The sequence below is a fragment of the Amblyomma mixtum genome, chromosome 2 (genome assembly GCF_055824585.1).
Source record: "Amblyomma mixtum isolate Tamu chromosome 2, ASM5582458v1, whole genome shotgun sequence".
In the NCBI taxonomy this organism is placed as follows: Eukaryota; Metazoa; Arthropoda; class Arachnida; order Ixodida; family Ixodidae; genus Amblyomma; species Amblyomma mixtum.
The window spans coordinates 62,130,770-62,202,858 of NC_143013.1; the positions used below are offsets into that span (position 1 = coordinate 62,130,770).

The 72,089-nt window shown below is 47.3% G+C and overlaps 1 protein-coding gene across 1 annotated transcript; it reads left to right on the forward strand.

Moving 5' to 3' along the window:
• Positions 1 to 30,871: 30,871 nt before the first annotated feature.
• LOC149359520 (uncharacterized) lies at positions 30,872 to 32,126 on the forward strand. The gene has a single exon (XM_089569067.1). It carries the CDS (start codon positions 30,881 to 30,883, stop codon positions 32,081 to 32,083), a length of 1,203 nt encoding a protein of 400 aa, XP_089425193.1. The 5' UTR covers positions 30,872 to 30,880; the 3' UTR covers positions 32,084 to 32,126.
• The last annotated feature ends 39,963 nt before the right edge of the window (positions 32,127 to 72,089 follow it).

Genomic DNA, 72,089 nt, shown 5'->3' on the forward strand with positions numbered 1-72,089 from the left:
GCTGTCCGGACTCCTGTCTCAAACTTGCGTCACCTCCGGCGGGCAGCAATGGCGCCCGTTTTTCAAGTTTCGGTTTTGAAAACTCGGATTTTTTCGTGCCGTTAGCACCTTAACTGCTTGAAACTGAAACTTAATGTTTTGTGGGTAGCATAATACGGGGGTGTACTATGAAAAAACAACCTTTTTACGGTGTGCGAAATTTCGGTCAAGTAGGCTTAAGCGATTACCAAACGACTGCAGATAACACACATTTGCCTAAAAAGGCGTGTTCGGCACCCACAGAAGCTCGAAGGAATCTGCGTGGTTGTGGTCCCCAGAAGTCATGTTCGATCGTTTTCGCCTGGCTCCACCACATATCGCTGACTCGTCTTCGGGCGCCGCTGACTGTCACTCTTTTTCATTGAGCAAAGTGATGTTCGGAGCCAGTTGGTAAAGCATGTTTAAGGGAGGCGTAGCGTGAAAAAAAAAAGACAGGGACGAGAGAGACACAATACACAGGACCAGCGCTAACTTACAACTGAAAAATATGAAGCGAATTCCCGAGCTCGAGGAACCAAACACGCATGCCCATCAACAACTGATTAGATGAAGCGGAAAGATAAACCTGACCTAGCACGACTCGAACACGACCTTATCACCATGACAAGAGCTGGACAGCCCCGTGCCAAACCTTCGAGCGGTAACGCGAATTCGACTACTTAAAATTGATAAAGATGGATTCCTTTCGAAGCAGAACTACCGACGTTTCACTGATGCACTTATCACTTCCCAGCTTATGAATGAATGAAGCCTCAAGAACCTCCCTTGCTAGCTGTTCTTTAGAGTGACCGAAAACTTTAGTTTTCTCGAAAAGCGGATGACAACCGCAACTTGAGCAATGCTTAGGCAGATTCTTACTTTTGTCTGAAATGAGGGACCTGGCATGTTCTCTTAGGCGTTCATTGAGGCAACGACCGTTTTGCCCTATATAAACACGGCCACAGCTTTAAGGGATCTCGTACACGACACCTACTTTGCACTCAACAAACTTAGTTACATGATTAACACTGCAAGCCGGTTTCTTCTGGCTTCGACTTGAAAGTGCACAAAGGCTCGACAAATTGCGAGGAGCCATGAAGATGACGTCCACACGAAACTTTCCCGCTATTCTTTTCAAGTTGCCGCCGCGGTGGCTCAGTGGCTATGGTGCTCGGCTGCTGTCCCAAAAGACGCGGGTTCGATCCCGGCCGCGGCGGCTGGAATTTCTTTGGAGGAGAAATTCTAGGGGCCCGTGTACTGTGCGATGTAAGTGCACGTTAAAGAACCCCAGGTGGTCGAAATTTCCAGAGCCCTTCACTACGGCGTCTCTCATAGCCTCAGTCGCTTTGGGACGTTAAACCCCATAAAACCATAAACCATCTTTTCAAGTTATGAGATACGGGGTGAATGTAGGGTACCACCTCGTATTTCTTTTCCTTTTTCTCATGTTCTATTCATTGCCGAATCAGGTTTCCTTTTTTGGTTTCGCAACTTCTTAAGCAAACCCTCAACAACAGCAGTGAGCAACGACGCAGGGTAGCCTGCATTCCTGAGGCGTGTGGCCTGCAGATCAAAACTCAACTCCACTTCGTGGGGACACGACTTGGAAAGCGCGGATCTAAAAGACAGAGAAGCAATGACACGTTTGACAAGTTTTGAATGTGAGGAATGAAAAGGTAACGGTGCTTTTTTCGAGCGTGGCATATAGGCCCAACAAATGTGGCTTGTCATGTTAAAATGCAGTCTTGGATCTAAAAACTGCAAAGATTCATTATGTCTCGTCCCTGTCTTTTTTTTCGCGCTACGCCTCCCTTAAACATCCTTCACCAACTGGCTCAGAACACCACTTTGCTCAAGTTCATTTCTTCTACGCTGGGCTCTTTTCTTTGTGTGCTACCACTCGAGGAACAGTGCGTGCAATGTTCAAGCTTCATTATTGTCACTACATGCCAAGCAAGGTACTTGGCATTTTGTCTGAGGAAGAACTTCTGCCATCATCAAATTTCATTCCTCTTCGGCGGCATTCCCCCTTCTGTCGGACATTGGAAAAGTATTGCGAAGATCTTGAAATCGGAATGTTGGAGAAAAGTGCGAGTCTTGAACGACTGGTTGAGAATACTTTCCCTGAAATTGGCCGGATACGGAGGCTATGAATTTAAGAGCTTGGACAACTTCCAGACGATTGTGAGCGCTGGAGTGGAAACCCTCTGGGCGAGAGTCGTCTCGAGTTTACCTAAGCCGGCGGAAAGAAAGAGAGCTCCTGTCCCGGTAACCTTCTTAGGGGAGGCTTCGGTCCCTCCTTCCATTCAGCGAGTCCTGGAACGTGGACCCAAGTTCGCTCTTAAAACAGCGGTCGACAAGAATGTGTGGTTGGCTTCGGTCCGCAGCATCGCAGCAAAGGTAGACAGCGACAACAAAGCTTGGTGCCATGCTGAAGGCGTCGACATGCTTCAAAAAAGCCTCGGTGGACAGAAGGACAGCCTGCCGGTGCTGCGTGATATTGCAAATCACTTCCCTCAGTCCGAGCTTTCCTTTTTGCTTGCGGATAAAGAAAGCAGGTTCGTATTTTTGCCCCAAGTCCTTTTTGACGAAAAGGCCCAGTTTGCCATTTATAAATACTTTAAAAGAAACCGCCTTAAAACCCACAGCTGGACATAGGTGGTATGTCCTGGCGCATAGCCGCGTTGCGACACTGCTGTGCGCCGCCGCCGGCCGCCATGCTTGAGGTGCACGTAGCAGACGAACTCTCGCTGCGCAGGCATGTTTTCTTCGCGTTCAGCACTGCCGCTTGGAATCCACGTGCTTCGGAGATTCGTCCGGGCGGGATAGCCGCACGTAACTACGTCGTAAACGTACGTCACTTCGATAGGCCAATTGCGCTTGTTAGCGCTGCTCGAGCCGGTCGAGAAAACGAGTGCAGCAATGGAAGATGGTCGCGGGTTTTCTTTACCTAGATTCTGGGATCGAAGCTCGGATAGCGGTCAGTGACAACATCGCTTCCGTCAAATTGGAGTGCCGTGTGTGCACATGCGCCGTTGCTCACACATGTGCTGAGAAGTGCGCATATCAGTGTGCGCTTCGCAGAGGACGAGCAAGCTCAGCCAGCCACCTGCGCCAGGATCACCGTGGCTAATCCCTTGTGGGTTTGTGCCACTCCACCAGCGGCCAACAACAACGGAGGAGGAGCCGCATCTGAGCGTCGACTCAAGGCAATTACGCAGGGCTGACGCCACTCGTGTCCCCTGAAAGTTTAAATCCGCGCAATCAAAGGGGCTGACAAGGAAAGACAGAAACGACACGTCCGCACGCAATGTCAATCATCCATTATCGGGTTAATTAATAAAATAGTTGATTGAGTGAATAGTTAATTAGCACGCAATATTAATTAAGTTTCTAAGATGATCAGTTAAAAGGGTACATAATTAATTGGCGAAGAAATTAAATAGTTGAAATTGTGGAGACGAATCGTGGGCACCAGTCATCGTCAGGTCTCCACAAATATATTCGGCTGGACGCGCTCAGCCAGGCTGGGATGGAACAGCGCTGCGCCGGCCTTGCAGTTAAGCAGCCATGAAAATCAAGTCTGCGCGTGCTTGGCAGGCGTACTGGGACAGTCGTCGTCTTCGGCTGCCGGACCACAATGGCACGCTACAGGGCCCACCCTCTAGCGATGAAGCCATGAGCGAGGTGTGAATGGCGAAAAGCGGATAGGCTTGGCGCAAATCGTACGCGACGAGGACTGGCACGGTCGGGAGGGAATGCAGCGGCACAGTTAGCGATGACGTCGGTGTCAAGATGAGGAGGTTTAAGGCGGTCAACTGAGATTGTGTCCTGCCGGCCGTTGATGAGCAGGAGAAAGTGCTTAGGAGCACGCCGGAGCTTTTGGTACGGACCATCGTATGGTGGCCGTAAGGGCGGGCGTACGGCGTCGTGGCGAACAAAGACGTGAGTGCACCGCTGAAGGTCGGAGGGGACGTGGACACGACGGGAATACTGGCGTTGACGTGGTGGAACTACACTGCTCATAGCGCTACGTAGGCGGTAGGCGTAATCTGAGACGTCAGCAGGCGTGGGTGGTGAGGGCTCGAAGAATTCGCCAGGGACACGGAGAGTAGTGCCAAAGGTTAGCTCTGCTGCACAGGTAGAAGAGTCACTGCGAAGTGCAGTGCGGAGACCAAGCAGGACGAAGGGTAGGCGCTCAATCCATGGCGAAGGAAAAGCGGACGCCATAAGTGAAGCTATCAGCTGCCGGTGAAAACGCTCAATGACACCGTTGGAAATCGGGTGGTAAGAGGTCGTCTTGATGTGATTGACGCCGAGGAGCCGAGATAGGTTAGCAAATAAGGTGGAGTCAAATTGATGACCACGATCAGTCGTAATGGTGCAAGGGACACCGTAGCGGCTTATCCACAGTGTGATGAGTGCTCTTGCGATCGACTCCGCCGTTATGTCCAGAAGGGGCATCGCTTCAGGCCATCTCGTGAACCTGTCAATGCGGGTTAACAGGTAGCGGTGGTTCCCGCAGGTAGGAAGGGGACCGACAATGTCGACATGCAGATGGCTGAAGCGGGCGTCCGGGGACGGGAACGTGCCAAGCGGCGTCGCAGTGTGTCGATGCACTTTGCTTTTCTGACAGCTCAGGCACGCGCGCGACCAGCGGCGAACGTCGACGTTGATGCGAGGCCAGACATAGCGAGCCGTGACAAGGCGCTGTGTTGCGCGAATGCCAGGATGGGCCAAAGAATGGAGGGCATCAAAGACGGTTGGTCGGTACGGTGGAGGCACGTAGGGGCGAGGGCGACCGGTTGATTTGGTGACTCCGGACTTCGCGTCTTCGTTCTCTGCTCCTGCCCTGCGCTTTGCATCAGCCGCTTCGCTAGGCCTACCGCTGCCCGGAGCTCGAGACCCCGCCTACCTTCCTTCGTGTAAGCCCTGGCCATGGATCCCTCCACTCCTGTGCCGTCTCCGTCGCCTCGCACGCTGCCACTTCATGAGTCCGCGGTCTCCGCCCTCAAGCTCCCCGACTTCTGGTCATCGGACTCGGAACTTTGGTTCCTCACAATCGAGGCCTTGTTCCGCCGGCACCGCATCACGTCCGGGTCACCAAATTTGTGGAGACGAATCGTGGGCACCAGTCATCGTCAGGCCTCCACAAATATATTCGGCTGGACGCGTTGAGCCAGGCTGGGATGGAACAGCGCTGCGCCGGCCTTGCAGTTAAGCAGCCATGAAAATCCAGTCTGCGCGTGCTTGGCAGGCGTACTGGGACAGTCGTCGCCTTCGGCTGCCGGACCACGATGGCACGCTACATAATAATCAATAAGCACATTAAGCTTTAGTTTAACCGAACCTGTGATTTTGTTAATTACTTATTTATTTAAACAAATAATTGAGTTGCATTATATTCAGTTAGGTCACAAATATGGTTAATCAACTGGGTAACTTATTCACCAAATTATTTAGCCAATTTGTGAATTCTTACATCGTTCGGCAATTAAATCGAACTGCTGATTTAATTCATGAATTAGTCAATTAATTATCTAAATTGACAAATTAATTACTAGGCGTTCTAGCAACGGGACCCACGTCTTTGGATGCGGTAGAACCGAAGTTAGAGCGGGGACACGACTTAGAAACGGCAAAGGCATAAAATATCGAACACGCGGCAACATAACCGGCAGCAGAAAAAGAGATGCGTTCGCATTACTGCACCTAAGCATATTTGAAAGCACCCTTGGAATTTTCGTTCAAGGAACAGCAAGAGAAGTATGGCACGGCGATTTTCTCCTCCAATCCAGCCAAAAAGCACTGCCTTTCCGCACAAAGCAAGTGTTTACTCTCCAGCGGAGTTTATTCTAGAAAGGCATTCCGGTGGCTGTTGCCGTTGGTTGGCCTCAAATAAACTGGTTTATTTGTTTTATTGTGGTTTAACGTCCAAAAGTGACTCGGGCTATGAGGGACGCCGCAGGGCGCCGGAAACTTCAACCACCTGGGGTTCTTTAACGTGCACTGACATCGGACAGTACACGGGCCTCAAGAATTTCGACCCCATCGAAATTTGACCGCGGCGTCCGGGTTCGAACTCGGAATAATGGTGCCACTGAATTATGCAATTGGATCTCTGATGCACTTAACATCCCCCTATTCGTCTACCCAGGAATCCTCTAATTACTTTACTTACTGGACATGGTACATTTCCGCTCTATTTTAAAAGATTTGGCCTGTCTCCGTCTTCATCTCGTTCCTGTGGATTGTTATGTGAAAATCTCCGTCATTACTTCCGGGACTGTTCCGTTACTGCTTCTTCAGTTTCTCGTTTAAAATCTCTTTGCTCATCGGATATCACACCATTTGTTTACCCCTCCCTTCTCCGAGACACTGCTGCTTGTGCTCTTCTCCTTCAAATGGTTTACCTCGTAAGTAGTACAATTCCAAATTGTTCACGCTTATTTATCTTTTTAATCTAATTTCTCTTCCCCAAGCTTAGCACAGAGCGGAGCCCCGTGCTCATTTATTGAGCATGGGCGGTTTCGTCGTGGTGTGACTGCGCCTGCTTCCTTGGCTGTGTGACTGTGTCTTGACTGTGACTTCAGTTTTGTCTTGATTATGTTTTTATTTTGTGGCCGGAACCCAGTGTTTTCTTAGACTGTTACTGTGACCATGACTTTGCAGCGACTTGGGTTTTCTCTTTTTTTATTATTATTTATTCCGTGGACTGCACGTTGTGCTTTGGCTGTCTACCTGCGACTTTAACTTTTATTGTGATGAGCTTTTTGTTTTCTTTTATTCTATGTTTTTTCTAATGCTCTGTTTTTCGCTTATATCTTTTTTCTTCTTTGGAACATTTAGTTCTTTTTCATTTATTTTGAATTGGCGTTAAGCGTGCAAAGCATTGCTGGTCCAGGCATCCTTTCTCTTTCTTTTATGTTTTTTTGCCTTTTTTTTAGAGGACCAATAAAAGGGTAAAAGGGTTCGAACTCGCGTTTTTTGGGTCAGCAGCCGAGCGCCATAGACACTGAGCCACCGCGGCGGCCTCGAATAAAAGGGCACATACCGAGTACGGGGGAGTGTCCAAGAAACAGGCGGTTAACTGCCGGAAAGAAGAGCTTTTAAAGGGGTAGTATTAGGGTATAGGCTGACAGACTGGACGTCGCAACGACAGGGGACCTGTTAGCTGGGAGATCGCAGACGGGGCGATGGCTTTATGGGCAAATTGAATGCAACGCATGTAATGTCACAATTCGGCACTGACTGAAAGAGAGAAAAATAATAAAATAAATTTAAAAAAAATGGAATAAAAATAAATAAACAGAAGTAACACCCTCGTATTACCCTTAAACTCGCCTCGATTCTGCCGTAAATAATGAGGTTACGTACCATCGTCCGTTAAGCAGAGCCTTTTAGATTTCGGATAAATATTCTTAGAAGGCGCCCCCCAACTTTGACTGGCACTCGTGCAAGACGCTGTTTCTTTATCAACGGCGAATGCAAGCGCCGCAGCATGCTTGCATCGGTCCTCTATATGTATACGCCGGATTTAGGAGGAGTATTTTGCAGCAATTATGTACCTTGATGCCTCCAACTGCATACAGGCAGTAATACGGCATGTGAATGCCGTTTTGTATATTACAACGGTCATCAGAAAGAATGAAATGCGCTTACTTCCAGGACCATTTCCTAGCTTGGCGCATTCATCTTTCTCTGTGGTATGCACTCACCAAATAAGTGTGTGACCACACCTTGACACTCGCGCTGGTCGTACACATGGCTTGCCTCGTGAAGGCTCTTCCATTTTTCGAGATAGCCTGATCGAAAAAACTGCGTGCCATTATTTAAGCTTTGAAAGCCGCACCGCAGAACGACGGGTAGAGCCATTCTCAACGAGCGCAATCTGCTACGCCGCTCCCTCCTCATTCCTCTAACGAATGTTTTTTGCCACGGGCGGCGCTGTTCCGCTGAGGCGACGGTGGTGCCATACAACGGCCGCCCGATTCCTGTACTCGGATACAACTTAAAGGTGCACTAAAGAGGAATTTGAACTCGTATTTTTACCGCGGGAACTCAATCTGGAGGTTCCGACTATTCTTAGAAATTATTGTCCTGGGAGGCCGGTTTTCCTAATTTATATCGGATTAGACGTTCCGGCTCCCGCCTATTTTTGAACTCACCGCTGAAGGTAGTAGGAGGCAATTGATGCGTGGATTGTCTTTCAGGCAATCGCGTGGCGGCTTCGCTTTTGCTTTTATTTTGTTTTTTTAGGTTTCCGTGAATACATACATCCACTCAGAGACTACATAGCTGCAAATTAGGCCCATGGAAGTAAAAATACGAGTGGACTCTTTTCTTTCACCGATCGCTACATATCACTCCGCCAGTAGCAGAGCGGCAAGCTGACACAGAACTGGCTGAAAGCCACTCCACGCGTTGGTTGACTCCTCCTACCGTCAGCAGAGAGTAAAAAAAAAGGTGGGAACAAAGACGTTTAATCCGATTTAAAGTAGGGAAATCGGCCGCACAGGACAATACTTTGAAGTTTCTAAGGATGCTCGGAACCTGTAGATTGAGTTCCCGCGGTAAAAAGCGAGTTGATATCTTTAAGAACTCAGCGGCTTTGGTTTGGTTTGGTTTATGGGGTTTAACGTCCCAAAGCGACTAAGGCTATGAGAGACGCCGTAGTGGAGGGCTCCGGAAATTTCGACCACCTGGGGTTCTTTAACGTGCACTGACATTGCACAGTACACGGGCCTCTGGAATTTCTCCTCCAAAGAAATTCAAGCGCCGCGGCCGGGATCGAACCCGCGTCTTTCGGGTCAGCAGCCGACCACCATAACCGCTGAGCCACCGCGGCGGCCAGCGGCTTTTCCCTGTCAAAGGAACCCCTCACAGCCGCCAATGCCTTTGGCCGGCCACAGACTCGCCCGCTCCTCTTTACCCCGAGGAGCCGTGGACACCTCATACGAATTCAGCACTAAAGAGGAAACCAATACCTTTAATAGCATCACAGACATTCAGAAAAAGAACAAAAGGATCTATCCACCTCCGGATAGATCGCTTAGCTCGGCTGAGGCCTATGACTGGAAAAGACTCCAAGCTAGAATGTTCGCATCCCCGCTCTGGAGGAGCTGGACAGGAGGTGACACGAGGGAGGATGCGGAGGTGTGCGAGTTCTGCGGGCATACTGCTACACTCGAACACATACTATGGAGATGCCCCAGTGGCCCGGGATATGGCAGAATCAATAATGCAGAGCAATTGGAGACCATACTCAGCAGTGCCGACCTTAGCATACAACGATAGCTACCCACCTGGCAGCAGAAGCTGCGCGACTATACCGTTGCTAGTCTTCCAGCTGCGACGCTGCCCCTCCCCGGACGCCTACGTGCGGACCCGGAGGGGCACGGGTCTTCTTCTGGCGGAAATAAAACTTTCTTCACTCACTCACATTGGCTGATTCTCATCACCCTGCTAGCGTGACAATGCAGGGAGCGACGTCACAATGGAGAGAGAGGACTATCCCTGACCATAGAGAGAAGGGATAATCCCCTTTAATCTACTATTCCCTGCTTTGTTACACTAGAGAGTCATGATAATCGGCTTAAGGCATTAGCTGGAAGGGATTACTTTGACAGGGGGACTCCATTGAGTTCTTAAGTTGTATCCGACTGTAACGCCCATGAGGGTCACGGGCTGGAAGGGCGTTTTTTGAAGGGGAAAAGCCGCTGCGTTCTTCAGTTGTAACCGACTACAGTTGTGCAGTTCTGCTTCTTGGCCACCCTCATATATTACCGCTGTTTTGAATGTGCAAGATTACTTAACTATTGTTTTCGCTAAAACTATATAGGCGACGAGAACTCAGCCTTTATTTTCTGCAGGATCTCGACAAAATATGCGCACGTTTGTCACTTTTAATCGCCGAGTTCGAGCACTGTGATAGACAGACAACGCTATTGCGTTCATCTTTGCAGTCTGTACCGTGCGCGTGACACGAGCAGACGTGTATTATATTAGCCTGGTACCTTGGCTGAGAGAAGAAAGCAATCTAGAAGGCAAAATACGCTAAACTTACTGCGGCGCTAAAGTAGCTGACTTTACAGACATTAGAGAGGTTGCGCCGGACGCTAGCAGTGGTGGCCGCGAGGCGGCGACACTGTCCGTGCGAGTTGAGAATAGAAACAATCGCCCAAATAGAAAGTGGTGAAAATTTAGATAGAAAGCTTTATTCCGCGCTCTGTACAAAGCGTGACGTTAATCGCTGCTGGCTTGATAGTCGGCGACACAAATATGACAGCATTCGGTAGCTTGCTCGTGGTACTTTGCAGACGGGTAGCGCTGCAGGAACTGGTTCAGTGAGAACGTCAAAGCTTCGCCAACACGCAGCAGCGTGAATTCTGTGGGTGCAAAAAGAACACGATTTAGTTTGAGTCACTTGGTAAAGCTGGAAAGGTATTTCGTATGACATCCTCGATTTGAAACTATAGGCCAGAAAGAAAGAAGGCAAGCCTTGTTGCTCAAAGAAAGAGCGCTGCAGCGAAATAACTCAAAAATGCTTGTGAAAGGTTACTGCGCCAAAAAAAAGCGAAAATCTTGTACCCTGACGACACGACAAGCGATTGAACAAATAAAAAAAATGTTACAGAAAGACGCTCGGCTATGTACTTGTCCTGTGAGTTGGTTGACACTGAATGAAATCCAAGGCTGAATGAACCGACTGTGAAAACATGCGCACCTCCGATTATTAATGTCATTCTCATTTAAATACAGTATATTTGAGAGTCGACATGCTAACTCGTAATATGTTTTTACAACATAAATAGCATTGGTTTACTCAGCTTACCAAAACACCAAGGCCATTTGGGGCTCAGCTGGGCATGATACGTTCGACACCATCGTTGTGCTCCCGATCTTGTAGCCATCCCTCCACTCCTCGTAGTTGGGTCATGGGTCCTGGGTCTTGTTGCTGCTCCCAGATGTAGTACCGGAGCATCGGCGACGGCTGCCAAAAGTTGCGAGCCTCCCGTGCGCATCCGTCGGTCGCCCTGCACAGCCTGCCAGGCTCGCGGCACTCTCGTGGCAGCCATTCTGGCGGCGGCGTGCATCCCGACTTCCAGGGCACGGGGCTGAGAGGAGGCAGAGTGCACGTGCTGGCCGTCGAACCAGGGCGTAGGGATGTTGTGACGTTGGAACTACGGTAAGCCAGTACAGACGTCTCCACCGAGGGTGAGGGGCATGTGGACGACTCCAGGTCTTCGCTGACTAAGTCTGGAGTGGATGCCCGTGGTTCACCAAGGACCGTGTGGTCGCCGGCTGTTGCCAGCCAGTCGACGTAACTGGGAGGCTCTTGAACCTCGGCAGTCTCGCTCCTGTCGACTGCCCCCGTGTGTTCAGTATCCACTGGAAAGAGAAAATTAATGACAATTTAATGAGTCCACGTACAAGCGAACAAAGTGATATTCACAGTAGCATAATTTTTATCGCGCAAACAGGCTTTCTACACACTGTTTGAACAAACGGCGACTTGAGCAATTTACGGACCTCTATTTGTTTGTTCATTTAGTACATACTTTCTCGTCATCCAATCGAGCGTGCTTTTAGAAAGAGCTTCATTGTATGCAACGTAAAAACTGCACATTTGTTGATATGTATAGTTTGATACACGCACACGTAAAACTAGTGTTATACGCGTAAAAACTATATATGTGGATACGATTTCTCTAAAAATGCGCAATTTCGGCAGAAAAAGAAAAAAACGTATAGAAGCTTGACAAACGTTTTTTTTCGTCATATGACGAATAGCTGCGTGAACCGGAGCGTTTACTGTGAAGGTAGCCATTTTCACTTGAATGTGCTTCCGTTCATAATGACAATGCGGGTTGTCGTCTCTAGCCACACCTCTTAAATTGGTTTTTTAGCCTTTTGTAAAGACTTATGAAAATGTCCCTGCACACTTTACACCCTACGGCGTAACTCCAAAAACGAACACCACAGTCATATACTATATACTGGCACCCACCGCAAAAGAATATACAGGGTCTGTAACCTAAGACTTGACACGATTTTTAAAACAAGGTTTGTTTAGTCACAAGTGCGTTTTTTTGGGGAGGCATAGCATTGTGGGAGGTAGTGTACATCTGAATACAGCTACGACGTTCCAACGAGCAGGCTGGTTATCTAATATTGAATAAACTTTACAACTATTGCTGTTAGGCTCCATATATATTGAGAGGCGCGTAGCCCATCGTAAGTAATATCCATATCGGTTTTTTTTATTTCGAAAACGCGCTTACTTTCGGCGCTGTGACTCAAGAAATTCTAGCGGCAACGCGCTAGAACGCACACGCTTCCGAGAAGCTTCAAGGCGAAGCAACCTCTCCAGTGCAGGCAGCTCGTCCAAATAGAAAAAAATTGTTGGGCCATAGCGCCGCGCGTTTTTGAAATTCTAGAAACTGATGCGAGTATTACTTGTAGTGGGCTACACGCCTATCAAGAATTAAAGAGCCTAACAGCAGTAGTTAGAAAGTAAACACTTAATATTAGTTAATCAGCCCGCTAGTTTGCACGCCTTAGCGGTATTCTGATGTACTGCACCGCTGACAATGCTATGCCTAAAAAGGGGCCCTTCTAACTCACAAAACAATTTTTAAAAATTTTGTAAAGTCTTAGGTGAAACACCCTTTGTATGCAGGGCCCTTCGCTTAAACGGGCGGAAATTTTAGCGCTACTCACTCGAGCAGATGCGCAGGAAATCCACGTTGGAGCTGTAGTCTCGGGGCTTTAGTATTACTTTCCTAAAGGCCTCCGTACCGGTAGTGGTTAAGCGAGCGACTTCTAACGACTGGCGCCGACGACTGCCTTGGTCACCTTTTTATGCCGCCGGACTTCAAAACCGCGCATTCCTATGAGTAACCCCTTCTCGAAGAACGTTGTAGAAGTCAAAGAACGTAAAGCCAGGAAGCTCATTGGTTAACTGATTTGAATGACTCATCCACAATCTCCGTGGATATGAAAATGGCCCACGTGTATTGTGCAGGTCTCAAGAGTTCCAAGAAAAAGAAATCCTTCCCTTACGACCTCTTTTTTTCTTATCTCCTTTGGGCAAAACTCGGAATAGGGGCATTCATTGTGACATTCTTGGAATAATCTCTGGTAAAGAAGAATAGGTTTGTGACACTGGCACTGCGCACCTCCTTACTGGTGTGGCGGATATATGATAAGGAGTAAAGTGGTAACTCTAAACCAGGCGTGGCGCCGGAAGAGAGGGTGGGAGGACAAAAGTTTGTTTGCCTACGGCTGCCGGAAACTATGTGTCAGATACAGCTTACGAACTAAGCGGCTTTTCCATGTCAAAGGGTACCACTTCCAGTATAATACCGTCAGCAGATTCTTATGACCCTGCTTGCTTGACAATGCAGTGAGAGGCGCCACAATAGAGACAGCGGTCTATGCCCCACCGTAAAGGGATGGGTCATCCTTTCCCCTACCACTCCCTGCTTTGTCACACTAGCAAGAGTATGAGAATGAGCCGACTCTATTGGATGGGACGGGTCCCTTTTACGGGCCAATGCCGCTGCGTTCTTTAGTTGTGTCCGACAATGGAAAAGCACTGAAGGAGCCGAACAGCTGACTAATCCTTCATGAATGAGTTTTTTGCTAAATTTATCCGCAAGTTTGTGGTGAGTTTTAATGGTCACTTCACAATGAGGGGATGCCAATCACTATACGCTGCGTTAAACATTTTTTTTTTAAATGTGATTGTGCCTAAATGTACTTTTCCATCACATTTGCTATCCCGTGGGAGTCGATGAATTGCGGTTGCGTCTGGTGGCATTCCGTCGAAAGGCCATTCCCGCTAAACCCGTCTTGACAATTCTAAATGAGTCACTTTAAACCGGGAATAGGCAATTCGCGGGAAGGAAAATAACAACAGCGCCTACACGAGCTCTCCATTTAAATATGCCTCCTTCCTTCGTGATGTCCGAACTTGGCATAGGGTGTAATCGAATACTGCCAGGCACAGAACGCTCACTAGCATTGCGGTGCGATCATCTTCGCTGAGGTTGAGCGAGGAGTTAGTCTACTTCAGCAAACAAAATACGTTTAAAACTTGTGCTTGGGCGTTTCGCCCGATTTAAGATGTGTGTTTTCATATATAACCAGTATTTATTGCGGAAAGTGCTGCACGCGCTACCGGTACCAGAGCTTTGCACGAGCCGCAACGAGCAGAAGCTCCGAACCTGTCCGGACTCCAGTCTCAAACATGCGTCACCTACGGCGGGCGGCAATGGCGCTCGTTTTTCAAGTTTCGGTATTGACAACTGGGATTTTGCGTGCCGTTAGCACCTTAACTGCTTGAATCTGGAACCTAATGTTTTGTGGGTAGCATCATACGGGAGTGTACTATGAAAAAAGAACCTTTTTACGGTGTGCGAGATTTGGGTCGAGTAGGCTTCAGGGATTACAAAACGACTGCATATAACATACGCTTGCCTAAAAAGGCGTGTTCGGCACCCACAGAAGCTCGAAGGAATGTGCGTGGTTGTGGTCCCCAGAAGTCATGTTCGATCGTTTGCGCCTGGCTCCACCACATATCGCTGTCTCGTCTTCGGGCTCCGCTGACTGTCACTCTTTTTCATTGAGAAAAGTGGTGTTCTGAGCCAGTTGGTAAAGCATGTTTAAGGGAGGCGTAGCGTGAAAAAAAGACAGGGACGAGAGAGACACAATACACAGGACCAGCGCTAACTTACAACTGAAAAATATGAAGCGAATTCCCGAGCTCGAGGAACCAAACGCGCGCATGCCCAGCAACAACTGATCAGATGAAGCGGAAAGATGATCCTGACCTAGAACGACTCGAACACGACCTAATCACCATGACAAGAGCTGGACAGCCCCGTGCCAAACCTTCGAGCGGTAACGCGAAAGCGACTACTTAAAATTTATAAAGATGGATTCCTTTCGAAGCAGAACTACTGACGTTTCACTGATGCACTTATCTCTTCCCAGCTTATGAATGAATGAAGCCTCAAGAACCTTCCTTGCTAGCTGTTCTTTAGAACGGCCGAGAATTTTAGTTTTCCCGAAAAGCGGACGGCAACCGTAACTTGATCAATGCTTAGGCAGATTCTTAGTTTTGTCTGACATGAGGGACCTAGCATGTTCTCTTAGGTGTCCATTGAGACAACGACCGCTTTGCCCTATATAAACACGGCCACAGCTTTAAGGGATCTCGTACACGACACCTACTTTGCACTTAACAAACTTAATTACATGATTAACACTGCAAGCCGGTTTCTTTCTGGCTTCGACTTGAAAGTGCACAAAGGCTCGACAATTTGCGAGGAGCCGTGAAGATGACGTCCACACCAAACTTTCCCGCTATTCTTTTCAAGTTATGAGATACGCGGTGAATGTAGGGTACCACCTCGTATTTCTTTTCCTTTTTCTCATGTTCTATTCCAATGCCGGAATCTGGTTTCTTTTCTTGGTTTCGCAATTTCTAAAGCAAACCCTCAACAACAGCAGTGAGCAACGACGCAGGGTAGCCTGCATTCCTGTGGCGTGTGGCCTGCAGGTCAAAACTCAACTCCACTTTGTGGGGCAGGACTTGGAAAGCGCGGATCTGAAAGACAGAGAAAGAATGCCACGTTTGACAAATTTTGAATGTGAGGAATGAAAAGGTAATGGTGCTTTTTTCGAGCGTGGCATATAGGCCCAACAAATGTGGCTTGTCATGTTAAAATGCAATCTTAGATCTAAAAACTGCAAAGAGTTATTATGTCTCGTCCCTGTCTTTTTTTCGCGCTTCGCCTCCCTTAAACATCCTTCACCAACTGGCTCAGAACACCACTTTGCTCAAGTTCATTTCTTCTACGCTGGGCTCTTTTCGTTGTGTCCTACCACTCGAGGAACAGTGCGTGCAATGTTCAAGCTTCATTATTGTCACTACATGCCAAGCAAGGTACTTGGCATTTTGTCGCTGGAAGAACTTCTGCCCTCCTCAAATTTCATCCCTCTTCGGCGGCATTCCCCCTTCTGTCGGACATTGGAAAAGGATTGCGAAGATCTTGAAATCGGAATGTTGGAGAAAAGTGCGAGTCTTGAACGACTGGTTGAGAATACTTTCCCTGAACTTGGGCGGATACGGAGGCTCTGAATTTAAGAGCTTGGACAACTTCCAGACGATTGTGAGAGCTGGAGGGGAAACCCTCTGGGCGAGAGTCGTCTCGAGTTTACCTAAGCCGGCGGAAAGACAGCTCCTGTCCCGGTAACCTTCTTAGGGGAGGCTTCGGTCCCTCTTTCCATTCAGCGAGTCCTGGAACGTGGACCCAAGTTCGCTCTTAAGACAGCGGTCGACAAGCACGTGTGGTTGGCTTCGGTCCGCAGGATCGCAGCAAAGGTAGACAGCGACGACAAAGCTTGGTGCCATGCTGACGGCGTCGACATGCTTCAAAAGAGCCTCGGTGGACAGAAGGACAGCCTGCCGGGGCTGCGTGATATTGCAAATCACTTCCGTGAGTCCGACCTTTCCCTTTTGCTTGCGGATAAAGAAAGCGGGTTCGTTGTTTTGCCCCAAGTCCTTATTGACGAAAAGGCCCAGTTTGCCATTTATAAATACTTTAAAAGAAACCGCCTTAAAACCCACAGCTGGACATAGGTGGTATGTCCTGGCGCATAGCCGCGTTGCGACACTGCTGTGCGCCGCCGCCGGCCGCCATGCTTGAGGTGCACGTAGCAGACGAACTCTCGCTGCGCAGGCATGTTTTCTTCGCGTTCGGCACTGCCGCTTGGAATCCGCGTGCATCGGAGATTCGTCCGGGCGGGATAGCCGCACGTAACTACGTCGTAAACGTACGTCACTTCGATTGGTCAATTGCGCTTGTTAGCGCTGCTCGAGCCGGTCGAGAAAACGAGTGCAGCAATGGAAGATGGTCGCGGGTTTTCTTTCCCTAGATTCTGGGATCGAAGCTCGGATAGCGGTCAGTGACAACATCGCTTCCGTCAAATTGGAGTGCCGCGTGTGCACATGCGCCGCTGCTCACACATGTGCTGAGAAGTGCGCATATCAGTGTGCGCTTCGCAGAGGACGAGCAAGCTCAGCCAGCCACCTGCGCCAGGATCACCGTGGCTAATCCCTTGTGAGTTTGTGCCACTCCACCAGCGGCCAACAACAACGGAGGAGGAGCCGCATCTGAGCGTCGACTCAAGGCAATTACGCAGGGCTGACGCCCTGTAGTCGTGTCCCCTGAAAGTTTAAATCCGCGCAATCAAAGGGGCTGACAAGGAAACACAGAAACGACACGTCCGCACGCAATGTCAATCATCCATTATCGGGTTAATAATAAAATAGTTAATTGAATGAATAGTTAATTAGCATGCATGAATAATTAGGTTACCAAGATGATCAGTTAAAAGGGTACATAATTAATTGGCGAAGAAATTAAATAGTTGAAATTGTGGAGATGAATCGTGGGCACCAGTCATCGTCAGGTCTCCACAAATATATTCGGCTAGACGCGCTCAGCCAGGCTGGGATGGAACAGCGCTGCGCCGGCCTTGCAGTTAAGCAGCCATGAAAATCCAGTCTGCGCGTGCTTGGCAGGCGTACTGGGACAGTCGTCGTCTTCGGCTGCCGGACCACGATGGCACGCTACAGGGCCCCCTCTCTAGCGATGAAGCCATGAGCGAGGTGTGAATGGCGAAAAGCGGATAGGCTTGGCGCAAATCGTACGCGACGAGGACTGGCACGGTCGGGAGGGAATGCAGCGGCACAGTTAGCGATGACGTCGGTGTCAAGATGAGGAGGTTTAAGGCGGTCAACTGAGATTGTGTCCTGCCGGCCGTTGATGAGCAGGAGAAAGTGCTTAGGAGCACGCCGGAGGTTTTGGTACGGACCATCGTATGGTGGCCGTAAGGGCGGGCGTACGGCGTCGTGGCGAACAAAGACGTGAGTGCACCGCTGAAGGTCGGAGGGGACGTGGACACGACGGGAATACTGGCGTTGACGTGGTGGAACTACACTGCTCATAGCGCTACGTAGGCGGTAGGCGTAATCTGAGACGTCAGCAGGCGTGGGTGGTGAGGGCTCGAAGAATTCGCCAGGGACACGGAGAGTAGTGCCAAAGGTTAGCTCTGCTGCACAGGTAGAAGAGTCACTGCGAAGTGCAGTGCGGAGACCAAGCAGGACGAAGGGTAGGCGCTCAATCCATGGCGAAGGAAAAGCGGACGCCATAAGTGAAGCTATCAGCTGCCGGTGAAAACGCTCAATGACACCGTTGGAAATCGGGTGGTAAGAGGTCGTCTTGATGTGATTGACGCCGAGGAGCCGAGATAGGTTAGCAAATAAGGTGGAGTCAAATTGACGACCACGATCAGTCGTAATGGTGCAAGGGACACCGTAGCGGCTTATCCACAGTGTGATGAGTGCTCTTGCGATCGACTCCGCCGTTATGTCCAGAAGGGGCATCGCTTCAGGCCATCTCGTGAACCTGTCAATGCGGGTTAACAGGTAGCCGTGGTTCCCGCAGGTAGGAAGGGGACCGACAATGTCGACATGCAGATGGCTGAAGCGGGCGTCCGGGGACGGGAACGTGCCAAGCGGCGTCGCAGTGTGTCGATGCACTTTGCTTTTCTGACAGCTCAGGCACGCGCGCGACCAGCGGCGAACGTCGACGTTGATGCGAGGCCAGACATAGCGAGCCGTGACAAGGCGCTGTGTTGCGCGAATGCCAGGATGGGCCAAAGAATGGAGGGCATCAAAGACGGTTGGTCGGTATGGTGGAGGCACGTAGGGGCGAGGGCGACCGGTTGATTTGGTGACTCCGGACTTCGCGTCTTCGTTCTCTGCTCCTGCCCTGCGCTTTGCATCAGCCGCTTTGCTAGGCCTACCGCTGCCCGGAGCTCGAGACCCCGCCTACCTTCCTTCGTGTAAGCCCTGGCCATGGATCCCTCCCCTCCTGTGCCGTCTCCGTCGCCTCGCACGCTGCCACTTCATGAGTCCGCGGTCTCCGCCCTCAAGCTCCCCGACTTCTGGTCATCGGACTCGGAACTTTGGTTCCTCACAATCGAGGCCTTGCTCCGGCGGCACCGCATCACGTCCGGGTCACCAAATTTGTGGAGACGAATCGTGGGCACCAGTCATCGTCAGGCCTCCACAGATATATTCGGCTGGACGCCCCTTAGCGAAAAGAGGATGTGCTAAAAATGCATTTCAAACGTATTGTATTAATTTCATATGATATTTATTTCGCATTTTTTTGTCCCTATGCTTAAACTGCAATACGAATGCTTTCTAAGTATACTAGGAATAATATTTTAAACGTTCTTAAAAATACGTGAAAAGTACATTTTTGCCCGCTTAGCATATTTATAATGCATTAAAAATATAATAAAAATATACATTACAAATATACTAAAAATATACATTTAATACATTAAAAATGTGTTTACTCGGGCTTAAAAAAAGTCTACTGGGCGGCTCCATTGAATGATACGGGTTAATTCATCTACTGGAGAACAAATCGTACACGGGTATTTATCATTAATCAACAGGAGTCCTATATTATAAGGTCACGTGATTGAATGGGAACGGCAGATACCTACATACAGCATACCAAGACGACAGCGACACAGCAAAGAACAAATCCTACGACAAGCGCTATACTTGGCTTGCCGTATATATACCCAGCGAAAGCGACGCACTATTTTGCACGGTGATACCTTTTTTTGCGCAAATACTGTGGGCTTCCAAATTATCGCAGAAGTACCCTACTGGTCGCGTTCGAATCTGGGATTAATTGAGAACGGGATTGCTAGTTGAAACTTGCGTCAGACACAGGTCAGGAGTCGAACTGTCAACCAACAGATACATGGGCGTGTAAGGGAGCCGGTATGCCCTGCCACACGGGGTCCTTTCCGCTGGCTTATTCGGACCCAGAAGTACCCAAGGCGCTTTTGCTGATATAATGCTATCACGTTCTCACACGGAAATGTTCGAATGACATTGAGTGGAATGGCATTCGAGAATAGGAATGACATTCGGACTCGATGGACTGCCGCGGTGCTGCACGGCACTTTCGAAACGCATTCGAAAGCCTCAGCTCGTTTTCAGTGTACAGCGACGACGACGACGGCGGTCACACTAGTCCGACAACGACAGTATATATCACGCTGAACAACAGCATGTAATTATAGTGAAATATCTAGTTTACTATAATATGATTCTAGAGGGACACGTTTTTCAGGCCAACGACACCGACGAATCCGGTCGGCGGACGGTCAGCCTTGTCGGCGGCTGAGCGAGAGCACTGTGATGAGGCGGCGGTGTGTGCATGCTCGCGCTTCTAAATGAGCGAAACGAACGGCTATATTTCACGTGTGCATACCTGAACACTCACCAGCGATAAGCGCTTGCCAAATCAGTTTCAATCGACGACGGCTCTGTTCCCTTCCGCGACGACTAGGCCCAGCGAGTTCGCAGGGTTGGATCTGTGATTTCGGCGGTTGTGAAGAGCGAATCACAAGCTTTAGCGAATGCAAATGGTCACCAGGTGTAGTTTTGGCAACAGTGACCTGAAATCAACTATTGCTTACATCGCAGGGCACGCGTACGATGAACGGGAATCGCCGGTGTGACCCAGACTGCCGAGCCGTGCTTTACGGCCAGCAGCAGTCGTCGCCGTCGCTAGCTTGTGGATAACAAGTTAGGCCGTTTCAGTTAAAGCGAACAGTCACCATACATACTTCTGGATAAAGTAGTTTAAAAAAAAGTACTGGTCACGTCGGAGAAAGCCGGGACAAGAAGCGAGAAGCGCCAGTCCTGCGCGATGCCAACAACCCGGCTTTCTCAGGCGTGCGATCGCATAATCGCTTCCCACACATTGTAGCACTGCGTAAACAATCACGAGTACAACCAGTAAAAAAGAAAACAGATTTTTTATTAGAACCAAAGCGCAGATTGCGTTTTATGTTATGTAAACAAGCGATGTAAACAACACTATGAGTGCAGTCGTCCCCATCGGCGCACTCCCGGGGAAATTTCATGCTGACGCGGTTAATATTCATTGGCGTAATATTATCTTCAAGCACTCCCTTAGACAGAACACATGTAGCATCGTTAGATGACATTCGGCTGGAAGGCATTCGAAGCGCCCGTGTAGCAGGGGTATAAGTGGTGATCACCTTCCTGCTAGAAGTTACCATAAACGAAAGGATGACAAGAAATTGAAAGTTTTCACTCTTCGCTGAAACGTCATTTCGAGCCCTAGATTGTTCCACGGTAGCTTGAAGTGTAATGCACATATGTTTACGCGGACAACCCATTTGTTAGAATTTAAATATACTTCAGACGGATTAATTGCGTATTTACGAAAGTACACTTTAAATAGATGGCCAGCACCAAAATGCGATGTCCCGAAACTCGATTTTGAGCATTAGATTGTTCAACGACAGCTTGTAGTGCGCTGCAAATATGCTAATGCGGACTGCCAATTTGCTAGAATTTCAGAGTTCTTTCGACGAATTAATTACGTATTTACGGAAGTACACTTCAAATACATTGACGACACGCAAATGCCATTTCCCGAAACACGATTTCGAGCACTCGACTGTTCAACGGCAGCTAGAAGTGTGCAAAGACGTTTAAAAGGACTGCCCGTTTGTTAGGATTGAAATATATTTCGGATGAATTAATTTCATATTTACGAAAGTTTACTTTTAATACATTGACAAGATGCTAAAACTGCATACATATACGTTTACAAGGGCTGCCCGTTTTCTAGAATTGAAGTATACTTTCGATGAATTAATTTCATATTTCCGAAAATACACTTTTAATACACTGACAAGATGCTAAAACTGCATGCATATTTTTTCACGTATTTAAAAAGTGCTCGAAGTATGCTTTAAGTGAGGTATTTTTGGCACATTTTAAAAATATATTTCGAATACCAAGCATGAAATTTCAGAAACGTATTTCCTACATATTTTTAGTGCATTCATGAATACAAAATATGTTTAAAATACATTTTAAATAGCCCACCGTATATTCCAAACGTATTAGTTTTTGCTAAGGGCCAGTGCACGCAGCTCGTCCAAATAGAAAAAAATTGTTGGGCCATAGCGCCGCGCGTTTTTGAAATTCTAGAAACTGATGCGAATATTACATGTAGTGGGCTACACGCCTATCAAGGATTAAAGAGCCTAACAGCAATAGTTAGAAAGTAAACACTTAGTATTAGTTAACCAGCCCGCTAGTTTGCACGCCTTAGCGGTATTCTGATGTACGGCACCGCTAACAATGCTATGCCTAAAAAGGGGCCCTTGTAACTCACAAAACAATTTTTAAAAATTTTGTAAAGTCTTAGGTGAAACACCCTGTGTATGCAGGGCGCTTCGCAGAAACGGGCGGAAATTTTAGCGCTACTCACTCGAGCAGATGCGCAGGAAATCCACGTTGGAGCTGTAGTCTCGGGGCTTTAGTATTACTTTCCTAAAGGCCTCCGTACCGGTAGTTGTACAGCGAGCGACTTCTAACGACTGGCGCCGACGACTGCCTTGGTCACCTTTTTATGCCGCCGGACTTCGAAACCGCGCATTCCTATGAGTAACCCCTTCTCGGAGGACGTTGTAGAAGTCAAAGAACGTAAAGCCAGGAAGCTGATTGGTTAACTGATGGGAATGACTCATCCACAATCTCCGTGGATATGAAAATGGCCCACGTGTATTGTGCAGGTCTCAAGAATTCCAGGAAAAAGAAATCCTTCCCTTACGACCTCGTTTTTTTCTTATCTCCTTTGGGCAAAACTCGGAATAGGGGCATTCATTGTGACATTCTTGGAATAATCTCTGGTAAAAAAGAATATGTTTGTGACACTGGCACTCCGCACCTCCTTACTGGTGTGGCGGATATATGATAAGGAATAAAGGGATGGGTCATCCCTTTCCCCTACCACTCCCTGCTTTGTCACAGTAGCAAGGTTATTAGAATGAGCCGACGCTATGGGATGGGACGGGTCCCTTTGACGGGCCAATGCTGCTGCGTTCTTTAGTTGTGTCCGACAATGGAAAAGCACTCAAGGAGCCGAACAGCTGACTAATCCTTCATGAAAGAGGCACGCCGCGTAGAGTTTTTTTGCTAAGTTTATCGGCAAGTTTTCGGTGAGTTTTAATCGTCACTTCACAATGAGGGGATGGCAATCACTGTACGCTGCGTTCAACATTTTTTTTTAATGTGTTTGTGCCTAAATGTACTTTTCCATCACATTTGCTATCCCGTGGGAGTCGGTGAATTACGGTTGCGTCTAGTGGCATTCCATCGAAAGGCCATTCCCGCTAAACCTGACTTAACAATTCTAAATGAGTCACTTTAACCCGGGAATAGGCAATTTGCGGGAAGGAAAATACAAACAACGCCTACACGAGCTCTCGATTTAAATATGCCTCCTTTCTTCGTGATGTCCGAACTTTGCAAAGGTTTAATCGAATACTGCCAGGCACAGGACGCTCACTAGAATTGCGGTGCTGTCATCTTCGCTGAGTTTGAGCGAGGAGTTTTTAGTCTACTACAGGAAACAAAATACGTTTAAAACTTTTTCGGGGGCGTTTCGCGCGATTTAAGATGTGTGTTTTCATATATAACCAGTATTTATTGCGGAAAGTGCTGCACGCGCTACCGGTACCAGAGCTTTGCACTAGCCGCAACGAGCAGAAGCTCCTAACCTGTCCGGACTCCAGTCTCAAACATGCGCCACCTCCGGCGGGCGGCAATGGCGCCCGTTTTTCAAGTTTCGGTATTGAAAACTGGGATTTTGCGTGCCGTTAGCACCTTAACTGCTTGAATCTGGAACTTAATGTTTTGTGGGTAGCATATGCGGGGGTGTACTATGAAAAAACAACCTTTTTACGGTGTGGGAGGTTTCGGTCAAGTAGGCTTCAGCGATTACCAAACGACTGCATATAACATACGTTAGCCTAAAAAGGTGTGTTCGGCACCCACAGAAGCTCGAAGTAATCTGCGTGGTTGTGGTCCCCAGAAGTCATGTTCGATCGTTTGCGCCTGGCTCCACCACATATCGCTGTCTCGTCTTCGGGCGCCGCTGACTGTCACTCTTTTTCATTGAGAAAAATGGTGTTCTGAGCCAGTTGGTAAAGCATGTTTAATTGAGGCGTAGCGTGAAAAAAAAAGACAGGGACGAGAGAGACACAATACACAGAACCAGCGCTAACTTGCAACTGAAAAATATGAAGCGAATTCCCGAGCTCGAGGAACCAAACGCGCATGCCCAGCAACAACTGATTAGATGAAGCGGAAAGATAAACCTGACCTTGCACGACTCGAACACGACCTAATCACCATGACAAGAGCTGAACAGCCCCGTGCCAAACCTTCGAGCGGTAACGCGAAAGCGACTACTTAAAATTTATAAAGATGGATTCCTTTCGAAGCAGAACTACCGACGTTTCACTGATGCACTTATCTCTTCCCAGCTTATGAATGAATGAAGCCTCAAGAACCTCCCTTGCTAGCTGTTCTTTAGAGTGACCGAGAACTTTAGTTTTCTCGAAAAGTGGATGACAACCGCAACTTGAGCAATGCTTAGGCAGATTCTTACTTTTGTCTGAAATGAGGGACCTAGCATGTTCTCTTAGGCGTTCATTGAGGCAACGACCGCTTTGCCCTATATAAACACGGCCACAGCTTTAAGGGATCTCGTACACGACACCTACTTTGCACTCAACAAACTTAGTTTCATGATTAACACTGCCAGCCGGTTTCTTTCTGGCTTCGACTTGAAAGTGCACAAAGGCTCGACAATTTGCGAGGAGCCGTGAAGATGACGTCCACACCAAACTTTCCCGCTATTCTTTTCAAGTTATGAGATACGGGGTGAATGTAGGGTACCACCTCGTATTTCTTTTCCTTTTTCTCATGTTCTATTCCATTGCCGGAATCAGGTTTCCTTTTTTGGTTTCGCAACTTCTTAAGCAAACCCTCAACAACAACAGTGAGCAACGACGCAGGGTAGCCTGCATTCCTGAGGCGTGTGGCCTGCAGATCAAAACTCAACTCCACTTTGTGGATACACGACTTGGAAAGCGCGGATCTAAAAGACAGAGAAGCAATGACACGTTTGACAAGTTTTGAATGTGAGGAATGAAAAGGTAACGGTGCTTTTTTCTAGCGTGGCATATAGGCCCAACAAATGTGGCTTGTCTTGTTAAAATGCAATCTTAGATCTAAAAACTGCAAAGAGTCATTATGTCTCGTCCCTGTCTTTTTTTCGCGCTACGCCTCCCTTAAACATGCTTTACCAACTGGCTCAGAACACCACTTTGCTCAAGTTCATTTCTTCTACGCTGGGCTCTTTTCTTTGTGTCCTACCACTCGAGGAACAGTGCGTGCAATGTTCCAGCCTCATTATTGTCACTACATGCCAAGCAAGGTACTTGGCATTTTGTCCGAGGAAGAACTTCTGCCTTCCTCAAATTTCATCCCTCTTCGGCTGCATTCCCCCTTCTGTCGGACATTGGAAAAGGATTGCGAAGATCTTGAAATCGGAATGTTGGAGAAAAGTGCGAGTCTTGAACGACATGTTGAGAATACTTTACCTGAACTTAGCCGGATACGGAGGCTCTGAATTTAAGAGCTTGGACAACTTCCAGACGATTGTGAGGGCTGGAGGGGAAACCCTCTGGGCCAGAGTCATCTCGAGTTCCCCTAAGCCGGCGGAAAGACAGCTCCTGTCCCGGTAACCTTCTTAGGGGAGGCTTCGGTCCCTCCTTCCATTCAGCGAGTCCTGAAACGTGGACCGAAGTTCGCTCTTAAGACAGCGGTCGACAAGCACGTGTGGTTGGCTTCGGTCCGCAGGATCGCAGCAAAGGTAGACAGCGACGACAAAGCTTGGTGCCATGCTGAAGGCGTGGACATGCTTCAAAAGAGCCTCGGTGGACAGAAAGACAACCTGCCGGTACTGCGTGATATTGCAAATCACTTCCGTGAGTCCGAGCTTTCCCTTTTGCTTCCGGATAAAAAAGCGGGTTCGTTGTTTTGCCCCAAGTCGTTTTTGACGAAATGGCCCAGTTTGCCATTCAGAAAAACTTTAAAGAAACCGCCTTAAAACCCACAGGTGGACATAGGTGGTATGCCCTGGCGCATACCCGCGTTGCGACACTGCTGTGCGCCGCCGCCGGCCGCCATGCTTGAGGTGCACGTAGCAGACGAACTCTTGCTTCGCAGGCATGTTTTCTTCGCGTTCAGCACTGCCGCTTGGAATCCGCGTGCATCGGAGATTCTTCCGGGCGGGATAGCCGCACGTAACTACGTCGTAAACGTACGTCACTTCGATTGGCCGATTGCGCTTGTTAGCGCTGCTCGAGCCGGTCGAGAAAACGAGTGCAGCAATGGAAGATGGTCGCGGGTTTTCTTTCCCTAGATTCTGGGATCGAAGCTCGGATAGCGGTCAGTGACAGCAGCGCTTCCGTCAATTTGGAGTGCCACGTGTGCACATGCGCCGCTGCTCACACATGTGCTGAGAAGTGCGCATATCAGTGTGCGCTTCGCAGAGGACGAGCAAGCTCAGCCAGCCACCTGCGCCGGGCTCACCGTGGCTAATCCCTCGTGGGTTTGTGCCACTCCACCAGCGGCCAACAACAACGGAGGAGGAGCCGCATCTCAGCGTCGACTCAAGGCAATTAGGCAGGGCTGACGCCCTGTACTCGTGTGCCCTGAAAGTTTAAATCAGCGCAATCAAAGGGGCTGACAAGGAAACACAGAAACGACACGTCCGCACGCAATGTCAATCATCTATTATCGGGTTAATTAATAAAATAGTTGATTGAATGAATATTTAATTAACATGCATGGATAATTAAGTTACTAAGATGATCAGTTAAAAGGGTACATAATTAATTGGTGAAGTAATTAAATAGTTGAAATAGTCAAGAAGTAAATTAAGCTTTAGTTTAATCGAACCTGTGAATTTGTTAATTACTTATTTATTTCAATAAACAATTGAGTTGCATTACATTCAGTTAGGTCACCAATATGGTTAATCAACTGGGTAACTTACTGACCGAATTAATTAGGCAATTTGTGAATTCTTTCATTGGTCCGCAATTTAATCGAACTGCTGATTTAATTAATGAATTAGTCAATTAATTATCTAAATTGACACATTAATTACTAGGCGTTCTAGCAACGGGACCCACGTCTTTGGATGCGGTAGAACCGAAGTTAGAGCGGGGACACGACTTAGAAACGGCAAAGGCATAAAATATCGAACACGCGGCAACATAACCGGCAGCAGTAAAAAAGATGCTTTCGCATTACTACACCTAAGCATACTTGAAAGCACCCTTGGAATTTTCTTTCAAGGAACAGCAAGAGAAGTTTGGCACGGCTATTTTCTCCTCCAATCTAGCCAAAAAGCACTGCCTTTCCGCACAAAGCAATTGTTTACTCTCCAGCGGAGTTTATTCTAGAAACGCATGCCGGTGGCTGTTGTCGTTGGTTGGCCTCAAATAAACTGGTTTTTTTGTTTTATTGTGGTTTAACGTCCCAAAGTGACTCAGACTATGTGGGACCCCACAGTGGAGGGCTGGAGAAATTTAGACCACCTGGGGTTCTTTAACGTGCACTGTCATCGCACAGTACACGAGCATCAAGAATTTCGCCCCCATCGAAATTCGACCGCGGCCAACAGGATCGAACTCGCGTCTTTTAAGTCAGCAGCCGAGCGCCATAACCACTGAGCCAACGCAGCGGCCTCAAATAAACGGCCACATACCGACTACGGGCGGACTGTCCAAGACAAAGGCGGTTAACTGCTGGAAAGAGGAGCTTTTAACGGGGTAGTAATAGGGTGTAGGCTGTCAGACTGGACGTCGCAACGACAGGGGACGTGTTAGCTGGGAGATCGCAGACGGGACGATGGCTTTATGGGCAAATTGAAAGCAAGGCATATAATGTTACAATTCTGCACTGACAGAAAGAGAGAAAAATAATAAAATAAACATTTAAAAATGGAATAAAAATAAATAAATAGAAGTAACACCCTCGTATTAGCCTTAAACTCGCCTCGATTCTGCCGTAAACAATGAGGTTACGTACCATCGTCCCATAAACACAGCCTTTTAGATTTCGGGTAAGTATTCTTAGAAGGCGGCCCCCAACTTCGACTGGCGTTCGTGCACGACGCTGTTTCTTTATAAAGGGCGAATGCGAGCTCCGCGGCATGTTTGCATCGGTCGTCTGCATGTATAGGCCGGCTTTAGGAGGAGAATTTTGCTGCAGTTATGTTCCTTGATGCGTCCAACTGCATACAGGCAGTATTACGGCATGTGAAAGCCGTTTTGTGTATTACAACGGTTGCCAGAAAGAATGAAATGCGCTTACTTCCAGGTCCATTTCCTAGCTTGGCGCATTCAACTTTCTCTGTGGTACGCACTCACCAAATAAGTGCGTGAAAACACACCTTGACACTCGCGCTGGTCGTACACATGGCTTGCCTCGTGAAGGCTCTTCCATTTTTCGAGATAGCCTGATCGAAAAAACTGCGTGCGATTATTTAAGCTTTGAAAGCCGCACCGCAGAACGACGGGTGGAGCCATTCTCAACAAGCGCAATCGGCTATACGCCGCTCCCTCCTCATTCTTCTGACGAGTCTTTTGCCACGGGCGGCGCTGTTCCGCTGAGGCGACGGTGGTGCCATGCGACGGCCGCCCGGTTCCTATAGTCGGATACAACCTAAAGGTGCAAAAAAGAGGAATTTGAACTCCTATTTTTACCGCGGGAACACGATCTACACGTTCCGAGCATTCTTAGAAATTATTGTCCTGGGAGGCCGGTTTTCCTAATTTATTCGGATTGAACGTCCCGGCTCCCGCCTTTTTTTTGATCTCGCCTCTGAAGGTAGGAGGAGTCGATTGATGCGTGGATTGTCTTTCAGGCAGTCACGTGGTGGCTTCACTTTCGCTTTTTTTTTTGTTTTTTAGGTTTACGTGAATACATACATCCAGTCAGAGACTACATAGCTGCAATTTAGGCAAATGGAAATAAAAATACGCGTGGTCTCTTTGCTTTCGCCGATCGCTACGTATTACTCCGCCGGTGGTAGAGCTGCAAGCTGACACAGAACTGGCTGAAAGCCACTCCACGCGTTGGTTGACTCCTCCTACCGTCAGAAGAGAGTAAGAAAAAAAAGCGGGAACAAGGACGTGTAATCCGATTTGAATTAGGGAAATCGGCCGCAAAGGACAATAATTCGAAGTTTCTAACGATGCTCGGAACCTGTAGATTGAGTTCCCGCGGTAAAAAGTCAGTTCAGATCTTTAAGAACTCCGCGGCTTTTCCCTGTCAAAGGAACCACTCACAGCCGCCAATGCCTTTGGCTGATTCTCATCACTCTGCTAGCGTGACAATGCAGGGAGCGACGTCACACTGGAGAGGGAGGAATATCCCTGCCCACAGTGGGAAGGGATAAACCCCTTGAATCTACTATTTCCTGCTTTGTTACACTAGCAGAGTCATGAGAATTGGCCTAAGGCATTAATTAGCTGGAAGTGGATCCTTTGACAGGGAAAATCAATTGTTCTTAAGTTGTATCCGACACTTACGCTCTGGAGGGGCACGGGCTGGAAGGGCGTTTTTTGAAGGGGAAAAGCCGCTGCGTTCTTCCGACTACAGTCGTGGCGTTCTGCTTCTTGCCCACCCTCATATATTACCGCTGTTTTGAATTTGCAAGATTACTAAACTATTGTTTTCGCTCAAACTATGTAGGCGACGAGAACACAGCCTTTAATTTCTGCAGGATCTCGAAAAAATATGCGCACGTTTATGTCACTTTTAATCGCCGAGTTCGAGCACTGTGACAGACTGACAACGCGATTGCGTTCATCTTTGCAGTCTGTACTCTGCGCGTGACACAAGCAGACGTATATTATATTAACCTGGTACCTTGGCTGAGAGAAGAAAGCAATCTAGAAGGCAAAATATGCTAAACTTACTGCGGCACTGAACTAGCTGACAGAACAGACATTAGAGAGGTTGCGCCGGACGCTGCCAGTGGTGGCCGCGCGGCGGCGACACTGTCCGTGCGAGTTGAGAATAGAAACAATCGCTCAAATAGGAAGTGGTGAAAAGATAGACAGCTTTATTCCGCACTCTGTACAAAGCGTGACGTTAATCGCTGCTGGCTTGTTAGTTGCCGATACACATCTGACAGCATTCGGGAGCTTGCTCATGGTACGTTGCAGACGGGTAGCGGTGCAGGTACTGGTCCAGTGAGAACGTCAAAGCTTCGCCAACACGCAGCAGCGTGAATTCTGTGGGCGCAAAAAGAACACGATTTAGTTTGAGTCACTTGGTAAAGCTGCAAAGGGATTTCGTATGACATCCTCGATTTGAAACTCTAGGCGAGAAAGAAAGAAGGCAAGCCTTGTTGCTCAAAGAAAGAGTTCTGCAGCGAAATAACTCAAAAATGCTTGTGAAAGGTTACTGCAGCCAAAAAAAAAAAGAGAAAATCTTGTGCCCTAACGTAACGACAAGCGACTGAACAAATAAAAAATATTGTTGCAGCAAGACGCTCGGCTATGTACTTGTCCTTGGCCTGAGAGTTGGTTTACACTGATTGAAACCCAAGGCTGAATGAACCGACTGTGTAAACATGCACACCTCCGATTATATATGGTAGAGAGAGGGTGTGGTTGATGGTCCTTTGCGATCACAGGTATCGACGCGCTCTCCAAAATTCTAACTCAAAGTCCTCACCCGCACGAAACTGAAGTGTAACTCACGCTACTTGAATTGGTACTAACACTCAACTACTTTGAATTCGATTCCTCTTAATATTTTCAAGTATTTGGAACAAGCATGGGCACTCCCTTCGCACCCACTTACGCGAACATTTTTATGGGGCTACTAGAATCTCAACTTCTAAATTCATTTCTAAAAAAACCACTTATATACCTGCGTTACATAGACGACATTTTCATGATATGGGAGCATGGGGCTGAGACCCTAAAGACATTCGTCACACATTTCGATTCATGCCACTCTAGCATTAAATTCACCTTCAACTCCTCGAAAACGCAAGTTAATTTCCTTGACACCACTGTCCGTTTAGAAAATAGCAAGCTCAAAACCACACTTTACAGGAAGCCCACTGACCGACAACAATACTTAGATTTCACTAGCCATCATCAAAGACACTGCAAACAAGGTATATTCGTAGGACAGGCAACGAGACTAAGAAGAATATGTAGTGACGACGACGACTACCTGAAACACCTACACTCGCTACACTCGCTAAAAAACACACTAATCACCAGAAACCATCCACAGACAACCCTCAATAATGCGTTCCAACGAGCAACCACTTTGAAACGAGATGTAGTTCTTAAAAAACGAACAAAAGCTAACAGTCAACGACCTCCTGCACTTATAACGAAATACTCAAACGCGCTTCCAAACATAAACAATATCCTGCGGAAATACCACCCCATTTTAACTGGTAACGACCGTCTCAAGAAAATATTTCCCTACGCACCAAGGGTAACATACAGACGCAACACAAACCTGAAGGACATCCTGGTGCATGCTAGGCTCGGTAAGAAACCACCACCGACAGTAACTTCATGCTCTCGACCTAGATGCAAGACTTGCAAACATTTACAAAGGGACACTACGGTTAAAAGTACGGCAAACGATTTCAGTTTCGATATAAAGACTAGTTCTGACTGCACATCGTCCAATATTATCTACATGCTCCAGTGCTCCTTCTGCCAGAAACAATATATCGGGGAAACCGGGCAAACAATGAGTGCCAGATTAAACGGGCACCGGGCTGACACAACACGGAATGAACAAAAGGCAGTGTCGACCCATTTTAATCAACGCCATCACAAATTCGACGAACTCAAATTGTTCATTCTTCAATCAGGCTTCAAGTCGACTATGGACAGAAAGTACAGAGAAGCATTCGTGATCCACAAATTTAAAACACTGCAACCAACAGGGATTAACATGTCTAGAGGAAACCTGGAATCTCTCAGGTACATTCCAGGGTTAGCATAATTTTAAATTAACAAATGTCTTGCACGTGCTCAGACCATTTCCTAGAACCTCGCATAAGTATATTATCTTTTCAGGAGGGCACAGGGGCGGGATGGGGGGCACGGGCGTGGAGGTAGACAGGGACAAGGGCTTGTCCCTGTCTGCTTCTATGTCCGGGTCTTTTGTTGCGCCCCTGTGTCCTCCTGAAAAGTTATGAACCAACACGGCCAAATACAAGTACTTCCGAGTATACTATCGCTCTTTGCACCCTTCCCACGTCATATCTTCCACCACATTTCCGGCCTTCTCACCGTCTCCCTGTGACTCTCCCCCCCCTTTTTTTTTCTCCTAATCCCCTACTATCAGTTCTCGGAAACCATGACATTCCTGTTGCCCCGTCCGCCCCACCTTTTTGGCTTTCTCTGAACTCGAGCCATCCCCCCCCCTGCCTTGTCCTTCCTTGGAAATGCCCCGCCTTCCAGTGCCAGCCTATGTTGTTTGCCTTCTTCTCATTTCCCTGTACCACGCTGACTAATCCTCTTATCTGAGTTTTTCAGGTCCTACAGCGCCTCCCCCCGCCGCAGCCCCTTCAAAGCCTTTGTTCATTACACACCCACCGGATATAAGTTTTTCCACTATTGCAGCTTAACGAATAAAGGTTCACCTCCCTCCCCTTCCTGACACGCATCCCCTCTCACACCACTTTCCTTCCCCACCCCCGGGGCCTTCCTCCTCGGAGCGAAGGCCCTATTTAATCCCTGCCAATGATGAACGCTTTGCCCAGACGAAGACAACTCCCCTTGTCGAAACGTTGGCTCAAGCAACCTGAGGTTTTCCCCTCCCTTGTTCATTTTTGCGATCCGATTATATATGTCATTCTCATTTAAATACAGTATATCTGAGAGTCGACATGCTAACTCATAATATGTTTTTACAATATAAATAGCATTGGTTTTCTCAGCTTACCTAAACACCAAGGCCATTTGGGGCTCAGCTGGGCATGATACGTTCGACACCATCGTTGTGCTCCCGATCATGTAGCCATCGCTCCACTCCTCGTAGTTGGGTCGTGGGTCCGGGGTCTTGTTGCTGCTCCCAGATGTAGTACCGGAGCATCGGCGACGGCTGCCAATGGTTGCGAGCCTCCCGTGCGCAGCCGTCGGTCGCTCTACACAGCCTGCCAGGCTCGCGGCACTCTCGTGGCGGCCATTCTGGCGGCGGCGTGCATCCCGACTTCCAGGGCACGGGGCTGATAGGAGGCAGAGTGCACGTGCTGGCCGTCGAACCAGGGCGTAGGGATGTTGTGACGTTGGAACTACGGTAAGCCAGTACAGACGTCTCCACCGACGGTGACGGGCATGTGGACGACTCCAGGTCTTCGCTGACTGAGTCTGGAGTGGATGCCCGTGGTTCACCAAGGACCGTGTGGTCGCCGGCTGTTGCCAGCCAGTCGACGTAACTGGGAGGCTCTTGGACCTCGGCACTCTCACACCTGTCGAATGCCTCCGAGTCTTCAGTATCCACTGGAAAGAGGAAATGAATGAGAATTTAATGAGTCCACGTACAAGCGAACAAAGTGATATGCACAGTAGCAGAATTTTTATCGCGCAAACAGGCTTGCTACATACTGTTTGAACAAACGGCGACTTGAGCAACTTACGGACCTCTATTTGTTTATTCATTTAGTACATACTTTCTCCTTATCAAATCGGGCGTGCTTTTAGAAGAGCGTCATTGTATGCAACATAAAAACTGCACGTTTGTTGATATGTATAGTTTGATACACGCACACGGAAAACTAGTGTTATACGCGTAAAAACTATGAGTATACAATTTCTCTACAGAGCGCAATTTCGGCAAAAAAAGAAAAAAAAAACGTACACAAGCGTCACATACTTTTTTTTTTCGTCATATAACGAATAGCTGCGTGAACCGGAGCGTTTACTGTGAAGGTAGCCATTTTCACTTGAATGTGCTTCCGTTCATAATGACAATGCGGGTTGTCGTCTCTAGCCACACCTCTTAAATTGGTTGTTTAGCCTTTTGTAAAGACGTATCAAAATATCCCGGCGCACTTTACACCCTACGGCGTAATTCCAAAAAACAACACGACAGTCATATACTATATATTGGCACCGCAAAAGAATATACAGGGTCTGTAACCTAAGACTTGACAGGATCTTTAAAACTAGGTTTGTTTAGTCAGAAGCGCGTTTTTTATGGAGGCATAGCATTTTGTGGGGTAGTGTACATCTGAATACCGCTACGACGTTCCAACGAGCAGCCTGGTTATCTAATATTGAATAGTTAACTTTACAACTATTGCTGTTAGGCTCCATATATATTGAGAGGCACGTAGCCCATCGTAAGTAATATCCATATCAGTTTTCTTTAAATTTCGAAAACGCGCTTACTTTCGGCGCTGTGACCCAAGAAATTCTGGCGACAACGCGCTAGAACGCACAGGCTTTCGAGAAGCTTGCAGGCGAAGCAACCTCTCCAGCGCACGCCGCTCGTCAAAATAAAAAAAAAACATTGTTGGGCCATAGCGCCGCGCGTTCTTGAAATTCTAGAAACTGATGCGAGTATTACTTGTGGTGGGCTACACGCCTATCTAGAATTAAAGAGCCTGACGGCAATAGTTAGAAAGTGAAACACTTAATATTACTTAACCAGTCCGCTAGTTTGCACGCCTCAGCTGTATTCTGATGTACAGTCAGGGACAAAAGACTCCGGACCACGTGTTCCTATAACGAAGCCGATAGCTCTGCTATCAGTCGGCGGCTGGAGACCACACTTGTGGACGTAAAAGTTAAATTTTTGTTCTTTCATCTGCACAAGTGTGGTCTCCAGCCGCTGTCTGATAGTAGAGCTATAAGCTTCGTCTGAAGAACACGTGGTCCGGAGACTTTTGTCCCCGACTGTACTACACCGCTGACAATGCTATGCCTAAAAAACGGCTCTTCTAACTCACAAAGCGAATTTTTAAAAAAATTGTAAAGTCTTAATTTAAACACCCTGTGTATGCAGGGCGCTTCGCATAAACGGGCTGAAATCTAAGCGCTACTCACTCCTGCAGGTGCGCAGAAAATCCACGTTGGAGCTGTAGTCTCGGGGCTTCAGTATTACTTTCCTAAAGGCCTCACTACCGGTAGTGGTTCAGCGAGCGACTTCTGACGACTGGCGCCGACTAGTGCCTGGTCACCTTTTTATGCCGCCGGACTTCAAAACTGCGCATTCTTGTCAGTAACCCCTTCTCGGAAAACGTTCTAGAAGTCAAAGAAAGTAAAGCCAGGAAGCTCATTTGTTAACTGATGGGAATGACTCATCCACAATCTCCCTGGATATGAAAATGGCCCACGTGTATTGTGCAGGTCTCAAGAATTCCAGGAAAAAGAAATCCTTCCCTTACGACCTCGTTTTTTTCTTATCTCCTTTGGGCACAACTCGGAATAGGGGCATTCATTGTGACATTCTTGGAATAATCTCTGGTAAAGAAGAATAGGTTTGTGACACTGGCACTCCGCACCTCCTTACTCGTGTGGCGGATATATGATAAGGAATAAAGTGGTAACTCTAAACCAGGCGTGGCGCCGGAAGAGAGGGTGGGAGGACAAAAGTTTGTTTGCCTATGGTTGCGGGAAACTATGTGTCAGATAAAGCTTACGAACTCAGTGGAGTTTCCCCGTCAAAGGACCCACTTCGGGCATAATACTGTCGGCAGACTCTCATCACCCTGCTAGGGTGACACTGCAGGGAGCGGCGCCACAATGGAGACAGCTGTCTATGCTCAACCATAAAGGGATGGGTCATCCCTTTCCTCTACCACTCCCTGCTTTGTCACACTAGCAAGGTTTTGAGATTGAGCCGACGCTATTGGATGGGACGGGACCCTTTGATCGGCAAAAGCCGCTGCCTTCTTTAGTTGTGTCTGGCAACAGAAAAGCACTCAAGGAGCCGAACAGCTGACTAATCCTTCATGAAAGAGGCACGCCGCGTAAAGTTTTTTGCTAAATTTATCGGCAAGTTTTAGGTGAGTTTTAATCGTCACTTCACAGTGAGGGGATGCCAATCACTCTACACTGCGTTCAAGTTTTTTTTTTAATTTGATTGCGCCTAAATGTACTTTTCGATCACATTTGCTCTCCCGTGGGAGTCGATGAATTGCGGTTGCGTCTAGTGGCATTCCATCGAAAAGCTATTTCCGATAAACCCGACTTAACAATTTTAAATGAGTCACTTTAACCCGGGAATAGGCAATTTGCGTGAAGGAAAATAAAAGAGCGCCTACACAAGCTCTCCATTTAAATATGCCTCCTTCCTTCGTGATGTCCGAACTTTGCAAAGGGTGTAATCGAATACTGCCAGGCACAGAACGCTCACTAGAAGTGCGGTGCGATCATCTTCGCTTAGGTTGAGCGAGGAATTTTTTAGTCTAGTACAGCAAACAAAATACGTTTAAAACTTTTTCTGGGGCATTTCGCCCGATTTACGGTGTGTGTTTTCATATATAACAAGTATTTATTGCGCAAAGTACTGCACGCGCTACCGGTACCAGAGCTTTGCACGAGCCGCAACGAGCAGAAGCTCCGAACCTGTCCGGACTCCAGTCTCAAACATGCGTCACCTGCGGCGGGCGGCAATGGCGCCCGTTTTTCAAGTGTCGGTATTGAAAACTGCGATTTTGCGTGCCGTTAGCACCTTAACTGCTTGAATCTGGAACTTGATGTTTTGTGGGTAGCATAATACGGGGGTGTACTATGACAAAACAACCTTTTTACGCTGTAAGGGATTTCGGTCAAGTAGGCTTCAGCGATTACCAAACGACTGCATATAACATACGTTTGCCTAAAAAGGTGTGTTCGGCACCCACAGAAGCTCGAAGGAGTCTGCGTGGTTGTGGTCCCCAGAAGTCATGTTCGATCGTTTGCGCCTGGCTCCAGTACTTATCGCTGTCTCGTCTTCGGGCGCCGCTGACTGTCACTCTTTTTCATTGAGAAAAGTGGTGTTCTGAGCCAGTTGGTAAAGCATGTTTAAGGGAGGCGTAGCGTGAAAAAAAGACAGGGACGAGAGACACACAATACACAGGACCAGCGCTAACTTGCAACTGAAAAATATGAAGCGAATTCCCGAGCTCGAGGAACCAAACGCGCATGCCCAGCAACAACTGATTAGATGAAGCGGAAAGATAAACCTGACCTACCACGACTCGAACACGACCCAATCACCCTGACAAGAGCTGGACAGCCCCGTGCCAAACCTTCGAGCGGTAACGCGAAAGCGACTGCTTAAAATTTATAAAGATGGATTCCTTTCGAAGCAGAACTACCGACGTTTCACTGCTGCACTTATCTCTTCCCAGCTTATGAATGAATGAAGCCTCAAGAACCTCCCTTGCTAGCTGTTCTTTAGAGTGACCGAGAACTTTAGTTTTCTCGAAAAGCGGATGACAACCGCAACTTGAGCAATGCTTAGGCAGATTCTTACTTTTGTCTGAAATGAGGGACCTAGCATGTTCTCTTAGGCGTTCATTGAGGCAACGACCGCTCTGCCCTATATAAACACGGCCACAGCTTTAAGGGATCTCGTACACGACACCTACTTTGCACTCAACAAACTTAGTTACATTATTAACACTGCAAGCCGGTTTCTTCTGGCTTCGACTTGAAAGTGCACAAAGGCTCGACAATTTGCGAGGAGCTGTGAAGATGACGTCCACACAAACTTTCCCGCTATTCTTTTCAAGTTATGAGATACGCGGTGAATGTAGGGTACCACCTTGTATTTCTTTTCCTTTTTCTCATGTTCTATTCCATTGCCGGAATCAGGTTTCCTTTTTTGGTTTCGCAACGTCTTAAGCAAACCCTCAACAACAGCAGTGAGCAACGACGCAGGGTAGCCTGCATTCCTGAGGCGTGTGGCCTGCAGATCAAAATTTAACTCCACTTTGTGGAGACACGACTTGGAAAGCGCGGATCTAAAAGACAGAGAAGCAATGCCACGTTTGACAAGTTTTGAATGTGAGGAATGAAAAGGTAACGGTGCTTTTTTCGAGCGTGGCATATAGGCCCAACAAATGTGGCTTGTCATGTTAAAATGCAACCTTAGATCTAAAAACTGCAAAGAGTCATTATGTCTCTTCCCTGTCTTTTTTTTCCCGCTACGCCTCCCTTAAACATGCTTTACCAACTGGCTCAGAACACCACTTTGCTCAAGTTCATTTCTTCTACGCTGGGCTCTTTTCTTTGTGTCCTACCACTCGAGGAACAGTGCGTGCAATGTTCAAGCTTCATTATTGTGACTACATGCCAAGCAAGGTACTTGGCATATTGTCCGAGGAAGAACTTCTGCCCTCCTCAAATTTCATCCCTCTTTGGCTGCATTCCCCCTTCTGTCGGACATTGGAAAAGGATTGTGAAGATGATCTTGAAATCGGAATGTTGGAGAAAAGTGCGAGTCTTGAACGACATGTTGAGAATACTTTACCTGAACTTAGCCGGATACGGAGGCTCTGAATTTAAGAGCTTGGACAACTTCCAGACGATTGTGAGGGCTGGAGGGGAAACCCTCTGGGCCAGAGTCATCTCGAGTTCCCCTAAGCCGGCGGAAAGACAGCTCCTGTCCCGGTAACCTTCTTAGGGGAGGCTTCGGTCCCTCCGTCCATTCAGCGAGTCCTGCAACGTGGACCCAAGTTCGCTCTGAAGGCAGCGGTGAACAAGCACGTGTGGTTGGCTTCGGTCCGCAGGATCGCAGCAAAGGTAGACAGCGACGACAAAGCTTGGTGCCATGCTGAAGGCGTCGACATGCTTCAAAAGAGCCTCGGTGGATAGAAGGACAGCCTGCCGGTGCTGCGTGATATTGCAAATCACTTCCGTGAGTCCGACCTTTCCCTTTTGCTTGCGGATAAAGAAAGCGGGTTCGTTGTTTTGCCCCAAGTCGTTTTTGACGAAATGTCCAAGTTTGCCACTCAGAAAAACTTTAAAGAAACCGCCTTAAAACCCACAGGTGGACATAGGTGGTATGTCCTGGCGCATAGCCGCGTTGCGACACTGCTGTGCGCCGCCGCCGGCCGCCATGCTTGAGGTGCACGTAGCAGACGAACTCTTGCTTCGCAGGCATGTTTTCTTCGCGTTCAGCACTGCCGCTTGCAATCCGCGTGCATCGGAGATTCGTCCGGGCGGGATAGCCGCACGTAACTGTGTCGTAAACGTGCGTCACTTCGATTGGCCAATTGCGCTTGTTAGCGCTGCTCGAGCCGGTCGAGAAAACGAGTGCAGCAATGGAAGATGTTCGCGGGTTTTCTTTCCCTAGATTCTGGGATCGAAGCTCGGATAGCGGTCAGTGACAGCAGCGCTTCCGTCAATTTGGAGTGCCACGTGTGCACATGCGCCGCTGCTCACACATGTGCTGAGAAGTGCGCATATCAGTGTGCGCTTCGCAGAGGACGAGCAAGCTCAGCCAGCCACCTGCGCCGGGCTCACCGTGGCTAATCCCTCGTGGGTTTGTGCCACTCCACCAGCGGCCAACAACAACGGAGGAGGAGCCGCATCTCAGCGTCGACTCAAGGCAATTAGGCAGGGCTGACGCCCTGTACTCGTGCGCCCTGAAAGTTTCAATCCGCGCAATCAAAGGGGCTGACAAGGAAACACAGAAACGACACGTCCGCACGCAATGTCGATCATCCATTATCGGGTTAATTAATAAAATAGTTGATTGAATGAATATTTAATTAGCAAGCATGAATAATTAAGTTACTAAGATGATCAGTTAAAAGGGTACATAATTAATTGGTGAAGTATTTAAATAGTTGAAATAGTCAATAAGTAAATTAAGCTTTAGTTTAATCGAACCTCTGAATTTGTTAATTACTTATTTATTTAAATAAACAATTGAGTTGCATTACATTCAGTTAGGTCACCAATATGGTTAATCAACTGGGTAACTTACTGACCGAATTAATTAGCCAATTTGTGAATTCTTTCATTGGTCCGCAATTTAATCGAACTGCTGATTTAATTAATGAATTAGTCAATTAATTATCTAAATTGACACATTAATTACTAGGCGTTCTAGCAACGGGACCCACGTCTTTGGATCCGGTAGAACCGAAGTTAGAGCGGGGACACGACTTAGAAACGGCAAAGGCATAAAATATCGAACACGCGGCAACATAACCGGCAGCAGTAAAAAAGATGCTTTCGCATTACATCACCTAAGCATACTTGAAAGCACCCTTGGAATTTTCTTTCAAGGAACAGCAAGAGAAGTTTGGCACGGCTATTTTCTCCTCCAATCTAGCCAAAAAGCACTGCCTTTCCGCACAAAGCAATTGTTTACTCTCCAGCGGAGTTTATTCTAGAAACGCATGCCGGTGGCTGTTGTCGTTGGTTGGCCTCAAATAAACTGTTTTTTTTTGTTTTATTGTGGTTTAACGTCCCAAAGTGAATCAGACTATGTGGGACCCTGCAGTGGAGGGGTCGAGAAATTTAGACCACCTGGGGTTCTTTAACGTGCACTGACATCGCACAGTACACGAACCTCAAGAATTTCGCCCCCATCGAAATTCGACCGCGGCCAACAGGATCGAACTCGCGTCTTTTGGGTCAGCAGCCGAGCGCCATAACCACTGAGCCAACGCAGCGGCCTGAAATAAACGGCCACATACCGACTACGGGCGGACTGTCCAAGACAAAGGCGGTTAACTGCTGGAAAGAGGAGCTTTTAACGGGGTAGTAATAGGGTGTAGGCTGTCAGACTGGACGTCGCAACGACAGGGGACCTGTTAGCTGGGAGATCGCAGACGGGACGATGGCTTTATGAGCAAATTAAAAGCAAGGCATATAATGTTACAATTCTGCACTGATAGAAAGAGAGAAAAATAATAAAATAAACATTGAAAAATGGAATAAAAATAAATAAATAGAAGTAACACCCTCGTATTAGCCTTAAACTCGCCTCGATTCTGCCGTAAATAATGAGGTTACGTACCATCGTCCCATAAGCACAGCCTTTTAGATTTCGGGTAAGTATTCTTAGAAGGCGGCCCCCAACTTCGACTGGCGTTCGTGCACGACGCTGTTTCTTTATAAAGGGCGAATGCGAGCTCCGCGGCATGTTTGCATCGGTCGTCTGCATGTATAGGCCGGCTTTAGGAGGAGCATTTTGCTGCAGTTATGTTCCTTGATGCGTCCAACTGCATACAGGCAGTATTACGGCATGTGAAAGCCGTATTGTGTATTACAACGGTTGCCAGGAAGAATGAAATGCGCTTACTTCCAGGTCAATTTCCTAGCTTGGCGCATTCAACTTTCTCTGTGGTACGCACTCACCAAATAAGTGCGTGAAAACACACCTTGACACTCGCGCTGGTCGTACACATGGCTTGCCCCGTGAAGGCTCTTCCATTCTTCGAGATAGCCTGATCGAAAAAACTGCGTGCGATTATTTAAGCTTTGAAAGCCGCACCGCAGAACGACGGGTGGAGCCATTCTCAACAAGCGCAATCGGCTACGCCGCTCCCTCCTCATTCTTCTGACGAGTCTTTTGCCACGGGCGGCGCTGTTCCGCTGAGGCGACGGTGGTGCCATACAACGGCCGCCCGGTTCCTATAGTCGGATACAACCTAAAGGTGCAAAAAAGAGGAATTTGAACTCCTATTTTTACCGCGGGAACTCGATCTACAGGTTCCGAGCATTCTTAGAAAGTATTGTCCAGTGAGGCCGGTTTTCCTAATTTATTCGGATTGAACGTCCCGGCTCCCGCCTTTTTTTTGATCTCGCCTCTGAAGGTAGGAGGAGTCGATTGATGCGTGGGTTCTCTTTCAGGCAGTCGCGTGGCGGCTTCACTTTCGCTTTTTTTTTGTTTTTTAGGTTTACGTGAATACATACATCCAGTCAGAGACTACATAGCTGCAATTTAGGCAAATGGAAATAAAAATACGCGTGGTCTCTTTGCTTTCGCCGATCGCTACGTATTACTCCGCCGGTGGTAGAGCTGCAAGCTGACACAGAACTGGCTGAAAGCCACTCCACGCGTTGGTTGACTCCTCCTACCGTCAGAAGAGAGTAAAAAAAAAGCGGGAACAAGGACGTGTAATCCGATTTAAAGTAGGGAAATCGGCCGCACAGGACAATAACTCGAAGTTTCTAAGGATGCTCGGAACCTGTAGATTGAGTTCCCGCGGTAAAAAAGCGAGTTCAGATCTTTAAGAACTCAGCGGCTTTTCCCTGTCAAAGGAAGCCCTTCCAGCTGCCAATGCCTTTGGCTGATTCCCATCACCCTGCTAGCGTGACAATGCAGGGAGCGACGTCACAATGGAGAGAGAGGAATATCCCTGCCCACAGTGGGAAGGGATAATCCCCTTGAATCTACTATTTCCTGCTTTGTTACACTAGCATAGTCATGATAATCGGCCTAAGGCATTAATTAGCTGGAAGTGGATCCTTTGACAGTGAAAATCAATTGTTCTTAAGTTGTATCCGACACTTACGCTCTGGAGGGGCACGGGCTGGAAGGGCGTTTTTTGAAGTGGAAAAGCCGCTGCGTTCTTCAGTTGTAACCGACTACAGTCGTTGCGTTCTGCTTCTTGGCCACCCTCATATATTACCGCTGTTTTGAATTTGCAAGATTACTAAACTATTGTTTTCACTCAAACTATGTAGGCGACGAGAACTCAGTGTTTATTTTCTGCACGATCTCGACAAAATATGCGCACGTTTATATCACTTTTAATCGCCGAGAATGAGCACTGTGATAGACAGATAACGCGATTGCCTTCATCTTTGCAGTCTGTACTCTGCGCGTGACACAAGCAGACGTATATTATATTAACCTGGTACCTTGGCTGAGAGAAGAAAGCTATCTAGAAGGCAAAATACGCTAAACTTACTGCGGCACTGAACTAGCTGACAGAACAGACATTAGAGAGGTTGCGCCAGACGCTACCAGTGGTGGCCGCGCGGCGGCGACACTGTTCGTGCGAGTTGAGAATAGACACAATCGCTCAAATAGGAAGTGGTGAAAAGATAGACAGCTTTATTCCGCGCTCTGTACAAAGCGTGACGTTAATCGCTGCTGGCTTGTTAGTCGCCGATTCAAATATGACAGCATTCGGTAGCTTGCTCGTGGTGCGTTGTAGACGGGTAGCGGTGCAGGAACTGGTCCAGTGAGAATGTCGAAGCTTCGCCAACACGCAGCAGCGTGAATTCTGTGGGCGCAAAAAGAACACGACTTAATTTGAGTCACTTGGTAAAGCTGCAAAGGGATTTCGTATGACATCCTCGATTTGAAACTCAAGGCGAGAAAGAAAGAAGGCAAGCCTTGTTGCTCAAAGAAAGAGCGCTGCAGCGAAATAACTCAAAAATGCTTGTGAAAGGTTACTGCAGCCAAAAAAAAAAGAGAAAATCTTGTGCCCTGACGTAACGACAAGCGACTGAACAAATAAAAAAAATTGTTGCAGCAAGACGCTCGGCTATGTACTTGTCCTTGGCCTGAGAGTTGGTTTACACTGATTGAAACCCAAGGCTGAATGAACCGACTGTGTAAACATGCACACCTCCGATTATATATGGTAGAGAGAGGGTGTGGTTGATGGTCCTTTGCGATCACAGGTATCGACGCGCTCTCCAAAATTCTAACTCAAAGTCCTCACCCGCACGAAACTGAAGTGTACCTCACGCTACTTGAATTGGTACTAACACTCAACTACTTTGAATTCGATTCCTCTTACTATTTTCAAGTATTTGGAACAAGCATGGGCACTCCCTTCGCACCCACTTACGCGAACATTTTTATGGCGCTACTAGAATCTCAACTTCTAAATTCATTTCTAAAAAAACCACTTATATACCTGCGTTACATAGACGACATTTTCATGATATGGGAGCATGGGGCTGAGACCCTAAAGACATTCGTCACCCATTTCGATTCATGCCACTCTAGCATTAAATTCACCTTCAACTCCTCGAAAACGCAAGTCAATTTCCTTGACACCACTGTCCGTTTAGAAAATAGCAAGCTCAAAACCACACTTTACAGGAAGCCCACTGACCGACAACAATACTTAGATTTCACTAGCCATCATCAAAGACACTGCAAACAAAGTATATTCGTAGGACAGGCAACGAGTCTAAGAAGAATATGTAGCGACGACGACGACTACCTGAAACACCTACACTCGCTAAAAAACACACTAATCACCAGAAACCATCCACAGACAACCCTCAATAATGCGTTCCAACGAGCAACCACTTTGAAACGAGATGTAGTTCTTAAAAAACGAACAAAAGCTAACAGTCAACGACCTCCTGCACTTATAACGAAATACTCAAACGCGCTTCCAAACATAAACAATATCCTGCGGAAATACCACCCCATTTTAACTGGTAACGACCGTCTCAAGAAAATATTTCCCTACGCACCAAGGGTAACATACAGACGCAACACAACCTGAAGGACATCCTGGTGCATGCTAGGCTCGGTAAGAAACCACCACCGACAGTAACTTCATGCTCTCGACCTAGATGCAAGACTTGCAAACATTTACAAAGGGACACTACGGTTAAAAGTACGGCAAACGATTTCAGTTTCGATATAAAGACTAGTTCTGACTGCACATCGTCCAATATTATCTACATGCTCCAGTGCTCCTTCTGCCAGAAACAATATATCGGGGAAACCGGGCAAACAATGAGTGCCAGATTAAACGGGCACCGGGCTGACACAACACGGAATGAACAAAAGGCAGTGTCGACCCATTTTAATCAACGCCATCACAAATTCGACGAACTCAAATTGTTCATTCTTCAGTCAGGCTTCAAATCGACTAGGGACAGAAAGTACAGAGAAGCATTCCTAATCCACAAATTTAAAACACTGCAACCAACAGGGATTAACATGTCTAGAGGAAACCTGGAATCTCTCAGGTACATTCCAGGGTTAGCATAATTTTAAATTAACAAATGTCTTGCACGTGCTCAGACCATTTCCTAGAACCTCGCATAAGTATATTATCTTTTCAGGAGGGCACAGGGGCGGGATGGGGGGCACGGGCGTGGAGGTAGACAGGGACAAGGGCTTGTCCCTGTCTGCTTCTATGTCCGGGTCTTTTGTTGCGCCCCTGTGTCCTCCTGAAAAGTTATGAACCAACACGGCCAAATACAAGTACTTCCGAGTATACTATCGCTCTTTGCACCCTTCCCACGTCATATCTTCCACCACATTTCCGGCCTTCTCACCGTCTCCCTGTGACTCTCCCCCCCCTTTTTTTTTCTCCTAATCCCCTACTATCAGTTCTCGGAAACCATGACATTCCTGTTACCCCTTCCGCCCCACCTTTTTTGCTTTCTCTGAACTCGAGCCATTCCCCCCCCCCCCCCCCCCCCCCTGCCTTGTCCTTCCTTGGAAATGCCCCGCCTTCCAGTGCCAGCCTATGTTGTTTGCCTTCTTCTCATTTCCCTGTACCACGCTGACTAATCATCTTATCTGAGTTTTTCAGGTCCTACAGAGCCTTCCTCCCCGTCGCAGCCCCTTCAAAGCCTTTGTTCATTACACACCCCCCGGAAATAAGTTTTTCCACTATTGCAGCTTAACGAATAAAGGTTCACCTCCCTCCCCTTCCTGACACGCATCCCCTCTCACACCACTTTCCTTCCCCACCCCCGGGGCCTTCCTCCTCGGAGCGAAGGCCCTATTTAATCCCTGCCAATGATGAACGCTTTGCCCAGACGAAGACAAGTCCCCTTGTCGAAACGTTGGCTCAAGCAACCTGAGGTTTTCCCCTCCCTTGTTCATTTTTGTGATCCGATTATATATTTCATTCTCATTTAAATACAGTATATCTGAGAGTCGACATGCTAACTCATAATATGTTTTTACAATATAAATAGCATTGGTTTTCTCAGCTTACCTAAACACCAATGCCATTTGGGGCTCAGCTGGGCATGATACGTTCGACACCATCGTTGTGCTCCCGATCATGTAGCCATCGCTCCACTCCTCGTAGTTGGGTCGTGGGCCCGGGGTCTTGTTGCTGCTCCCAGATGTAGTACCGGAGCATGGCGACGGCTGCCAATGGTTGCGAGCCTCCCGTGCGCATCCGTCGGTCGCTCTGCACAGCCTGCCAGGCTCGCGGCACTCTCGTGGCGGCCATTCTGGCGGCGGCGCGTGCATCCCGACTTCCAGGGCACGGGGCTGATAGGAGGCAGAGTGCACGTGCTGGCCGTAGAACGAGGGCGTAGGGATGTTGTGACGTTGGAACTACGGTAAGCCAGTACAGACGTCTCCACCGAGGGTGACGGGCATGTGGACGACTCCAGGTCTTCGCTGACTGAGTCTGGAGTGGATGCCCGTGGTTCACCAAGGACCGTGTGGTCGCCGGCTGTTGCCAGCCAGTCGACGTAACTGGGAGGCTCTTGGACCTCGGCACTCTCACACCTGTCGAATGCCTCCGAGTCTTCAGTATCCACTGGAAAGAGGAAATGAATGAGAATTTAATGAGTCCACGTACAAGCGAACAAAGTGATATGCACAGTAGCAGAATTTTTATCGCGCAAACAGGCTTGCTACATACTGTTTGAACAAACGACGACTTGAGCAACTTACGGACCTATATTTGTTTATTCATTTAGTACATACTTTCTCCTTATCAAATCGGGCGTGCTTTTAGAACAGCGTCATTGTATGCAACATAAAAACTGCACGTTTGTTGATATGTATAGTTTGATACACGCACACGTAAAACTAGTGTTATACGCGTAAAAACTATGAGTATACAATTTCTCTACAGAGCGCAATTTCGGCAGAAAAAGAAAAAAAAACGTAAACAAGCGTCACATACTTTTTTTTTTTCGTCATATAACGAATAGCTGCGTGAACCGGAGCGTTTACTGTGAAGGTAGCCATTTTCACTTGAATGTGCTTCCGTTCATAATGACAATGCGGGTTGTCGTCTCTAGCCACACCTCTTAAATTGGTTGTTTAGCCTTTTGTAAAGACGTATCAAAATATCCCGGCGCACTTTACACCCTACGGCGTAATTCCAAAAAACAACACCACAGTCATATACTATGTATTGGCACCGCAAAAGAATATACAGGGTCTGTAACCTAAGACTTGAACCGATCTTTAAAACTAGGTTTGTTTAGTCAGAAGCGCGTTTTTTATGGAGGCATAGCATTTTGGGGGGTAGTGTACATCTGAATACAGCTACGACGTTCCAACGAGCAGCCTGGTTATCTAATATTGAATAGTTAACTTTACAACTATTGCTGTTAGGCTCCATATATATTGAGAGGCGCGTAGCCCATCGTAAGTGATATCCATATCAGTTTTCTTTCAATTTCGAAAACGCGCTTACTTTCGGCGCTGTGACCCAAGAAATTCTGGCGACAACGCGCCAGAACGCACAGGCTTTCGAGAAGCTTGCAGGCGAAGCAACCTCTCCAGCGCACGCCGCTCGTCAAAAAAAAAAAAAAAACATTGTTGGGGCATAGCGCCGCGCGTTCTTGAAATACTAGAAACTGATGCGAGTATTACTTGTGGTGGGCTACACGCCTATCTAGAATTAAAGAGCCTGACGGCAATAGTTAGAAAGTGAAACACTTAATATTAGTTAACCAGTCCGCTAGTTTGCACGCCTCAGCTGTATTCTGATGTACAGTCAGGGACAAAAGACTCCGGACCACGTGTTCCTATAACGAAGCCGATAGCTCTGCTATCAGTCGGCGGCTGGAGACCACACTTGTGGAGGTAAAAGTTAAATTTTTGTTCTTTCATCTGCACAAGTGTGGTCTCCAGCCGCTGTCTGATAGTAGAGCTATAAGCTTCGTTTGAAGAACACGTGGCCCGGAGACTTTTGTCCCCGACTGTACTACACCGCTGACAATGCTATGCCTAAAAAACGGGTCTTCTAACTCACAAAGCCAATTTTTAAAAAAATTGTAAAGTCTTAATTTAAACACCCTGTGTATGCAGGGCGCTTCGCATAAACGGGCTGAAATCTAAGCGCTACTCACTCCTGCAGGTGCGCAGAAAATCCACGTTGGAGCTGTAGTCTCGGGGCTTCAGTATTACTTTCCTAAAGGCCTCACTACCGGTAGTGGTTCAGCGAGCGACTTCTGACGACTGGCGCCGACGAGTGCCTGGTCACCTTTTTATGCCAACGGACTTCAAAACTGCGCATTCTTGTCAGTAACCCCTTCTCGGAAAACGTTCTAGAAGTCAAAGAACGTAAAGCCAGGAAGCTGATTGGTTAACTGATGGGAATGACTCATCCGCAATCTCCGTGGATATGAAAATGGCCCACGTGTATTGTGCAGGTCTCAAGAATTCCAGGAAAAAAAAATCCTTCCCTTACGACCTCGTTTTTTTTCTTATCTCCTTTGGGCAAAACTCGGAATAGGGGCATTCATTGTGACATTCTTGGAATAATCTCTGGCAAAGAAGAATAGGTTTGTGACACTGGGAATCCGCACCTCCTAACAGGTGTGGGGGATATATGATAAGGAATAAAGTGGTAACTCTAAACCAGGCGTGGCACCGGAAGAGAGGGTGGGAGACAAAAGTTTGTTTGCCTATGGTTGCGGGAAACTATGTGTCAGATACAGCTTACGAACTCAGTGGAGTTTCCCCGTCAAAGGACCCACTTCGGGCATAATACTGTTGGCAGACTCTAATCCCCCTCCTAGGGTGATACTGCAGGGAGCGGCTCCGCAATGGAGACAGCTGTCTATGCTCAACCATAAAGGGATGGGTCATCCCTTTCATCTACCACTCCCTGCTTTGTCACACTAGCAAGGTTTTGAGATTGAGCCGACGCTATTGGATGGGACGGGTCCCTTTGATGGGCAAAAGCCGCTGCCTTCTTTGGTTGTGTCTGGCAACAGAAAAGCACTCAAGGAGCCGAACAGCTGACTAATCCTTCATGAAAGAGGCAGGCCGCTTAAAGTTTTTTGCTAAATTCATCGGCAAGTTTTAGGTGAGTTTTAATCGTCACTTCACAGTGAGGGGATGCCAATCACTCTACGCTGCGTTCGTTTTTTTTTTTTAATTTGATTGCGCCTAAATGTACTTTTCGATCACATTTGCTCTCCCGTGGGAGTCGATGAATTGCGGTTGCGTCTAGTGGCATTCCATCGAAAGGCCATTTCCGATAAACCCGACTTAACAATTTTAAATGAGTCACTTTAACCCGGGAATAGGCAATTTGCGTGAAGGAAAATAAAACAGCGCCTACACAAGCTCTCCATTTAAATATGCCTCCTTCCTTCGTGATGTCCTAACTTTGCAAAGGGTGTAATCGAATACTGCCAGCCACAGAACGCTCACTAGCATTGCGGTGCGATCATCTTCGCTTAGGTTGAGCGAGGAATTTTTTAGTCTAGTACAGCAAACAAAATACGTTTAAAACTTTTTCTGGGGCATTTCGCCCGATTTACGGTGTGTGTTTTCATATATAACAAGTATTTATTGCGCAAAGTGCTGCACGCGCTACCGGTACCACAGCTTTGCACGAGCTGCAACGAGCAGGAGCTCCGAACCTGTCCGGACTCCAGTCTCAAACATGCGTCACCTCCGGCGGGCGGCAATGGCGCCCGTTTTTCAAGTTTCGGTATTGAAAACTGCGATTTTGCGTGCCGTTAGCACCTTAACTGCTTGAATCTGGAACTTGATGTTTTGTGGGTAGTATAATACGGGGGTGTACTATGACAAAACAACCTTTTTACGGTGTGCGGGATTTCGGTCAAGTAGGCTTCAGCGATTACCAAACGACTGCATATAACATACGTTTGCCTAAAAAGGCGTGTTCGGCACCCACAGAAGCTCGAAGGAGTCTGCGTGGTTGTGGTCCCCAGAAGTCATGTTCGATCGTTTGCGCCTGGCTCCAGTACATATCGCTGTCTCGTCTTCGGACGCCGCTGACTGTCACTCTTTTTCATTGAGAAAAGTGGTGTTCTGAGCCAGTTGGTAAAGCATGTTTAAGGGAGGCGTAGCGTGAAAAAAAGACAGGGACGAGAGACACACAATACACAGGACCAGCGCTAACTTACAACTGAAAAATATGAAGCGAATTCCCGAGCTCGAGGAACAAAACGCGCATGCCCAGCAACAACTGATTAGATGATGCGGAAAGATAAACCTGACCTAGCACGACTCGAACACGACCTAATCACCATGACAAGAGCTGGACAGCACCGTGCCAAACCTTCGAGCGGTAACGCGAAAGCGACTGCTTAAAATTTATAAAGATGGATTCCTTTCGAAGCAGAACTACCGACGTTTCACTGCTGCACTTATCTCTTCCCAGCTTATGAATGAATGAAGCCTCAAGAACCTCCCTTGCTAGCTGTTCTTTAGAGTGACCGAGAACTTTAGTTTTCTCGAAAACCGGATAACTGCAACTTGAGCAATGCTTTGGCAGATTCTTACTTTTGTCTGAAATGAGGGACCTAGCATGATCTCTTAGGCCTTCATTGAGGCAACGACCGCTCTGCCCTATATAAACACGGCCACAGCTTTAAGGGATCTCGTACACGACACCTACTTTGCACTCAACAAACTTAGTTAAATTATTAACACTGCAAGCCGGTTTCTTCTGGCTTCGACTTGAAAGTGCACAAAGGCTAGACAATTTGCTGCGAGGAGCTGTGAAGATGACGTCCACACAAACTTTCCCGCTATTCTTTTCAAGTTATGAGATACGCGGTGAATGTAGGGTACCACCTCGTGTTTCTTTTCCTTTTTCTCATGTTCTATTCCATTGCCGGAATCAGGTTTCCTTTTTTGGTTTCGCAACGTCTTAAGCAAACCCTCAACAACAGCAGTGAGCAACGACGCAGGGTAGCCTGCATTCCTGAGGCGTGTGGCCTGCAGATCAAAACTCAACTCCACTTTGTGGGGACACGACTTGGAAAGCGCGGATCTAAATGACAGAGAAGCAATGCCACGTTTGTCAAGTTTTGAATGTGAGGAATGAAAAGGTAACGGTGCTTTTTTCGAGCGTGGCATATAGGCCCAACAAATGTGGCTTGTCATGTTAAAATGCAACCTTAGATCTAAAAACTGCAAAGAGTCATTATGTCTCGTCCCTGTCTTTTTTTTCGCGCTACGCCTCCCTTAAACATGCTTTACCAACTGGCTCAGAACACCATTTTGCTCAAGTTCATTTCTTCTACGCTGGGCTCTTTTCTTTGTGTCCTACCACTCGAGGAACAGTGCGTGCAATGTTCAAGCTTCATTATTGTCACTACATGCCAAGCAAGGTACTTGGAATTTTGTCTGAGGAAAAACTTCTGCCCTCCTCAAATTTCATCATTCTTAGGCTGCGTTCCCCTTTCTGTCGGACATTGGAAAAGGATTGCGATGGTCTTGAAATCGAAATGTTGGAGAAAAGTGCGAGTCTTGAACGACTGGTTGAGAATACTTTCCCTGAACTTGGCCGGATACGGAGACTCTAGATTTAAGAGCTTGGACAACTTCCAGACGATTGTGAGAGCTGGAGAGGAAACCCTCTGGGCGAGAGTCGTCTCGAGTTTACCTAAGCCGGCGGAAAGACAGCTCCTGTCCCGGTAACCTTCTTAGGGGAGGCTTCGGTCCCTCTTTCCATTCAGCGAGTCCTGGAACGTGGACCCAAGTTCGCTCTTAAGACAGCGGTCGACAAGCACGTGGTGTTGGCTTCGGTCCGCAGGATCGCAGCAAAGGTAAACAGCGACGACAAAGCTTGGTGCCATGCTGAAGGCGTCGACATGCTTCAAAAAAGCCTCGGTGGACAGAAGGACAGCCTGCCGGTGCTGCGTGATATTGCAAATCACTTCCGTGAGTCCGACCTTTCCCTTTTGCTGGCGGATAAAGAAAGCGGGTTCGTTTTTTAGCCCCAAGTCCTTTTTGACGAAAAGGCGCAGTTTGCCATGCATAAATACTTTAAAGAAAGCGCCTTAAAACCCACAGGTGGACATAGGTGGTATTGCCTGGCGCATAGCTGCGTTGCGACACTGCTGTGCGCCGCCGCCGGCCGCCATGCTTGAGGTGCACGTAGCAGACGAACTTTTGCTTCGCAGGCATGTTTTCTTCGCGTTCGGCACTGCCGCTTGGAATCCGCGTGCATCGGAGATTCGTCCGGGCGGGATGGCCGCACGTAACTACGTCGTAAACGTACCTCACTTCGATTGGCCAATTGCGCTTGCTGGCGCTGCTCGAGCCGGTCGAGACAACGAGTGCAGCAATGGAAGCTGTTCGCGGGTTTTCTTTCCCTAGATTCTGGGATCGAAGCTCGGATAGCGGTCAGTGACAACAGCGCTTCCCTCAAATTGGAGTGCCGCGTGTGCACATGCGCCGCTACTCACACATGTGCTGAGAAGTGCGCATATGAGTGCGCGCTTCGCAGAGGACGAGCAAGCTCAGCCAGCCACCTGCGCCAGGATCACCCTGGCTAATCCTCATCTGTGGGTGTGTGCCACTCCACCAGCGGCCAACAAGAACATACGAGGAGCCGCATCTGAGCGTCGACTCAAGGCGATTACGCAGGGCTGACGCCCTGTACTAGTGTGCCCTGAAAGTTTAAATCCGCGCAATCAAAGGGGCTGACAAGGAAACACAGAAACGACACGTCCGCACGCAATGTCAATCAACCATTATCGGGTTAATTAATAAAATAGTTGATTCAATGAATATTTAATTAGCATGCATGAATAATTAAGTTACTAAGATGATCAGTTAAAAGGGTACATAATTAATTGGCAAAGTAATTAAATAGTTTGAAATAATCAATAAGCAAATTAAGCTTTAGTTTAACCGAACCTGTGAATTTGTTAATTAATTATTTATTTAAATAAACTATTGAGTTGCATTACATTCAGTTAGGTCACAAATATGGTTAATCAACTGGGTAACTTACTCAATAAATTAATGAGCCAATTTGTGAATTCTTACACTGGTTAGCAATTTAATCGAACTGCTGATTTAATTAATGAATTAGTCAGTTAGGTATCTAAATTGACACATTAATTACTAAGCGTTCTAGCAACGGGACACTCGTCTTTGGATACGGTAGAAGCAAAGTTAGAGCGGGGACAAGACTTAGAAACGGCAAAGGCATAAAATATCGAACACGCGGCATCATAACCGGCAGCAGAAAAAGAGATGCGTTCGGATTACTACACCTAAGCATACTTGAAAGGACCTTTGGAATTTTCGTTCAAGGAACAGCAAGAGAAGTTTACCACGGCGATTCTCTCCTCCAATCCAAGCATAAACCACTGGCTTTCCGCACAAAGCAATTGATTACTCTCCAGCGGAGTTTATTCTAGGAGCGCATTCCGGTGGCCGTTGTCGTTGGTTGGCCTCAAATAAACTGGTTTATTTGTTTTATTGTGGTTTAACGTCCCAAAGTGACTCGGGCTATGAAGGACGCCGCAGGGCGCCGGAAACTTCAACCACCTGGGGTTCTTTAACGTGCACTGACATCGGACAGTACACGGGCCTCAAGAATTTCGACCAAATCAAAATTCGACCGCGGCGTCCGGGTTCGAACTCGGAATAATGCTGCCACTGAATTATGCAATTGGATCTCTTATGCACTTAACATCCCCCTATTCGTCTACCCAGGAATCCTCTAATTACTTTACTTACTGGACATGGTAGATTTCCGCTCTATTTTAAAAGATTTTGCCTGTCTCCGTCTTCATCTCGTTCCTGTGGATTGTTGTGTGAAAATCTCCGCCATTACTTCCGGGACTGTTCCGTTACCGCTTCTTTAGTTTCTCGTTTAAAATCTCTTTGCTCATCGGACATCACACCATTTATTTACCCCTCCCTTCTCCGCGACCGTGCTGCTCGTGCTCTTTTCCTTCAAATGGTTTACCTCATAAGTAGTACAATTCCAAATTATTCACGCTGATTTCTCTCTTTCCTCTAATTTCTCTTCCCCAAGCTTTGCACGGAGGAGAGCCCCGTGCTCCTTTATTGAGCATAGGCGGTTTCGTCGTGGTGTGACTGCGCCTGCGTCCTTGACTGTGACTTCGGGTTTGTCTTGATTATGTTTTTATTTTTCTGATTTTTATTTTGTGGCCGGCACTCAGTGTTTTCTTAGACTGTTACTGTGACCATGACTTTGCAGTGACTTGGGTTTTCTCTTTTTTTATTATTATTTATTCCGTGGATGCACGTTGTGCTTTGGCTGTCTGCCTGCGACTTTAACTTTTATTGTGATGAGCTTTTTGTTTTCTTTTCTTCTATGCTTTTTTTGATGCTCGGTTTTTCGCTTATATCTTTTTTCTTCTTTGGAACATTTAGTTCTTTTTCATTTATTTTGAATTGGCGTTAAGCGTGCAAAGCATTGCTGGTACGGTCATCCTTTCTCTTTCTTTTATGTTTTTTGCCTTTTTTTTTAAAGGACCAATAAAAGGTTAAAAGGGTTCGAACTCGCGTTTTTTGGGTCAGCAGCCGAGCGCCATAGACACTGAGCCACTGCGGCGGCCTCAAATAAAACGGCACATACCCACTACGGGGGAGTGTCCAAGAAACAGGCGGTTAACTGCCGGAAAGAAGAGCTTTTAAAGGAGTAGTATTAGGGTAGAGGCTGACAGACTGGACGTCGCAACGACAGGGGACCTGTTAGCTGGGAGATCGCAGACGGGACGATGGCTTTATGGGCAAATTGAATGCAACGCATGCAATGTTACAATTCTGCACTTACTGAAAGAGAGAAGAATAATAAAATAAATTTAAAAAATGGAATAAAAATAAATAAACAGAAGTAACACCCTCGTATTACCCTTAAACTTGCCTCGATTCTGCCGTAAATAATGAGGTTACGTACCATCGTCCGATAAGCACAGCCTTTTAGATTTCGGATAAATATTCTGAGAAGGCGCCCCCCAACTTTGACTGGCACTCGTGCAAGACGCTGTTTCTTTATCAACGGCGAATGCAAGCGCCGCAGCATACTTGCATCGGTCCTCTATATGTTTACGCCGGCTTTAGGAGGAGCATTTTGCTGCAGTTATGTACCTTGATGCGTCCAACTGCATACAGGCAGTAATACGGCATGTGAAAGCCGTTTTGTGTATTACAACGGTCATCAGAAAGAATGAAATGCGCTTACTTCCAGGTCCATTTCCTAGCTTGGCGCATTCTGCTTTCGCTTTGCTACGCACTTACCAAATAGGTGCGTGACCACACCTTGACGCTCGCGCTGGTCGTACACATGGCTTGCCTCGTGAAGGCTCTTCCATTTTTCGAGATAGCCTGATCGAAAAAACTGCGTGCGATTATTTAAGCTTTGAAAGCCGCACCGCAGAACGACGGGTGGAGCCATTCTCAACGAGCGCAATCTGCTACGCCGCTCCCTCCTCATTCCTCTGACGAATGTTTTGCCACGGGCGGCGCTGTTCCGCTGAGGCGACGGTGGTGCCATACAACGGCCGCCCGGTTCGTATAGTCGGATACAACCTAAAGGTGCACTAAAGAGGAATTTGAACTCCTATTTTTACCGCGGGTACTCGATCTACACGTTCCGTGCATTCTTAGAAATTATTGTCCAGTGAGGCCGGTTTTCCTAATTTATATCGGATTAGACATCCCGGCTCCCGCCTATTTTTGATCTCGCCTCTGAAGGTAGGAGGAGTCGATTGATGCGTAGATTGTCTTTCAGGCAGTCGCGTGGCGGCTTCACTTTTGCTTTTATTTTGTTTTTTGTTTAGTTTTCCGTGAATACATACATCCACTCAGAGACTACATAGGTGCAAATTAGGCCCATGGAACTAAAAATACGAGTGGACTCTTTGCTTTCACCGATCGCTACATATCACTCCGCCAGTAGCAGAGCGGCAAGCTGACACAGAACTGGCTGAAAGCCACTCCGCGTGTTGGTTGACTCCTCCTACCGTCAGCAGAGAGTAAAAAAAAAGGTGGGAACAAAGACGGTTAATCCGATTTAAAGTAGGGACATCGGCCGCACAGGACAATAATTCGATGTTTCTAAGGATGCTCGGAACCTGTAGATTGAGTTCCCGCGGTAAAAAGCGAGTTCAGATCTTAAAGAACTCGGAGGCTTTTCCCTGTCAAAGGAACCCCTCACAGCCGCCAATGTCTTTGGCTAATTCTCATCACTCTGCTAGCGTGACAATGCAGGGAGCGACGTCACAATGGAGAGAGAGGACTATCCTTGACCATGGAGGGAAGGGATAATCCCCTTTAATCTACTATTCCCGGCTTTGTTACACTAGCAGAGTCATGATAATCGGCTTAAGGCATTAGCTGGAAGGGATTCCCTTGACAGGGAAAATCCATTGAGTTCTTAAGTTGTATCCGACATTAACGCCCGTGAGGGTCACGGGCTGGAAGGGCGTTTTTTGAAGGGGAAAAGCCGCTGCGTTCTTCAGTTGTAACCGAGTACAGTCGTGTCGTTCTGCTTCTTGGCCACCCTCATATATTACCGCTGTTTTGAATGTGCAAGATTACTTAACTATTGTTTTCGCTCAAACTATGAACGGCGAAGAGAACTCAGTCTTTATTTTCTGCAGGATCTCGCCAAAATGTGGGCACGTTTATGTCACTTTTAATCGCCGAGATCGAGCACTGTGATAGACAGATAACGCGATTGCGTTCATCTTTGCAGTCTGTACCGTGCGCGTGACACGAGCAGACGTATATTATATTAACCTGGTACCTTGGCTGAGAGAAGAAAGCAATCTAGAAGGCAAAATACGCTAAACGTACTGCGGCACTGAACTAGCTGACAGAACAGACATTGTAGAGAGAGGCTGCGCCGGACGCTACCAGTGGTGGCCGCGCGGCGGCGACACTGTCCGTTCGAGTTGAGAATAGAAACAATCGCCCAAATAGAAAGTGGGGAAAAGATAGAAAGCTTTATTCCGCGCTCTGTACAAAGCGTGACGTTAATCGCTGCTGGCTTGTTAGTTGCCGATACAAATATGACAGCATTCGGGAGCATGCTCGTGGTACGCTGCAGACGGGTAGCGGTGCAGGAACTGGTCCAGTGAGAACGTCAAAGCTTCGCCAGCACGCAGCAGCGTGAATTCAGTGGGCGCAAAAAGAACACGATTTAGTTTGAGTCACTTGGTAAAGCTGAAAAGGGATTTCGTATGACATCCTCGATTTGAAACTCTAGGCCAGAAAGAAAGAAGGCAAGCCTTGTTGCTCAGAGAAAGAGCGCTGCAGCGAAATAACTCAAAAATGCTTGTGAAAGGTTACTGCAGCCAAAAAAAAAAAATGCGAAATTCTCTTACCCTGACGCAACGACAAGCGATTGAACAAATAAAAAAAAATGTTACAGAAAGACGCTCGGCTATGTACTTGTCCTTGGCCTGAGAGTTGGTTGACACTGAATGAAACGCAAGGCTGAATGAACCGACTGTGAAAACATGCACACCTCCGATTATTAATGTCATTTTCATTTAAATACAGTATAACTCAGAGTCGACATGCTAACTCGTAATATGTTTTTACAACGTAAATAGCATTGGTTTTCTCAGCTTACCTAAACACCAAGGCCAGTTGGTGCTGAGCTGGGCAGGATACGTTCGACACCATCGTTGTGCTCCCGATCTTGTAGCCATCGCTCCACTCCTCGTAGTTGGGTCGTGGGTCCGGGGTCTTGTTGCTGCTCCCAGATGTAGTACCGGAGCATCGGCGACGGCTGCCAAAAGTTGCGAGCCTCCCGTGCGCATCCGTCGGTCGCTCTGCACAGCCTGCCAGGCTCGCGGCACTCTCGTGGCAGCCATTCTGGCGGCGGCGTGCATCCCGACTTCCAGGGCACGGGGCTGATAGGAGGCAGAGTGCACGTGCTGGCCGTCGAACCAGGGCGTAGGGATGTTGTGACGTTGGAACTACGGTAAGCCAGTACAGACGTCTCCACCGAGGGTGACGGGCACGTGGACGACTCCAGGTCTTCGCTGACTGAGTCTGGAGTGGATGCCCGTGGTTCACCAAGGACCGTGTGGTCGCCGGCTATTACCAGCCCGTCGACGCAACTGGGAGGCTCTTGGACCTCGGCAGTCTCGCTCCTGTCGAATGCCCCCGTGTCTTCAGTATCCACTGGAAAGAGAAAATTAATGAGAATTTAATGAGTCCACGTACCAGCGAGCAAAGTGATATGCACAGTAGCATAATTTTTATCGCGCAAACAGGCTTTCTACATACTGTTTGAGCAAACGGCGACTTGAGCAATTTACGGACCTGTATTTGTTTGTTCATTTAGTACATACTTCCTCCTCATCCAATGGAGCGTGCTTTTAGAAAGAGCTTCATTGTATGCAACGTAAAAACTGCACATTTGTTGATATGTATAGTTTGATACACGCACACGTAAAACTAGTGTTATACGCGTAAAAACTATATATGTGGATACGATTTCTCTACAAATGCGCAATTTCGGCAGAAAAAGAAAAAAACGTATAGAAGCTTCACAAACTTTTTTTTTCGTCATATGACGAATAGCTGCGTGAACCGGAGCGTTTACTGTGAAGGTAGCCATTTTCACTTGAATGTGCTTCCGTTCATAATGACAATGCGGGTTGTCGTCTCTAGCCATACCTCTTAAATTGGTTTTTTAGCCTTTTGTAAAGACGTATGAAAATGTCCCTGCACACTTTACACCCTACGGCGTAACTCCAAAAACGAAGACCACAGTCATATACTATATACTGGCACCCACCGCAAAAGAATATACAGGGTCTGTAACCTAAGACTTGACACGATTTTTAAAACTAGGTTTGTTTAGTCACAAGCGCGTTTTTTGGGGAGGCACAGCATTGTGGGAGGTAGTGTACATCTTAATACAGCTACGACGTTCCAACGAGCAGGCTGGTTATCTAATATTGAATAAACTTTACAACTATTGCTGTTAGGCTCCATATATATTGAGAGGCGCGTAGCCCATCGTAAGTAATATCCATATCGTTTTTTTTTTTTATTTCGAAAACGCGCTTACTTTCGGCGCTGTGACCCATGAAATTCTGGCGGCAACGCGCTAGAACGCACACGCTTCCGAGAAGCTTGCAGGCGAAGCAACCTCTCCAGTGCACACAGCTCGTCCAAATAGAAAAAAATTGTTGGGCCATAGCGCCGCGCGTTTTTGAAATTCTAGAAACTGATGCGAGTATTACTTGTAGTGGGCTGCACGCCTATCAAGAATTAAAGAGCCTAACAGCAAAAGTTAGAAAGTTAAACACTTAATATTAGTTAACCAGATCGCTAGTGTGCACGGCTGAGCGGTATTCTGATGTACTGCACCGCTGACAATGCTATGCCTAAAAAGGGGCCCTTGTAACTCACAAAACAATTTTTAAAAGTTTTGTAAAGTCTTAGGTGAAACACCCTGTGTATGCAGGGCGCTTCGCATAAACGGGCGGAAATTTTAGCGCTACTCACTCGAGCAGATGCGCAGGAAATCCACGTTGGAGCTGTAGTCTCGGGGCTTCAGTATTACATTCATAAAGGCCTCCGTACCGGTAGTTGTTCAGCGAGCGACTTCTAACGACTGGCGCCGAAGACTGCCTTGGTCACCTTTTTATGCCGCCGGACTTCAAAACCGCGCATTCCTATGAGTAACCCCTTCTCGGAGAACGTCGTAGAAGTCAAAGAACGTAAAGCCAGGAAGCTCATTGGTTAACTGATGGGAATGACTCATCCACAATCTCCGTGGATATGAAAATGGCCCACGTGTATTGTGCAGGTCTCAAGAATTCCAGGAAAAAAAAAATCCTTCCCTTACGACCTCGTTTTTTTCTTATCTCCTTTGGGCAAAACTCGGAATAGGGGCATTCATTGTGACATTCTTGGAATAATCTCTGGTAAAGAAGAATAGGTTTGTCACACTCGCACGCCGCACCTCCTTACAGGTGTGGCGGATATATGATAAGGAATAAAGGGATGGGTCACCCCTTTCCTCTACCACTCCCTGCTTTGCCACACTGGCAAGGTTATGAGAATGAGCCGACGCTATTGGATGGGACGGGTCCCTTTGACGGGCCAATGCCGCTGCGTTCTTTAGTTGTGTCCGACAATGGAAAAGCACTCAAGGAGCCGAACAGCTGACTAATCCTTCATGAAAGAGGTACGCCGCGTAGAGTTTTTTGCTAAGTTCATCGGCAAGTTTTCGGTGAGTTTTAATCGTCACTTCACAATGAGGGGATGGCAATCACTGTACGCTGCGTTCAACATTTTTTTTTTAAATGTGTTTGTGCCTAAATGTACTTTTCCATCACATTTACTATCCCGTGGGAGTCGATGAATTACGGTTGCGTCTAGTGGCCTTCCGTCGAAAGGACATTCCCGCTAAACCCGACTTGACAATTCTAAATGAGTCACTTTAACCCGGGAATAGGCAATTTGCGGGAAGGAAAACAAAAACAGCGCCTACACGAGCTCTCGATTTAAATATGCCTCCTTCCTTCGTGATGTCCGAACTTTGCAAAGGTTGTAATCGAATACTGCCAGGCACAGAACGCTCACTAGAATTGCGGTGCTATCATCTTCGCTGAGGTTGAGCGAGGAGTTTTTAGTCTACTACAGCAAACAAAATACGTTTAAAACTTTTTCTGGGGCGTTTCGCCCGATTTAAGATCTGTGTTTTCATATATAACCAGTATTTATTGCGGAAAATGCTGCACGCGCTACCGGTACCAGAGCTTTGCACGAGCCGCAACGAGCAGAAGCTCCGAACCTGTCCGGACTCCAGTCTCAAACATGCGCCACCTCCGGCGGGCGGCAATGGCGCCCGTTTTTCAAGTTTCGGTATTGAAAACTCGGATTTTTGCGTGCCGTTAGCACCTTAACTGCTTGAATCTGGAACTTAATGTTTTGTGGGTAGCATAATACGGGTGTGTACTATGAAAAAAACAACCTTTTTACGGTGTGCGAGATTTCTGTCAAGTAGGCTTAAGCGATTACCAAACGACTGTAGATAACATACCTTTGCCTAAAAAGGCGTGTTCGGCACCCACAGGCGCTCGAAGGAATCTGCGTGTTTGTGGTCCCCAGAAGACATGATCGATCGTTTGCGCCTGGCTCCACCACATATCGCTGTCTCGTCTTTGGGCGCCGCTGACTGTCACTCTTTTTCATTGAGCAAAGTGGTATTCTGAGCCTGTTGGTACAGCATGTTTAAAGGAAGCGTAGCGTGAAAAAAAGACACGGACGAGAGAGACACAATACACAGGACCAGCGCTAACTTACAACTGAAAAATATGAAGCGAATTCCTAAGCTCGAGGAACCAAACGCGCATGCCCAGCAACAACTGATCAGATGAAGCGAAAAGATAAACCTGACCTAGCACGACTCGAACACGACCTAATCACCATGACAAGAGCTGGACAGCCCCGTGCCAAGCCTTCGAGCGGTAACGCGAAAGCGACTGCTTAAAATTTATAAAGATGGATTCCTTTCGAAGCAGAACTACCGACGTTCACTGATGCACTTATCTCTTCCCAGCTTATGAATGAATGAAGCCTCAAGAACCTCCCTTGCTAGCTGTTCTTTAGAGTGACCGAGAACTTTAGTTTTCTCTGAAAGCGGATGACAACCGCAACTTGAGCAATGCTTAGGCAGATTCTTACTTTTGTCTGAAATGAGGGACCTAGCATGTTCTCTTAGGCGTTCATTGGGGCAACGACCGCTTTGCCCTCTATAAACACGGCCACAGCTTTAAGGGATCTCGTACACGACACCTACTTTGCACCCAACAAACTTAATTGCATGATTAACACTGTATCCGGTTTCTTCTGGCTTCGACTTGAAAGTGCACAAAGGCTCGACAATTTGCGAGAAACCGTGAAGATGACGTGCACCACCAAACTTTCCCGCTATTCTTTTCAAGTTATGAGATACGGGGTGAATGTAGGGTACCACCTCGTATTTCTTTTCCTTTTTCTCATGTTCTATTCCATTGCCGGAATCAGGTTTCTTTTTTTGGTTTCGCAACTTCTTATGCAAACCCTCAACAACAGCATTGAGCAACGACGCAGGGTAGCCTGCATTCCTGAGGCGTGTGGCCTGCAGATCAAACTCAACTCCACTTTTTGGGGACACGACTTGGAAAGCGCGGATCTAAAAGACAGAGAAGCAATGCCACGTTTGACAAATTTTGAATTTCAGGAATGAAAAGGTAACGGTTCTTTTTTCGAGCGTGGCATATAGGCCCAACAAATGTGGCTTGTCATGTTGTCATGTTATGCATGGTAGTTTGCCATGCATAAATACTTTAAAGAAACCGCCTTAAAACCCACAGGTGGACATAGGTGGTATGTCCTGGCGCATAGCCGCGTTGCGACACTGCTGTGCACCGCCGCCGGCCGCCATGCTTGACGTGCACGTACAGACGAACTCTTGCTTCGCAGGCATGTTTTCTTCGCGTCCAGCACTGCCGCTTGGAATCCGCGTGCATCGGAAATTCGTCTGGGCGGGATAGCCGCACGTAACTACGTCGTAAACGTGCGTCACTTCGATTGGCCAATTGCGCTTCTTAGCGCTGCTCGAGCCGGTCGAGAAAACGAGTGCAGCAATGGAAGATGTTCGCGGGTTTTCTTTCCCTAGATTCTGGGATCGAAGCTCGGATAGCGGTCAGTGACAGCAGCGCTTCCGTCAATTTGGAGTGCCGCGTGTGCACATGCGCCGCTGCTCACACATGTGCTGAGAAGTGCGCATATCAGTGTGCGCTTCGCAGAGGACGAGCAAGCTCAGCCAGCCACCTGCGCTAGGATCACCGTGGCTAATCCCTCGTGGGTTTGTGCCACTCCACCAGCGGCCAACAACAACGGAGGAGGAGCCGCATCTCAGCGTCGACTCAAGGCAATTTCGCAGCTCTGACGCCCTGTGCTCGTGTGCCCTGAAAGTTTAAATCAGCGCAATCAAAGGGGCTGACAAGGAAACACAGAAACGACACGTCCGCACGCAATGTCAATCATCCATTATCGGGTTAATTAATAAAATAGTTGATTGAATGAATATTTAATTAGCATGCATGAATAATTAGGTTACTAAGATGATCAGTTAAAAGGGTACATAATTAATTGGTGAAGTAATTAAAAAGTTGAAACAATCAATAAGTAAATTAAGCTTTAGTTTAATCGAACTTGTGAATTTGTAATTACTTATTTATTTAAATAAACAATTGAATTGCATTACATTCATTTAGGTCACCAATATGGTTAATCAACTGGGTAACTTACTGACCGAATTAATTAGCCAATTTGTGAATTCTTTCATTGGTCCGCAATTTAATCGAACTGCTGATTTAATTAATGAATTAGTCAATTAATTATCTAAATAGACAAATTAATTACTAGGCGTTCTAGCAACGGGACCGACGTGTTTGGATGCGGTAGAACCGAAGTTAGAGCGGGGACACGACTTAGAAACGGCAAAGGCATAAAATATCGAACACGCGGCAACATAACCGGCAGCAGAAAAAGAGATGCGTTCTCATTACTACACCTAAGCATACTTGAAAGCGCCCTTGGAATTTTCGTTCAAGGAACAGCAAGAGAAGTTTGGCACGGCGATTTTCTCCTTCAATCCAGCCAAAAAGCACTGCCTTTCCGCACAAAGCAATTTATTTACTCTCCAGCGGAGTTTATTCTAGAAACGCATTCCGGTGGCTGTTGTCGTTGGTTGGCCTCAAATAAACTGGTTTATTTGTTTTATTGCGGTTTAACGTCCCAAAGTGACTCGGGCTTTGAGGGACGGCGCAGGGCTCCGGAAACTTCAACCACCTGGGGTTCTTTAACGTGCCATGACATCGGACAGTACACGGGCCTCAAGAATTTCGACCCCATCGAAATTCGACCGCGGCGTCCGGGTTCGAACTCAGAATAATGGTGGCACTGAATTATTCGATCGGATCTCTGATGCACTTAACATTCCCCCTATTCGTCTACCCAGGAATCCTCTAATTACTTTACTTACTGGGTATGGTAGATTTCCGTTCTATTTTAAAGGATTTTGCCTGTCTCCGTCTTCATCTCTTTCCTGTGGATTGTTATGTGAAAATCTCCGTCATTACTTCCGAGACTGTTCCGTTACTGCTTCTTTAGCTTCTCGTTTAAAATCTCTTTGCTCATCGGACATCACACCATCTGCTTACCCCTCCCTTCTCCGAGGCCCAGCTGCTTGTGCTCTTCTCCTTCAAATGGTTTACCTCATAAGTAGTACAATTCCAAATTATTCACGCTTATTTCTCTTTTTCCTCTAATTTCTCTTCCCCAAGCTATGCACAGAGCGGAGCCCCGTGCTCCTTTATTGAGCATAGGCGGTTTGGTCGTGATGTGACTGCGCCTGCGTCCTTGACTGTCTGACTGTGTCTTGACTGTGACTTCAGCTTTGTCTTGTTTTGTCTTGATTATGTTTTTATTTTTCTGATTATTATTTTGTGGCCGGCACTCAGTGTTTCCTTAGACTGTTACTGTGACCATGACTTCGCAGTGACTTAGGTTTTCTCTTTTTTTTGTTGTTATTATTTATTCCGCGGACTGCACGTTGTGCTTTGGCTGTCTGCCTGCGACTAACTATTATTGTGATGAGCCTTTTGTTTTCTTTTGAGTTTTTTTTAAATGCTCTGTTTCTCTCCTATATTTTTTTCTTCTTTGGAACATTTAGTTCTTTTTCATTCATTTTGAATTGGTGTTAAGCCTGGCAAAGCATTGCTGGTCCAGACATCCCCTCTCTTTCTTTTATGTTTTTTTTTACTTTTTTTTAGAGGACCAATAGAAGGGTAAAAGGGTTCGAACTCGCGTTTTTTGGGCCAGCAGCCGAGCGCCATAACCACTGAGCCACCGCGGCGGCCTCAAATAAAAGGGCACATACCCACTACGAGGGAGTGTCCTAGACACAGGCGGTTAACTGCTGGAAAGAGGAGCTTTTAACGGGGTAGTAATAGGGTATACGCTGACAGACTGGATGTCGCGACGACAGGGGACCTGTTAGCTGGGACATCGTTGACGGGACGATGGCTTTATGGGCAAATTGAAAGCAACGCATGTAATGTTACAATTCTGCACTGACTGAAAGAGAAAAAAATAATAAAATAAACTTTAAAAAATGGAATAAAAATACAAATAAATAAATAGAAGTAACACCCTCGTAATACTGTTAAACTCGCCCCGATTCTACCGTAAATAGTGAGGTTACGTACCATCGTCCCATAAGCAGAGTCTTTTTGATTTCGAATAAATATTCTTAGAAGGCGCCCCCCAACTTCGACTGGCGTTCGTGAAAGACGCTGTTTCTTTATAAAGGGCGAATGCGAGCTCCGCACCATGTTTGCATTGGTCGTCTGTATGTATACGCCGGCTATGGAGGAGCATTTTGCTGCAGTTATGTTCCTTGATGCGTCCAACTGCATACAGGCAGTATTACGGCATGTGAAAGCCGTTTTGTGTATTACAACGGTCATCAGAAAAAATGAAATGCGCTTACTTCCAGGTCCATTTCCTAGCTTGGCGCATTCAACTTTCTCTGTGGTATGCACTCACCAAATAAGTGCGTGACCACACCTTGACACTCGCGCTGGTCGTACACATGGCTTGCCTCGTGAAGGCTCTTCAATTTTTCGAGATAACCTGATCGAAAAAACTGCGTGCGATTATTTAAGCTTTGAAAGCCGCACCGCAGAACGACGGGTGGAGCCATTCTCAACGAGCGCAATCGGCTACGCCGCTCCCTCCTCATTCCTCTGACGAGTCTTTTGCCACGGGCGGCGCTGTTCCGCTGAGGCGACGGTGGTGCCATGGAACGGCCGCCCGGTTCCTATAGTCGGATACAACTTAAAGCTTCACTAAAGAGGAATTTGAACTCGTGTTTGTACCGTGAGGAAAACGATCTACACGTTCCGAGCATTCTTAGAAATTATTGTCCTGGGAGGCCGGTTTTAATAGTTTATATGGGATTAGACGTCCCGGCTCCCGGCTATTTTTGAACTCACCGCTGAAGGTAGGAGGAGGCAATTGATGCGTGGAGTGCCTTTCAGGCAGTCGCGTGGCGGCTTCACTTTTTGTTTTATTTTGTTTTTTTTAGGTTTCCGTGAATACATACATCCACTCAGAGAGTACATAGGTGCCAATTAGGGCCATGGAACTAAAAATACGAGTGGACTCTTTGCTTTCACCGATCGCTACATATCACTCCGCCAGTAGCAGAGCGGCAAGCTGACACAGAACAGGCTGAAAGCCACTCCGCGTGTTGGTTGACTACTCCTACCGTCAGCAGAGAGTAAAAAAAAAAAGGCGGGAACAAAGACGTTTAATCCGATTTAAAGTAGGGACATCGGCCGCACAGGACAATAATTCGATGTTTCTAAGGATCCTGTAGATTGAGTTCCCGCGGTAAAAAGCGAGTTCAGATCTTTAAGAACTCAGAGGCTTTTCCCTGTCAAAGGAACCCCTCACAGCCGCCAATGCCTTTGGCTGATTCTCATCACCCTGCTAGCGTGACAATGCAGGGAGCGACGTCACAATGGAGAGAGAGGACTATCCCTGACCATAGAGGGAAGGGATAATCCCCTTTAATCTACTATTCCCTGCTTTGTTACAGTAGCAGAGTCATGATAATCGGCTTAAGGCATTAGCTGGAAGGGATTCCTTTGACAGGGAAAATCCATTGAGTTCTTAAGTTGTATCCGACATTAACGCCCGTGAGGGTCACGGGCTGGAAGGGCGTTTCTTGAAGGGGAAAAGCCGCAGCGTTCTTCAGTTGTAACCGACTACAGTCGTGCCGTTCTGCTTCTTGGCCACCCTCATATATTACCGCTGTTTTGAACTTGCAAGATTACTAAACTATTGTTTTCGCTCAAACTATGTAGGCGACGAGAACTCAGTCTTTATTTTCTGCAGGATCTCAACAAAATATGCGCACGTTTATGTCACTTTTAATCGCCGAGATCGAGCACTGTGATAGACAGACAACGCGATTGCGTTCATCTTTGCAGTCTGTACCGTGCGCGTGACACGAGCAGACGTATATTATATTAACCTGGTACCTTGGCTGAGAGAAGAAAGCAGTCTAGAAGGCAAAATACGCTAAACTTACTGCGGCACTGAACTAGCTGACAGAACAGACATCAGAGAGGTTACGCCGGACGCTACCAGTGGTGGCCGCGCGGCGGCGACACTGTCCGTGCGAGTTGAGAATAGAAACAATCGCCCAAATAGGAAGTGGTGAAAAGATAGAAAGCTTTATTCCGCGCTCTGTACAAAGCGTGACGTTCATCGCTGCTGGCTTGTTAGTCGCCGATACAAATATGACAGCATTCGGGAGCTTGCTCGTGGTACGTTGCAGACGGGTAGCGGTGCAGGAACTGGTCCAGTGAGAACGTCAAAGCTTCGCCAACACGCAGCAGCGTGAATTCTGTGGGCGCAAAAAGAACACGATTTAATTTGAGTCACTTGGTAAAGCTGCAAAGGGATTTCGTATGACATCCTCGATTTGAAACTCTAGGCCAGAAAGAAGGCAAGCCTTGTTGCTCAAAGAAAGAGCGCTGCAGAGAAATAACTCAAAAATGCTTGTTAAAGGTTACTGCAGCTAAAAAAAGAGAAAATCTTGTGCCCTGACGTAACGACAAGCGACTGAACAAATAAAAAAATTGTTACAGCAAGACGCTCGGCTATGTACTTGTCCTGTGAGTTGGTTGACACTGAATGAAATCCAAGGCTGAATGAACCGACTGTGAAAACATGCACACCTCCGATTATAATTGTCATTCTCATTTAAATACAGTATATCTGAGAGTCGACATGCTAACTCGTAATATGTTTTTACAACATAAATAGCATTGGTTTTCTGAGCTTACATAAACACCAAGGCCATTTGGGGCTCAGCTGGGCATGAAACGTTCGACACCATCGTTGTGCTCCCGATCTTCTAGCCATCGCTCCACTCCTCGTAGTTGGGTCGTGGGTCCGGGGTCTTGTTGCTGCTCCCAGATGTAGTACCGGAGCATCGGCGACGGCTGCCAAAAGTTGCGAGCCTCCCGTGCGCATCCGTCGGTCGCTCTCCACAGCCTGCCAGGCTCGCGGCACTCTCGTGGCAGCCATTCTGGCGGCGGCGTGCATCCCGACTTCCAGGGCACGGGGCTGATAGGAGGCAGAGTGCACGTGCTGGCCGTCGAACCAGGGCGTAGGGTTGTTGTGACGTTGGAACTACGGTAAGCCAGTACAGAGGTCTCCACCGAGGGTGACGGGCATGTGGACGACTCCAGGTCTTCGCTGACTGAGTCTGGAGTGAATGCCCGTGGTTCACCAAGGACCGTGTGGTCGCCGGCTGTTGCCAGCCAGTCGACGTAACTGGGAGGCTCTTGGACCTCGGCAGTCTCACACCTGTCGAATGCCTCCGAGTCTTCAGTTTCCACTGGAAAGAGGAAATGAATGAGAATTTAATGAGTCCACGTAAAGGGGAAAAGGTGATATGCACAGTAGCAGAATTTTTATCGCGCAAAGAGGCTTGCTACATACTCTTTGAACAAACGGCGACTTGAGCAACTTACGGACCTATATTTGTTTATTCATTTAGTGCATACTTTCTCCTTATCCAATCGGGTGTGCTTTTAGAAGAGCGTCATTGTATGCAACCTAAAAACTGTACGTTTGTTGATATGTATAGTTTGATACACGCACACGTAAAAGTAGTTTTATACGCGTATAACACAGATGCGTAATTTCGGCAGAAAAAGAAAAAATACGTATACAAGCTTCACATACTATTCTTTTCGTCATATAACGAATAGCTGCGTGAACCGGAGGGTTTACTGTGAAGGTAGCCATTTTCACTTGAATGTGCCTCCGTTCATAATGACAATGCGGGTTGTCGTCTCTAGCCACACCTCTTAAATTGGTTGTTTAGCCTTTTGTAAAGACGTATGAAAATATCCCTGCGCACTTTACACCCTACGGCGTAATTCCAAAAACGAACACCACAGTAATATACTATATATACTATATACTATACATATACATATACTATATACTATACTATATACTATACATATGCATATACATATACTATATATATAGCTGCGTGAACCGGAGGGTTTACTGTGAAGGTAGCCAGTTTCACTTGAATGTGCCTCCGTTCATAATGACAATGCGGGTTGTCGTCTCTAGCCACACCTCTTAAATTGGTTGTTTAGCCTTTTGTAAAGACGTATGAAAATATCCCTGCGCACTTTACACCCTACGGCGTGATTCCAAAAACGAACACCACAGTCATATACTATATATTGGCACCCACCGCAAAAGAATATAGAGGGTCTGTAACCTAAGACTTGACACGATTTTCAAAACTAGGTTTGTTTATTCACAAGCGCGTTTTTTGGGGAGGCATAGCATTGTGGGAGGTAGTGTACATCTGAATACAGCTACGACGTTCCAACGAGCAGCCTGGTTATCTAATATTGAATAAACATTACAACTATTGCTGTTAGGCTCCATATATATTGAGAGGCGCGTAGCCCATCGTAAGTAATATCCATATCAGTTTCTTTTTAATGTCGAAAACGCGCTTATTTTCGGCGCTGTGACCCAAGAAATTCTGGCGACAACGCGCCAGAACGCACACGCTTTCGAGAAGCTTGCAGGCGAAGCAACCTGTCCAGCGCACGCAGCTCGTCAAAATAAAAAAAAATTGTTGGGCCATAGCGCCGCGCGTTTTTGAAATACTAGAAACTGATGCGAGTATTACTTGTGATAGGCTACACGCCTATATAGAATTAAAGAGCCTGGCAGCAATAGTTAGAAAGTTAAACACTTAATATTAGTTAACCAGCCCGCTAGGTTGCACGCCTTAGCTGTATTCTGATGTACAGTCAGGGACAAAAGACTCCGGACCACGTGTTCCTATAACGAAGCCGATAGCTCTGCTATCAGTCGGCGGCTGAAGACCACACTTGTGGAGATAATAGTTAAATTTTTATTCTTTCATCTGCACAAGTGCGGTCTCCAGCCGCTGTCCGATAGTAGAGGTATAAACTTCGTTTGAGGAAAACGTGGTCCGGAGACTTTTGTCCCCGACTGTACTACACCGCTGACCATGCTATGCCTAAAAAACGGCTCTTCTAAATCACAAAGCCAATTTTTAAAAATTTGTAAAGTCTTAGCTTAAACACCCTGTGTATGCAGGGCGCTTCGCATAAACGGGCTGAAATCTTAGCGCTACTCACTCCAGAAGATGCGCAGAAAATCCAATTTGGAGCTGTAGTCTCGGGGCTTCAGTATTACTTTCCTAAAGGCCTCCATACCGGTAGTGGTTCAGCGAACGACTTCTGACGACTGGCGCGGACGACTCCCTTGGTCACCTTTTTATGCCGCCGGACTTCAAAACCGCGCATTCTTCTGAGTAACCCCTTCTCGGAGAACGTTGTAGAAGTCAAAGAACGTTAAGCCAGGAGGCTCATTTGTTAACCGATGGGAATGACTCATCCACAATCTCTGTGGATAAGAAAATGGCCCACGTGTATTGTGCAGGTCTCAAGAATTCCAGGAAAAAGAAATCCTTCCCTTACGACCTCGTTTTTTCTTATCTCCTTTGGGCAAAACTCGGAATAGGGGCATTCATTGTGACATTCTTGGAATAATCTCTGGCAAAGAAGAATAGGTTTGTGACACTGGCACTCCGCACCTCCTTACTGGTGTGGCGGATATATGATAAGGAATAAAGTGGTAACTCTAAACCAGGCGTGGTGTCGGAAGAGAGGGTGGGAGGACAAAAGATTGTTTGCCTATGGTTGCCGGAAACTATGTGTCAGATACAGATTACGAACTCGGCGGCTTTTCCCCGTCAAAGGACCCACTTCCAGTATAATACCGTCCGCAGATTCTCACGAGCCTGCTAGGGTGATAATGCAGGGAGCGGCGCCGCAATGGAGACAGCGGTCTATGCCCGACCATAAAGGGAAGGCATATCCCCGTTCATCTACCATTCCCTGCTTTGTCACACTAGCAAGGTTATGAGAATGAGCCGACGCTATTGGATGGGACGGGTCCCTTTGCCGGGCCAATGCCGCTTCGTTTTTTAGTTGTGTCCGACAATGCAAAAGGACTCAAGGAGCCGAACAGCTGACTAATGCTTCATGAAAGAGGCACGCCGCGTAAAGTTTTTTGCTAAATTTATCCGCAAATTTGCGGTGAGTTTTAATGGTCACTTCACAATGAGGGGATACCAATCACTATACGCTGCGTTCAACATTTTTTTTTAATGTGATTGCGCCTAAATGTACTTTACCATCACATTTGCTATCCCGTGGAAGTCGATGAATTGCGGTTGCGTCTAGTGGCATTCCGTCGAAAGGCCGTTATCGCTAAACCCGACTTGACAATTCTAAACGAGTCACTTTAACCCGGGAATAGGCAATTTGCGGGAAGGAAAATAACAACAGCGCCTACACGAGCTCACCATTTAAATATGCCTCCTTCCTTCGTGATGTCCGAACTTTGCAAAGGTTGTAATCGAATACTGCCATGCACAGAACGCTCACTAGCATTGCGGTGCGATCAACTTCGCTGAGGTTGAGCGAGGAGTTAGTCTACTACAGCAAACAAAATACGTTTAAAACTTTTTCTGGGGCGTTTCGCCCGATTTAAGATGTGTGTTTTCATATATAACCAGTATTTATTGCGAAAAGTGCTGCACGCGCTACCGGTACCAGAGCTTTGCACGAGCCGCAACGAGCACAAGCTCCGAACCTGTCCGGACTGTTGCGACCTTCCGTCGCGACGGTCAAGGACGGCCTCACCCTACAGCCCATTGGTGCTTTGTGTGTGTGCCATCTCCCACTTGTCGTTTTCCGCCACATGTCTTTCTGGCCCGGGGAGCGCCTGGGGGGGCGTTTGGAGGCTCGCGCTCTGGTCTTCCGAAGTAATCAGTTATGAGCCGTGCCGGCTCACCCAAAGCGGAAGCTCTTTGTGTGAGCGCGGGCGCCGATGCCCCCTCAAAGGTGCCGCGGTTGGAAGGGGCTTCGGACAGCGTGGGGAGAGCGAGGGCCAGTTGTACTCCGGACGCCGAACGACGAGCAGCTAGCTTCGCTGA

Coding starts and splice junctions, on each gene's coding strand:
- LOC149359520 (XM_089569067.1), top strand. CDS start 30,881: ATGGGCACTCCCTTCGCACCCACTTACGCGAACATTTTTATGGGGCTA.